The 63,266-nt window shown below is 38.3% G+C and overlaps 1 protein-coding gene across 1 annotated transcript; it reads left to right on the top strand.

The window, feature by feature from the left end:
- LOC109225645 (5'-nucleotidase SurE-like) lies at positions 24,868–32,328 on the top strand. Its single transcript, XM_019390391.1, has 11 exons — positions 24,868–24,936; positions 25,046–25,245; positions 27,547–27,641; positions 27,791–27,855; positions 28,646–28,689; positions 29,049–29,126; positions 29,218–29,371; positions 30,445–30,627; positions 31,383–31,442; positions 31,531–31,645; positions 32,078–32,328. Exons 2-10 carry the CDS (start codon positions 25,109–25,111, stop codon positions 31,636–31,638), a joined length of 924 nt encoding a protein of 307 aa, XP_019245936.1. The 5' UTR covers positions 24,868–24,936; positions 25,046–25,108; the 3' UTR covers positions 31,639–31,645; positions 32,078–32,328.

The raw sequence follows: 63,266 nt of genomic DNA, 5'->3' as shown, positions 1-63,266 counted from the left end.
TGATTTTAATTGCTCTAGCCCTAGAAATAGATTGCTTGGTTGTAGTTAATAGACTGGTTTAACTTGGTCAGTAATTTCATAGGATTCAAAGGGTAGTATAGGCATGGAAAAGGGTAGTTTCACTAAGATTGGTAATTGTTAAAGTAAAGTAAGGATAGAATAGGAATTGTAATGGGCATAGAACCTTTCTAGGAGGGACTATAGTGTAGGTTCTAATAAACTTAAGTTAGTTGCTTGTGTAACAAGTCAGAAATAATGGGGTAAACACTGAAATTAGAATAGGGACTAAGGGGGTAAAGGGAAAAATCTGAAGTTGGATTAAGTTCACCTATAAATAGGCATTCATTTGCCTTGAGGAGGGAGAGTTTTTCTGAATAGCCATCTCGACCCCCCCCCCCCCTCAAAACCCTCTGATCATCCTCAAGTTTCAGAAAACAACAGAAAAGTAAAAATTACTATTCCATTAATCTCTCCTAACCTCATTCTCAAATTTCAGTCATTAATCTCATTTCCTAGCTCGTTAAGGATAAGAAGTAACCTGAACTCATCTGTGTATGCTCACTTTGGATATTCACAAGCTGTTCGAATCATGTGTGCATGAGATTTACTTAGTCCAGGTTGATTTGTTGTTTGTTTACTGGGGATGTCAGTCCTGGGTTCATTTTTAGCTGTTTGGTGCTGTTTGGGTTAATCTGTGAACTCTATTGGCTCTCTAATTTATTCTGAGTTGTTGGGTCTGTGCTGGACTGTTGTTGAGATTTTAAACTGGTTTTCTGAGCTGCTGCTGAAGTTGTTACTGCTGCTAATCTCTCCCTTTTCTTATTTGCAATTACCAGGTACACATTCGAATCTGCCCTGCTGTAACATTAAGCTTGAAATGGAATACAAATGTTCATCTGTTTGGTTTTGAAGTGTGCTGTTTGGACTGTGATGTATTGATAGTTAAATAGGTGTTAGATTTAATCAGCATAGTGTCGAATCAATTTTGTAATATGTGTGTAAATGCTGGACTGTTAACTGGACTGTATAACTGGACTATTCATATGGACTGTGCAGTGAAATTTGATTCTGAGTATAGCAGTTCACATGTTAGAACCTAATGCCTACTTTCTGCAATGAGATTTATGATTGGACTGGTTCGATTTTTGTTTCATGTCAATAGGGTTGCCTATAGCAGTTATTTGTATGAACTTTTGGACTTGATCCTCTTAAGTTTGATATCTCCATATTATTAGTAATCACCTTAGTCTAGTTATCCCGTATACATTTCTGAAATTAGTTGCAGCCAGTAGTAGATACAATTGAACAACTTGAAAGAGGTTCGTTAGTATTTTTCCGTGTGAACTCGCTTAAGTTCCACTACTAATAGTTGCTAACAGACATTAGCTTAAATAGTCACCATAAAACATGCATGATATAAATAATGAGTTAATTGAAGCAAGTACAAAACCAGCAAAATAGTAGCCTGATTCACTGATGCATTTGCTCGATAAGCTGAACTGGACGGGCCATCTGGGTCTGTTTTCATTGGATAAAGCCTCTGTCCAGTCAGCCTTTCCCGTTATCACAAGTGGCATTAAATGGCATTGGGCCAAAACTAAAGCCCAATTTTACCCAAAATTTACTGACCAACATAGAAAGGTTATAGCCACTTTAGGATTCCCTTTAAAATAAATGATAGACGAGACGAGCCTCGCAGAATAAAACACACAAATTGCGGGGCCCTCATTAATTGCTTATATCAAAATATTTAGACTTCGGGATGTGCCATTTAGCGAATTTCATGGCTCCCCACACATTTAATAAACGCGTAGCTACTTTAGGCGCGCATTTTAAATAAAATCACCTTCCTAAACACGGGTGCACATTTATGTGACCCAAATCCAAATCTCAACGAAGTCGAAATGTGTTAACAATCACGGGTACACTGGTGCAACGTGGTTTAAGGCGCATTTCCACGACGTTGCAATTCGTTTAAAAATCGAATAAATAAAAATGAAAGCGGTTTATTAATAAAAGCACATAAGCTAGAACATATTTCGAAATCAGACAAAATCAAATACAATAGTTGAGCGTCCGTGCTAGAACCGCGGAACCCGGGAATGCCTAACACCTTCTCCCGGGTTAACAGAATTCCTTACTCGGATTTCTGGTTCGCTGACTGCTAACAGAGTCATACTTTCCTCGGATCGGGACTTAATCGGTGACTTGGGACACCATTAATTTCCCAAGTGGCGACTCTAAAATCTTAATAATAAATCCCGTTCCGATTGCCACTTCAAGTTGGAAATAACTCCCTTTATCATACCCTCTTTACGCGGGCGTAAGAAAAAAGGAGGTGTGACATTAACCACCCGGAATCATCCCGAGGCCCCCGGGACCTCAACCAAAAGCACCAATACCACCTAATACCTTATTCAAACTTGTACCAATCTTGAAAACACCTAAAACAACGCCGGAAACCCAAATTAATCAAAGATTCAAGCCTAAGAACTTCAAATTCCTTCCAAATACGATTTCGATCAAAAACCTAACCAAAACACGTCCAAATGACCTGAAATTTTGCACACACATCCCAAATGACATAACGGAGCTACTGCAACTTCCAGAATTCCAATCTGACCCTCGGATCAAAAACTCACTATCGGACCGGAAACTTCAAAAATTCAAACTTCGGCATTTCAAGTCTAAATGAGCTACGAACTTCCAAAATACATTCCGAACACGCTCCCAACCCCAAAATCACCTAACGGAGCTAACGGAACCATCGGATTTCTATTCCGAGGTCGTCATCACACTGTTCCGACTTCGGACCATTTTTCAACACTTAAGCTCTCATTTAGGGACTAAGTGTCCCAAAACACTCCGAATCCTAACACCGAACATCCCGGCAAACCAAAATAGCAGAAATGAACTTAGGGGAAGCGGTTAAGGGGGGATCGGGGCGTAAATTCCAAAAACGACAGGCCGGGTCGTTACATTAACATATAAATAAAGTAAGATATGGATAGTCAAGAATCGACGCAGAACTCTAGCAAACACGAAAGTTGAACAATACTGATTTAGTGAGAAAAGATGCAAGTCTTGATGTGAACAGTCAAGATGAACACAAGCACATAGGATCAGTGTAAGTTTAGGCTAAGAAACTCAGTAGAAGCATATCAAGGCAAGACAATCACGAGAAATAACAGAAACTCAAACGAGAACTGGTTAGTCACAAAAACCAAACGAAGTACCCTAAAAATAAAATTAGGGCTTTCAGCATAGGCGAGTTAAAGTTGTAGTAAACTCATAGAATCAGTCAAAATATGTGAGCAATAGAAGTTTAAACACAAAGAATCAGTTAAACAAGGGTTTAAAGGAAGTTCCGAAAACCCTAGTTTTAGAAGAAGATGAAAAACACTTGAAATCACATGATTCATGTAAAGAACCTCAAGGATAGTGTAAAATATTCAAGAAACAAACTCAAATCGTCCTAGATCTGTACAGATATAGGAGGTATAGAAAAGAAATTAGGGTTTTGAAAGAAACCCATACAGAGATGAAGAAACCTGTCCAGAAACCCAAAGATCGTAGCAAATACAGAATGATTTCGCTTGAAATCACACTGGAATAGCCAGGAACAGGAAGGAGATGAACCCTATATGCAAGTCGTCATGGCCCTGGTCCGTTGAGGACCTTAAAGAAGGCAAGAGTGACATGAGAGAAGCCATTGGAGGCTTAAGAAACGATGAGAGGTCACCGGAGATGGCCGGAGATGGGGAGGTCGGCGTTTGAAGATAAGGGTTAGGTTGAGAGTGTTTTGAGAGCAGAGAGGATTTAGGGCGGCGGGTGTATAGAAGTGATTAGGGTTAGTGGATCGTTTGGAATTAAAAATGAAAGAACAAATACGGGCCTTTGATTTCAGATCAACGGCCATGATCTGATGGGTTTTGGGTCGGGTAAGTGTATTTAGGGCCTGGGTCGGGTAATTTGATCAGAAATTGGGCTGGGGTATTGGGTTGAATTTAGGCTGAAATTGAAAATAAATTTGGCTAAGTTTTAAATAGCCAATTTAACCCTATATAATTTATAATAAATAATAAATGATTTCTAAAAAATAATTTCGTGTTCTAAAATGATTTAAAATAGCTATTTAACATTTTAAAAATATAGAAGATCATTTTATGCATTAATAACGTAATTATACATTAATAGGCTAATATTGCAATTATATGCAAATTGGCTTTAAAAATATAAATGCAATTATAAAAAATGCACAAAAATATTTAGGCAATATTTTGGCATAAATATAGGATTTTGATGGCTAAATTACCACAACAATAATTCGAAGGGTAATTATTGAAAATTTTATAAGTAAAAGGGGAAGAAATAAATCAATTTAAAGCCTTTAAAAATTACAGAAAAGTTATAAAAACCTTGTGCATGCTTATATATGCATATATATGCTATTTTGAAGGTATATATGTCTATAAAATATATAGGAAAAAATTTGGTATCAACACCAGTGCCCCCATTTATTTCCAACGCCCTTTCTCCTACCCCCCCCCCCCCCCCCCAACTTCATCTTCTTCTTCTAAACCAAAACCAGCGCCGTCCAGTTAACCTACAATTTCAAAGTAGGATCTGCTCTTTTCAATGCTACACAGCGGCTCTGTAGTGTATTTTTATTCGTCGGAGACGAGAAAGAAACAATATAAAAAAGGAAGTCGGCTAGAACTTCTCTGTTCCTCTCTCCATTTTGCTGTATTAAGGCATTAAAATCTTGAAGAGGGTATGTTTGTTCAATTGCTGGGATGATGGGGTTGGATTGGAACTGATTTGATTTTTTTGTGTTATTCTTGTATATGAGATTGTTTAATATGGTGAAGTAACAAGTATAATTCTTGATTTTTTTTCTTTTTTCTGCTTCAAAAAAAAAAATAGACCAGTGAAGGCTCCGGCCAAACTTCCGACCACTACTCTGGTGGTAGCTTAAGGTAGTGGAGCTACTTATGTTGAGGGTGAGGAAGGTTCACATGAAATTTTGGGTGAAAAAGGTCTAATATAATTGCTGACAGACTTTTAAGTGAGAAAAAAACTAATAATGTGGGACCCACTTTCAAAATTTAACTTAATATAATTCTAAAATAATAAAAGAAAAAGTCTGATAAAACCTCACGCGCCCAAACGCAATTAAAATACATGTAACTTTCCATGTCACTGTGAGGTATCTATTTGATTTACTTAACAGTCACATGAAGTGTCTAGCTGGAAATGGTCTCAGTTGAGGTGTTCAAATGATCGTTGAGGACAACTTGAAGGGGCCGTTTACGTAATTCGCCTTATGGAAATTGTGCATTTGCTCGTTTCGTTTGTGTCGTATAGATCATGCCAAAAGGAAAGAAGGGATAGACTTAACATACCTGAGTCGATTCTCTTGACAATCCCTCTAACACACATTGATTGCGACAACACGTAACGACAGATCGAAGTAGGAAAAAATCCGTATAATATTCTTGAGAAAGATTATACCGGGATCCCTTAGAATTGCAAATCCCGTTGCTATTACGTTATGTAATCTTGAGAAAGAGAATTCCACTCGTTATGTAAACTTGTTGTTACGTTATGTAATTAAGCATATTGAGAAAGAGAATTCCATCCATTAGCTATGTATTTCCTCTTAATGAATTAGGGGAGGTGATTTCTTTTATTAAAGAGAGTGGGCCCCAATTTTCAAGCTTGTTGTCACCTACCTTTTTCAAGCGTGCCACCTTTAATTCTCTTTCAAAAGTCATAACATGGCAAGGGGGGGGGGTGCTGCCACGTTAGGGAGGGGTTAGGTCTTATCCCAAGGTTATTAATTAATTACCCACTAATTTTAATTAGCTTGTTAATTCCGCAATTAACCAATAATCCACATAATTAAGAATTATCTCAAATTACTTAAAATACTACCCACTTTTAACACACTTTATACATCTTACTATTATGGTCATGTGGTACCTTGTATGATACTAGTCCATAAATACGGGGTATTATAGCTTGGACCATATTTTATCCTAAAACGTCAAACTTCGACGGAACTTATTTTCTTCGATTCGATTACCCTTTCACCTTCACAAATTTACTTACCACTTGTTCGAAATAGCATAATACTTATAACCTCAAAATAATCTCATTCCCGAGCTTTCATCAATTTACTTATGGCGTACTTTCACGTACGAAAATATGGGGTGTAACACCCACGTGCCCGGATTCCGAAATTTTTTGAAGAAGGTTGTTACCCATAACCCCAAGAACTCTAATTTATATATTTCACTAAATTCCATAACCATTTTCGTGGTTAAATCCATCAAAACCAAGGTTTTTCATCTAAACCCATGATTTTTACCATTTTACACGTTAAAATCTACCCAGAATCTATATTTTAAACTCATATTGTATAGGAATTACTTATCTCAAAGGTCTAGGTGAAAACCCCCTTCCAAGAGCTCCAAAATCGCCCAAGAGATTAATGAAAATGAGCCAAATAGCCTAAGTCCCGCATTAAATAAACTATTCCGCCTCCAGCGATTTTCGCTTCTGCGGTTCACTGGCCGCATCTGCGAAAATCTCATCACCGATGCGGTCCTCCCTTGGCTGGCTTAAATTCGCATTTGCGGAATAATGGATCGCTTCTGCGATGCCGCTCCTGCGGCAGACGAGCCACACCTGCGCAGTCTTCCACTTCTGCGGTCCCTTGACTGCTTCTGCGGTTGCGCATCTGCACCCACCGTATCCGCATCTGCGGTTTCTAGGCTGACTATGCTTGTCCGCTTCTGCGGTTACTATCTCGCTTCTGCGAGCTCGCACCTGCGGCCATAGCCCTGCAGGTGCAATTGCACCAGAAACCTGGTGCTTTAGTTGTTGCTTCTAAGTCCAAACTTGGTCCGTGCCTAGTTCGATTAACACCCGAGGCCCCGCCCAAATATACCAACAAGTTTGAAATCATAAAACGAACTCGCTCAAACCCTCGAAACCCGTAAACCAACATCAGAACTAGGAATCACACCTCAACCAAATTGAATCAACTTATGAACTTCAAGTTCATCCAACTTACTCTGAACGCGCCGAAACATACTTAAACTACTCGAAATGATGCCAAATTTTGTGCGCAAGTCTTAAATCACCATACGGAACTATTCCCAAGCTCGGAATCCCAAACGGGCCTCGATAACACTAAATCCTACTGTTGCTACCTTGTGTCATGCAGCCTATACGACTTTTTCCTTGTATGTGCGCCTATGCGACTCGTTTCCCCTTTTTCCTCCAGCTTTTATCCAATCTCTAGGCCTCACTTTGTAACATATACAGAGCTTGACAAGATGTCCCTCTAGGCATCTATAGGTATACTGAAGTTCTTCGCTCGGTATTTTGTGGAACTTACGAATATTGTTATACCTTATTTCATAGACTCGGTTATCTACCCGTATGACTTTCCTGCATCTGGATAGGTCATACTATACCATAACTCTTACTTTGTTCTATCGCTGCTGAGTCTATTAACAAGCTCCAGGTTACTCTTCCATTGCTTATCAAATATGTTTAAATCCAAGTCCTCCAATGCTTCCTTATTATTGTTTATCTAAAGGATGGAATCCTTATCTCCTCTCATACGTTGGAACTTTATCCATCTATTGTCGATTCACCTTAACGTTGATCCATAATTTACCACTGATAACTTGGAACCTCTTACGTAATGCATTGTCACTAGGGCTTACGTCTCATTGAGGATTATCTGAAGTGACTTTCCTGATCCTCCTGGGGGCGAAACTATACTTCCATAACCGTATTTTTTAGCATCCTAATGTGATTCATCTTACGTGGGTATCCTAATCCTGTACAGTTCATGAAATCCCTTTTTTTTCTTCAAATCATTACTCAATCGAAGACCCAAACATCATCCTTTATTTACCACAATTACACCCTCATTCTACTACCAGGGCAACATTCCATCTCTTCTAAATGCTACTAGTCTTAGACTCCTTTGAGTTCATTCAGGCTATACTGAGCTATCTATAACTTAGAGAAACCATCAACTCTCTTCTTTTTACGAGCTTAATCCTGAGAACTCGTCCATTTCGTCACTTTCTCACTTGACTTTTCTTATCCTTACTCATGTCTTCCTAAAATCTTGTCGCTTTACCATATTTTATCTTGCGACCTACACAAATCCATTTATACTACTCGCAACCTTCCTTCAACTTACTTGCACCATAGATTTCCTTGTGTTATTCTGTAACATCAAGCGGGACATCACATTGTCTCAAACTCTTCTTTACTCTCTTAACTAGACCTCTTGATTCCTAGAAACCATAGGCTGGAAGGTATGCGCATCTGCACCCACCGTATCCGTATCTGCGGTTTTTAGGCTGACTATGCTTGTCCGCTTCTACGGTTTCTAGCTCGCTTCTGCGAGCTCGCACCTGCGACCATAGCCCGCAGGTGCAATTTCACCAGAAACCTGGTACTTCAGTTGTTGCTCTTAAGCCCAAACTTGGTCCGTGCCTAGTTCGATTAACACCCGAGGCCCCGCCCAAACATACCAACAAGTTTGAAATAATCAAACGAACTCGCTCAAACCCTTAAAATGCGTAAAACAACATCAGAACTAAGAATCACACCTCAAACCAAATTGAATCAACTTATGAACTTCAAGTTCTTCCAACTTACTCTGAACGCGCCGAAACATACTTAAACTACTCGAAATGATGCCAAATTTTGTGTGCAAGTCTTAAATTACCATACAAAACTATTCCCAGGCTTGGAATCCTAAACGGACCTCGATAACACTAAATCCTACTTCAAACCAAATTTAAAGAACTCCAATACCTTTAATGTGCCAACTTTCACTATTACGCGCCGAAATACTCCCAGATTATCCAAAACTCGATCTGTACATACGCCCAAGTCCAAAATCATCATAGAACCTATTGGGACCTGCAAATCTTGATTTCGAGGTCGTTTCCTCAAAATATTGATCAAAGTCAAACTTAGCCTCTTAAAGCCAAACTAAGGAACCAAGTGTTCCGATTTCAAGCCGAACCCTTACAAATCCCGAACTAACCATCCTACAAGTCATAAAATAGTAAACAACTATATGGGGAGTCTTATTTAGGGGAACGGGATTCTATAAAGCAAAACGACAGATCGGGTCATTACACTTGACAACGCATGTTTCAATTCCGTCATTACCCTGTCCTGCCTTAAGAGGTGACTCATGATTGCTTTCAGCTATTCTCTTAAGATTTTCGTGGTTTCCACGACATGTTCCTCCTCCGCACCATTGAGAGTTGGTTCCCGCACATTCCGGGTACTGCCCATCACGGACCAGGTTGTTTGTCCCTTTTGTTATGGATGTCGTTGATTGAGTCATCACGTTGAGGCAAATCTTCGCTTCCCTCAACATTGTGTGTGATGTTGATATCATTAGCTGCCATATCTGATTTATTACTAAGGAAAATGTTACACCCCATGTTTTCGTACGTAAAGTACGTCGTAAGTCAATTGATGTAAGCTCGGAAATGAGATCCTTTTTGAAAGTACATAAAGTAAGTTAATAATGTTACCATAGAGGTTACAAATATTTAAGATCATGAATAACAAGTACCAAGATGGTTGGAAGGCTTATAAGCTAAACGAATTGAAGAAAATGAGTTTCGTGCGAAGTTGAGAAGTTGGGAATGTTATAACCCGTACTTTTGGAATAAGACTAGGGTGCTTAACATGATAAAGAGGTTATGTTATGAGTTATTTCAGTCGTATGATAGTCATGTGTTACGCTTTGAAGTCAAGCGAGTTGTGGAATAAAAGTTGGCAAAGGTTATCACAAGTCACACTCATAATGTGCTAAAAATTAGGTCAAATGTATCAGAGCTTTTCTCCCAATATACATAGAATTATGGGATGATCCACCTACCAAATTGATAATCTATGAGTCTATTTTCTAGTGCATTTAAATCATTTGTCAATACAATATCGGGGTAGAGAGATATTTGCATTTTTTCAAGACCGCATAGACTGGTAGGTGACACTTGTTTAAATGAAAGACCAAATAAATCCCCAAAAAGGGGCAGACAAGGGGCCTTTTAAGGGCTGAGTTAAACCATTTCTTTTGCTCATATTTCGTGTAAGAACTTCAGACAAAACCCCTACAATTCCTCCCCCAAAAATCCTAAACAAACCCTAGGTGATTTCGGGTGATACGAAGTGATTCTAGTGCCGAAACACCCGGACATCTTGCTAGTTTCCCTTTCTCCTTCTTGTCTCTGTGTTGGGGGACTGGTTATGGAAGAAGAGGCAGTAGGTTTTGTGGGTTCTACTCAGTCCAAGGTAAGTTTATGCTTCTCTTCTCTTATATAAACTTCTACGAGTTGTAGCTCAATCGTAAAGACCAGAACTTGCGAGTTTCGAAAGAGTAGTATGTTGTTTGTTGTTGCATCACTGTTTTCTGGTTGTGAACTTATTATTAAGTTGAATTCATGTCTTGTTTATATGAGAATAGTATTAGCTATGTACTGTTGGTTGTGTTGTTCAATTTGAAAGAAAAGACAAGTCGGAAACGTGTTTTAATAATTTGAAAAATAAGTTTTAAGTTGCTGAACTTGTGGGACTGTTATGGGGTCATTTTGAAGTTGTATTATCGCTAAAAATCAGTAGGGATATTTAATATGTGGCGGTTAATATTGTTGGTAAATTCTGGAAGAAAGAAGAGGTTTAAAACTATAGTTGTTTAGTCACAAACCGAGCTTGCCGCTCGTTGGGATTGTTAAACTGTTTTGAAAGGCTTATTATGAGTATTTCTTGATGTTGTTTGGGCTATTGTTGGCTGTTGTAACTAGTGGGAAGTTATATAAATAGGGGAGGTTCTGTCCGTTTTATCATAGAATAAACTGTGTTGTTCAAATGCGATAAGTTATGGCATTCGTATTGTGACGATAGTATTGTTCATTGCTTGTAGACAAAGGAGCTGCATGTTAAGTTAGCTTGGATTGGACTGGACATTATGAGGTATGTAAGATCTTCTTTTCTTTTATTTGGCATGATTCCGTAAGTTACATGGCCCTTATAAGGAATTCAAGGGGGCGAGTCTTTGTAAATGTACTATTCCGATGATTAAGATCCGTTCACGAGTATAGTCATATGAATGTTGGAATGGATTGTGTTGGTCATAGTTTCATGTATTCTTAATGAGTAAATAGATTTTTCTAAAATGTCCTTGTCTTCTATATGCAACAAGACGTCTAGATGTCAATTAAAGATTACACGCGCATGGTCTAATGAATTAGAAGCAATATAGTGTCCTTATAATGAGTGATAGTTATACACGAATAGTTCAACGAGGTAGCATAATGTATAGTTTGCAAAAAGATAAGAATGACTCGAGTAAACAATTCTATGACTTCCAATACTACACGTTTGTGTTCACAAAAACTGATAAAGACACACGAAGGTAGTTATGTTGCTCTCAAGTTAAGTAAGGTTGATTATATACGAATGTGATGTTAAGAGACGATGTACGTTACCTAAGGAATCGTATACTACAGAATATGATAAGCTTAGCAAAGAATATAAGTTGATAAAGTGTAATCCCGCAACTCTTGTTACGTATTGATGAGTGGATATATATATATATATATATATATATATATATATATATACATGTATGTATGTACAACGAGTAGCCTCACAAGCTAAAATATTACATAGGTATAAGTAGAAAGAATCATGTAATCCCCAGCAACGAGCTGTCATGTGAAATAAGGATAGAAGCGCGATTTCAAAATAGTTACAACATTCTTTTGGACTAAATAATATAAAATACGAAGGATGACGCAACAAACGGCTAAGGAATTAGGATTGGTTACTATAATGATGTCACTTATGAACTTAAATTTTATGAATACGAGTTTATCTATTGATGATTGAATGATGTCTGCATGAGTGATATTAAATGAATATGTATAAGACATTATCCCTACGGACGGTCTATGAACGCGTAAGTGTACAGTGAAGCCCTATGGACGATCTATGAACGCATAGGTGCATAGTGAAGGCTGGTTATGGACGGTCTCAGTTGCACTCATAGCCAGACCTCAGTATTATGAGCCGTACGGATGGTCTACTATGTTACGCGTACGAGCCACTGGTTATTCATGTTTATGAGTGAGCCTTACAGACAGTCCCTTATGAAACGCGTAAGTGCCACTTTTATGTTTCAATGTAGCCCTAGAGATGTTTGATCTGTCTTAGGTAAGTATTTCAGATATAAGGTGTGATGGCTAGAAGAATGTTATATATGAAGTTCCATAATATGATGGTTTCCAGTACAGTATAGCATATGGGAACAAGTTCAAGTATAACATGACACGAATTAGATGTATATACGACATTAGATGATCTCGGCCAACGTAGCCTTCCCATTTTCGGATACATCCTTTGTAACGTAAGTTGGATAGTTCAATACTTAGATATGTTACGAGTCAAAATAAGGTAAGTATGATTCCAGGATTTCATTGAGCCTCCAGATTACTTTCAGTATATCATATATACATGTCAGTTAAGTTTAATTTAGTTATTCATATGTTATCTGCCTTACATACTTAGTACATTTCTTTGTACTAATGTCCCATAGTCGGGGCACTGTATTCATGCCTGCAGGTTCAGGTATCCAGTTGGCAGGCTCTTGTCACAGACAGAGTTGATATCCAGTTGAGGATTGGCAAAGCTCCATTTCATCCGGAGTACAACCGAGTTAGGAGGTTATCAGATTGTCCTACATACATACATACATACATACATACACACACACACACACACACACACATATATATATATATGTATATATATACATATATATATATATATATATGTACACTTATGGGTAGGCCAGTGTCCTGTCCAGACTATATTTTGATGTCATATACTCTTAGAGGCTTTATAGACACAGGTTCATTATGTACAACATATCAGAGGCCTTGATGGCCCGTGTGTATTCATGTTTTGAGTATGATGGTTCGCTGCTATAGAGTTTTCCCACTTATATTTATACCTTATAAGTTGTGTCCATGTTGGCCCATGATAGTTACAAAAAGAATAAGTTCAGCCAAGTCAGACTACGTATTTTCTAGTTTGCATCGAACGATCATGAGTTACAGAGTGGTTCGCTCGGGCCAGTACGGCACCGGGTGCCAGCCACGCCTCCCCAGGTTGGGGCGTGACAAAGTGGTATCAGAGCAGTCGTGTCCTAGGGGGTCAACAAAGCCGTATCTAGTAGAGTCTCACTTATGGGTGTGTTGCGCGCCACACTTATAATTGAGAGGCTACAGGGAATTTAGGGTATGTTGCCCTTCTTTTGTTTCCAGATCCTGCCATAGAGCTGAGCCATAAGAAGTCAGTATGAAGCTCCCGCCAGATTGTGTATACAGTAGAGGTGCAAGTATTATAATAGAGCCTCAAGTTGTTGATATAAATTCCACCTATATGGAAGGGAGGTTAGGAAAGCGACTGAAGATGCAATGCGAGATTTAAAGGTATGTAAGGTAAAGGTGAAGAAGGTACGAGATACTCAAGTTCAGAAGGTTGTGAATAGTCCAGGCTTTAGTTAGAGGGGTGGAAGCGTCGTGGTTCAATGTCCAAAAATGATAGTTGTGTCATTAGTAGCATATCTTCCAACATATAGTTTCCAAGTGAGGTCTAGTTACAAGAGTACAGAAGAGGTATAAGTGGCGTGATGTCTCGCTTGATGTTCTAGAATAACATAAGTAAATCAATGGTGATAGCAAGTTAAAGTAAGGGTGCAAGTAGTATAAATAGATATGGGCACGTCGCAAGCTAAAGTATGGTAGAGCGACAAGGTTTGTAGGTAGATAGGTGTAAGGATAAGAAAAGGTGAGTGAGAAGGTGACAAAAATAGGTAAGACCTCGGGATTAAGCCCATCAAAATGAGAGAACTGATGGTTTTCGTAAGTTATAGAAAGCTCAGTATAGCTTGAATGAACTCGGAGGAATTTAAGACTAAGAGCATTTAGAAGAGATGGAATGCTGCCCTGGTAGTAGAATAAGAGTGTGAGTGTGATAATTGATAAGAGGATGATGTTTCGGAATATAGTTTTCGATTGAAGTAATGATTCAATGAGAAGGGATTTTATGAACTGCACGGGATTAGAACACCTCCCATAAGATGAATCACATTGAGATGCTATGAAATATGGTTATTGAAGTATAGTATCTTCCCTAAGGTGGAGCAAGTAAATAACCTAAGATGTTAGCCGACGAGACTTGAGCCCTAGTGAAAAAGTATTACATAAGAAGTTTCAAGTTATCACTAATCGATTATAGTCAACATTAAGGTGAATCAACAATAGATGGATAAAAGTTCCAAAGTATGAGATACGATTAGGCTGCCATTCTTAAGATGAAATGTAACGAGGAAGCATTAAAGGACTTAGATTTATACATATAGGATAAGCAGCGAGAGAGTAACTGGAGTTGGGTAGCAGACCTCAGTAATAATAAACCAGAATAAGTGTTATGGTATAATATGACCTACCTAGATGCACTAAAGCCATAATGATAGATAACCGAGGCTATGAAACAGAATATAGCAATAGTCGTAAGTTCGACAAAGTACCAAGAAAAGAACTTCAGTATACCTATAGATGGCCAGAGGAACAGCTTGTCATAGTTCTATATATGTTCACAAAGTGAGGCCTAGAGATTGGCTAGAAGCTGAGGAAAAAAGAAGAGAAGAGTCGCGTAGGCGCGCGTCCAAGGGCAAATTCGTACATGCTGCATGACAGAAGGTAGGGGCATTAAAGCTTGCCCAACTTAGTAAACGGGCTTAGGGATGTGTCAATAATGGAACGTCTGTCAATCTGGGAAGGTTTTTGGTAACAAGACCTTGAGATGCTAGAAGTGAGGGTGTTGACATGAGTAAAGAAAAATCTTGTGAAAAAAAACGATCGTCTTCCGGCAATGTCTATTCGGCTCTTTCCTTTAATAAGAATACCTTGAATGTTTTATACTAGAGCCCCCCAAGAAATTAAGACAATGATACAGTATATGTACATATTTTTTACAAGCATAAATATACATAGTCCAAATTAATAGCAATTAATTCTGTAAAAATTGCATTGGGCGCCCTATTTGGTCACCCCCATTTAACCTATACCCATATTTTTAAAATTATATAAACTATACCCTAATTTTAACCACTTCAGATCCTGTGACCTATGCGCTCCTTTCTTCCTCCTCCTCTTTTCCTAATTTTGAGAGCATCGCAAAACCGAAGATGAAACCAGCGCCGTCGACCATAACTCATTTTTGTGCGCTCCGCAGCCCTCTAAGTTCTGAGAATAGTGAGCTTGACTTATGCTGCCGCACTCAAAATTGTGCGGACCGCAATGCCCTGGTGCGGCCGCACTCATTTTTGTATGGTCCGCAATGATGGAACTTCAGAGACGCCAGTAGTCTGAACCTGGGGCTCTGCAGCCGTAATCATTTTTGTGCGGTCCGCACTGCCCTTCTGAGACACTTTTAACTGCAACTTTCCATCCTGCATTTTTGTGCCTGTGTATACATTATAACCTTCAATTGTCACTAATTCTTGTTCTTAGTGCTACAGACAATGGTTCGCTCATGTGGTAAAGGTGATCTATCACAAGGGAGGGCAGAACCCTCCCGAGGCCGGGGTCGAGTAAAAGCAGTTTGCCTCTTGCACTTCAAATGGTTATAAGCAAGAAAGCTACAGCAAATAGAGTCCCTGCCCCTGATACCTCGGAAACTAGTGAATATGTCCCATCCGGGGAAGCTTATGAGGGTAACTCCATGCATGCACAGCCGGAAGCCCAAGCACAACAAGAAGCACAATCACAACAATTCTCTTGGAAATTCCATTTGGTGGATGAGTCTTCATCAACTGCTAGTTTATCAGAAGGTTCGAACGAGGGCAGCCAAGACTTTGAGCCCTCTTCCTCACATGTTCCCCCTGCCCCAATAAACTAAGATGATGATGATGCTATTCCAGATGATGGAAGAGGGGGCGATACTGCAGTGCCAGGGTTAGAAAGATCACGAGGGCCGGAGATATGGGAGGACAGATTTGTTAGTGCCACTGCCTTGGCAAAGTTCCGGGAATGGTGGCCACAGAGGTCGCTCACTCTTGAGAGATAGTTTTTAATGGAAGACCTGAAAAAACACAACCCCAATGTCCTCAGGCAATTCCAAGAGCGAAAAGGTTGGAGCTGGTTCACCAACAAAGTTCTGGATGAAAATGAGTACCTGGTCAAGGAATTCTACGCGAATGTTGCTCACATCAAGGTGACCAAAGTGCGGAATCTGAAAATCCGCTTGGACCCTGTGGCACTGAACATATATGTGGGGTTCAAAGAAGTGGAGGCAGTGCAGTATTTGGAGAAGCTAGCCATGGGTGATGCAGCTCGTCCGTGGTTCTCTGAGATTCTGGCAATCCCAGGATCAACACCTCCGTGGCTCACAGCTGGAGTTCCAATTTTTCGGGCCACCCTCAACTTTGAAGCAAAAGGGTGGAAAACGTTCGTGTGTAGCCGCATTGACCGTGCCTCAACGAAAACATGCTTTCACTTCCCCGTCCAGTCTTGGTGGCTTCTATTATGGCAGGATATTCGATAAATATTGGTACTATCATGTCCACCAACATCACTTTAGCTGTCCAGAAGGGAGAGAGATCCTAATCGTACCCAAATTTCCTCACCGAATACTTCAAGGATCAAAGGGTAGAGTCCAAGCATTATGATACAGATGTGAAGGCTAAGAAGCTTTTATCTTGGTACCACCTTCAGGGAGCTGACAACCCGAAGTTCAAGGGTAAAGCTACTACCTCCACTGGCCAGTCTGAGGAGCCAGCGATAGTGGTTACTAATTCAGCTGCCAAGCCTTCCACTGCAGCCGGTACTTCCATCGAGACAGCAGCCATGCCACCATCTTCCATCTGTCAGCTTTGTAGTAGCTGCCTTCATCCAAAGACTACGGCAGCTGGGGTTGAGGACTGTGTTGTTGCAGCACAGTCCTCAACCCCAGCAGCCCTAGCACAGCCACAGGTACCTCCGTCAGTGGAGGAAGCATTGAAGAAGATTCTGGAAAACTAGAAGACTATTATTGATACTCTAGTGGCACATGGTAAGGTCATTGCAGACTTGACCAAGCAGGTCAGGAAGATGAAGAAGTCTCAAGCATCAAAGAGGTATGTGGAGAAGTTGACTAAGGAGGTCGAGAAGATTGCATCTGCAGGGGATTTGCCATTGGATCTGGTCATGGAGACAGCCCCACCAGCAGCATCCGGCCAGTCTGAGGAGCCGGTTGACACTTCCCACACAACTGAGGAGATGATCCGGATGCTCAGCAACCCAGTTGACCCTCAGCCTGGTGATGATGAGATACAGCTTGAGGCTGAGGTTGCTGAGGATCCCACGCAGACTGAGACTACATAGGGAGTTCTTTTAACTCTCTAAAGCCTTCATTACATCCTGCAAAAGCCTTACATGGTTTCAAGTTGAGTGAGCTTACATTAGTGGTGATTTATGTAAGGGGCAAGCTTACGATACTCAAAGCCGAACTTGTGACATTCTTTTGAGAAAGATGAGCGAACTTTTCACTATCCTTGTTTTGAGTGTTACATTTTGAAGTGAGATTTGCCAATGGAGAGTAGAGGAGGAGGAGTTTGGGATCCACAATGACCTATGTGAAAGAGCGAACTTCCTTGATGAATAGAGTCAACTCTTGATGCTTTAATGTCACACTAGAACTATTGTACTCAAAAAGTCAAATCATTGCGTTGTTGATAATTCATATGTTTTGTGGGTAATTGTTGGTCCCAATTGATGTGTGTCTGATTTACCTTAGGCCAGCTGAAATATCCTTTTTTTCTAGTGGAGGTGGGAATTGCCTTATTTGCTTGAGGACAAGCATTGCCTTATTTGCTTGAGGACAAGCAAAAGCTTAAGTTTGGGGAGTTGGTAAGTAGGGATTTTGACCACTTATTTGGTCTATTTTACTTGCATTTTAGCTCAAAAATGCTAAAGGTATTACCGGAAACTAACGAAATGTTCTTACTTACAGGAATATTGGGAAACGAGCCAAATAAGTCAAAAATTAACTCTTAAAGGAGTCAAAAGTGAACAAGAGCCAAAACTGAGAAAAGAGGCTAGAAGTGCGGACCGCACAATTCTAGTGCGGCCATAGAATGAGATTCAGAGAGGAGCTTTTACCCAGCTCAGACAGTGCGGACCGCACCAAAAATGTGCGGCCGTAGAAAGACAAGTGCGGCCGCAATCTTTATTATGCGGACCGCAAGATTGAAGAATCAGAGAGCTGATCAAAGTCCAAAAGCTGAAGAGTGCGGACCGCATCACTTTTGTGCGGCCGCAGAATCCCAAGTGCGGCCGCAACCATTTTTATGCGGACCGCAAGTTCCAGTCCCAAGTTCCCAAGTGTGCGGACCGCACTAGAATTGTGCAGCCGCAGTAGTCCATTTTGCGGTCCGCATCAGAATTATGTGGCCGCATAACCTCCTTAGGGGCATTTTTGTTAGATATTTTTAGCTTAGTATAAATACAACTTTTGTCATTTTTAGGTGAAGTTTAGTTTGCAGAGGTGCACCTGAACGTTTTTCTTTACTTCTTTGGGTAATTTTGTATTAGATTGACTTCTTACCACTAGATTTTCTTTGTTTAATCTATGATTATGCATTCTATCTTAATTTCTTCTTGTATTTCTTTATTTTTCATGAGTAGCTAAATCTTTAGCTAGGGTTGTGGCTCAACCCTAGTATGAGTACTTAATGGATATTTAATTTTAGGGCTTGTTTGTGATTAGGTTAGTGATATTTAGCCTTGTTTATGCTTAAATCCTAGAATTAATGGTTGCAAATATTGATTCATGCCTTTTTAACCTAGTCTTTGCTTGAGAAAGAGAGACTAGGTTTAGGAAAACTTGGCTAACAAGGAATTGGGGTGAACTCAAGAAATTGATAGCCCCAATTAAAGGGTCAAATCTAGAGATAGTGAGACCCGACTTGAGCATATATCACTTGATTTGTGCAATACCCATTTGGGCTTGAGAAAGCCAAACCGGGCAAAATCACTCAAACTACCGAGAGGTATAGAGTGAGATTGCGTGTGATTGCTATACCACGACTTCGATAAATCAAACTTGCCCTATAGTTTACAACCCGTTAGGTAGCCACCTAGGTGGAAGTCACGGCCCTAGATTCCTTTATCATTTGAAAAACACTCAAAACCAAAACACTTCCTTCTAGTTAATATTTGCAATCATTAGCTAAAAGTAGAAATAGAAAACAACCAATGAATATGTGGAATTACAATCTAAGGCACTTCATACATTTATTCTAGTTATATACCTAATCCAAATTCTAACTCCCTGTGGATTCTACCCCGACTCGTGTTGGGCTTATTATTGCTTCAACCGCCTCACTACCTAATTGTGGTGTGAGTTTGGGCGAGATCACCAACTGAAGACTAACAAGTTTGGAAAACTAAAGTTTATTGCACTACAAACTAAAGAACTTCAGACTAATTTGTCTGAAGTTTGCTCTACAAACTGAAGAACTTCAGACTAATTTGTCTAAAGTTTGCACTACGAACTAAAGAATTTCAGACTAATTTGTTGAAGTTTGCACTACAAACTGAAGAACTTTAGACTAATTTGTCTGAAGTTTGCACTACGAACTGAAGTTTTTTGATTGCATTTGCATGTAAGGCCAAACTTCAGACGAAAATATCTGAAGTTTTACTTTGATAAGGTCACACTTCAGGCAAAACATTTTGAAGTTCAAACTTCAGACATAAATTCTTGCTAATTCAGGTCCGTATGTCTGAAGTTACCCGAAAAGTGGGTACGCCTGTATTTTTTTTTTTTTTTGCAAAGCGGGTATAGGTTAAAAGGTTACCCAAAAACTGGGTATAGATACAAATACCCCATTAATTCTTGAATCCGTTGTGTATAGTCTAAATCAGCCGTATCTATTATACAAATGTGTCTTTGTTATACTCTTTGGCCGAATTTATTATTTATCCTTACCTTCCGGTAACGTTCTAAATTTGTCCATGTTTTAAACGGTTGAGCATGTGAAGGCTTCTAATCAACCAACCCATTGATTAAAAACACAACCTCATTAATTTTAGGGGGAAGTGCACGGTTAGCCACTAATAACACATGTATTTACATTTAAGCCACTGTTTAAAATGTCTTTAGTCTTTAGCCACTGCTTTAATAAACTTTAACTGCCCGGACGAAAATACCCTTCTGCTCATGTCCTTAACTTTTGAACTTAACTTCAGGACTTCAGGACTACATGTCCTTAACTTTTGAACTTGGAACTCTAAGTTCAGGACTTCAAGACTACATGTCCTTAACTTTTGAACTTAACTTCAGGACTTCAGGACTACATGTACTTAACTTTTGAACTTGTAACTGTAAGTTCAGGACCAAGTGTCCTTAACTTTTGAGCTTGTTAGTCTAAGTTCAGGACCTATTGTCCTTAACTTTTGGGCTTCTTAGCCTAAGTTCAGGACTTATTGTCCTTAACTTTTGAGCTTGTTAGTCTAAGTTCAGGACTTCAGGACCTATTGTCCTTAACTTTTGAACTTGTAACTTTAAGTTCAGGACCTATTGTCCTTAACTTTTGGGCTTCTTAGCCTAAGTTCAGGACCTATTGTCCTTGACTTTTGAGCTTGTTAGTCTAAGTTCAGGACTTCAGGACCTATTGTCCTTAACTTTTGACCTGTAATTGTAAGTTCAAGACCTATTGTCCTTAACTTTTGAGCTTGTTACTCTAAGTTCAGGACCAAGTGTCCTTAACTTTTGAACTTGTAATTCTAAGTTTAGGACCAAGTGTCCTTAACTTTTGAACTTGGAACTCGAAGTTCAGGACCAACTGTCCTTAACTTTTGAACTTGTAACTGTAAGTTCAGGATCCATAACGTAGCAGAAAACCAAACGTTGTTTGTTCCCTATCTTAAAGTCAATTACAATCACACCCTACTTAAGGCAGAATTTGTAAAAGGAAAATTGTTACAATTTGTAATAAAATACATTCAGATTGTACAACAATCACCTAATCACATTCTCAATTCACTGGACCTGAGCTGCTAGTGGAGCAAAACAAAGATCTTGAGTCCAAATATAGTGAGAAGACCTCATATCGTTGTTAAGTTATATTCCAAAATGCACACATTGTGATATATGTCGCGATACAGAGGAAGTGAGAGAGTCCAAATTAGCAAGCCATCCGCTATGTTTTCAACTGTGATCAAAGCCTTAATGTGAGATCTGGTGTCAACTCATCTTTTTCGATGGAGGGAGTCCAATCCAACAGATGAGAAAGAGTCTAGTTGCACAGTTCTTCTCCCGAAAGAGATAGAAGAAAGGGTAACATAGTCTTTTCATATTAATTTTAATAGACTAGTGGCTACTATTGCTAAGCATAATGCTGGATAAAAAGCACATACCACTTTAAAAAGTGGCTACCCCACACAATTTTTACTTAATTTTAACTCATAACCGGATCCGACCCGTTCCCACAAATTAATCCGACCCTCCCATGTATTACGCCCATTAGTTTAAAGAGGAATTTTCAGAAACCACTAATTTTTAATGGTTATTAACTTCCTATAGCTACCATATACATAAATTACTTCTTATAGCTACAATTCAGTTGTTACAGTAGTGTATGCGCTGTATTCGCGCTGCTATATCAGGGCAGTCCAGCTATATGCGCATGTATTCACATGTATTCACGCCATGTATTCATGAATACAACAGCAAAAAACGCCTAAAATCAGGACAGCCAACTGTACACGCATGTATTCACATGTATTCGCGTCATGTATTCATGAATACAGCAGCAAAAAGCGCCTAAAATCAGGGTAGTCAAGCTGTACGCACATGTATTCGCGCTGTTGTAATCATGAATACAGCAGTAAAAAGTGCCTAAAATCAGCGCAGTCCAGCTGTACACACATGTATTCACATGTATTCGTGTCATGTATTCATGAATACAGTAACGGCAATCACCTTAAAAATAGGTATGACAACTGTCTAAGAGAGAGGAAAAATATAAATAGCTTATTTCATGCCTCAATGGTAGTATATACCATAAATACTTATTTTGCTATAAAATATAAAAGGTATAGAAAATAATATTTTAAAATAATTTTGGTTTATAATAAATAGGATGTATACCTTTACTATAGGAGGTAAAATTTCCTAGTTTAAACCAGAAAGAGGAAAACACCTTAATCTTCAAGAATATAGTTGGGTCACATTGCCATTCTGCCAATATAGTCGCAATTTTTTTACTTAAAACCTCATAAGAGAGCCAATTTCACCATTACTGGAAGAAACATAAGCACATGGGAACACCTGTAATCATTCTTAGAGAAATTTTCTTTTGAGACCATTTTCACCATCGTGTATTATCAATTTTATCTTAAAAATATCCTTATGCAGGTGGAGTTGCCTGGGAGGACCAAGAACCTTGTTGTATACCCATAGGATTGAACTTGATAATTGCAGTAGTCTCCCAAATAGGGGTAAATTTTAAAAATAACCAATTTATAACTGGTCGTTCAAAAATAGCCCAATTTCAAAAGTAATCGAAATTTAGCCACTTTTTATATAAAGATAAATCTGAGCGAAAACACTGTTCAAAATCCGGAAAATACTCCAGTATATTATGCTGGAGTTCCAGCATAAGTATACTTGAACTCCAGCATATTATACTGGAGTTCCAGAATAAGTATGCTGGAACTCCAACATAATATGATGGAGTTCCAGCATAAGTACACTAGAACTCCAGCATAATATACAGGAGTTCCAGCAAGTATATTGGTCCAGTATAATATACTGGAGTTTGGAGCACCGGTGCTCCAGTCTCCAGTATATTATACTGGAGCAAGCAAAGTATACCGATCCAGCATAATATGCTGGAGTTCATACACAAGTGCACCGAACTCCAGTATATTATGCTGGACCGGTCTCTATTGCAGCAAAATAGTGACTATTTTTCATTGACTTGGTAAACGCTGGCTATTTTTTATTGACCAGTCCGAAAACTGGCTATACCGTGCTATTTTTACCCCAAATAGTTAGCGCGGCCCGATAACGATTCAAACTTGTCAATTTATTTATTAAGATATTCTTTACTAGTTGTAGTTATTTGAATTACTTAATATCTTTTTATGATTGTTGGAAAAATCAATTAAAATTGAGTAAGTCGACGTTGACGGTCCAAAAACATCACCAAAAAAAAGGTGCACTCTGCTGGAGTAATTCACGTAGTAGTGAGATCACTTTATAATCTACGGCAAAAGAAGCACAAGACCAGAAGTTGTTAATTCAAGATATATCAAATGAAAAGTTAGATTCACTTGTATTAAAATTGTACATGCCCAAAACGTAATTATTAAGGGCAAAGATCACTTTTAGTCCTCGATCAAAATTATTTATATTCGTTGGCTACAAATTATTAATATCCCGCGACTAAAATATACAGTTAAACCTCTTTATAACAGCTTCGTTTGTTCCGAATATTTTTGGATGTTATAGCGAAGTGCTGTTATAGAGAATATATATTATAACATAACATGAAAATTGGTTCCGGAAAAACTTGACATTTATAGTAAAGTGTTGTTATATGAGGATGCTGTTATAGAGATGTCTGACGGTATATTTTCTTTTTTTTTTTTGGTTTCTCATCCGGTGTCCGGTACCCACATTGGGGCCCGACTAAATCCGGATTCGCGCCGGGAAGTCCACATTTGGGGGTAAAGCGCTCCCTAACAAAGGCGACTCCATACCCGGGGGCTCGAACTCGAGACCTCTGGTTAAGGATGAAGGAGTACTTACCACTCCACCACAACCCTTGTTGGTGACGGTATATTTTTGTAAGACAACTAAAGTGTTATTTTCCCAATTATTAAAGCAAAAGTAAGAGGGCGTTTGGGTAAGCTTATAAGTTGGTCAAACTAGTTTATAAGCAGTTTTGGGCTTATCTACGCATTTGGTAAAGTTAAAAGTGCTTATAAGCCAAGTACTTATAAACCAAAAATAAGCTAAAAGCCATAAGCTGGTCACCACCCCCAGCTTATGAATTTTTAGCTTATAAGCACTTTAAGTTTGACCAAGATTTTTACTATTTTATCCTTAAAATACTCTTTTTTAGAATAAAACTCCTATATTGATACTCACTGCTTCAAGTATTTTTCAACCTAGACCCCCGCTTCTTCAAGTTTGCAATTCTCTCACTATTTAAGATAAGCAAATTCACTATTCCTTCGCATATTTGTATCTATGTGATTGTGTATTAATCTTTGAATTGCAAATTTTTGGACATATCAAGTGTTGTGGTGATGAACACATTGTTATTCTCTTCAATATTTTGTCTTATTTAGGTCTATTTTTTATTGAGAAACTTTTGCTAATTTATTAATTATTATAGCTTATGATTATATGTTTATCATAAAATAAATTTTGTTTATCATAAAATAAATTATATCTATCATAAAAATTATCTTATCTAAACATAATTGTATTTAAAATAAAATGACAAATATAATATTTAGTATTTGAATCAATCTGGAATCTAAAATTTTGAAGAAATTACGCCAAGTGTAAACAGTTCTAAAGTTATTTAAGTTATTTTAATAGAAAAAGAGTTTATCAGTACTTTTTTATAAAATACCGTAGCATCAATTTTAGCGCTTGTATTCAAACACTCCTTATTTATTAAATCTGTTTCAGCACTTAAAATCACTTTTGAGCACCACCTCAGCATTCAGCCATTTTTTTTGATGAATCCAGTAAAGCGCCCAGTGAAGCATATAACAAGATAAAAAGCGACAAGATTGGGAATAATACGTAGGATATCCACCAACCTGTGGAGATTACTTTTCCACCTTTATTACTTGTCTAGATTTGCTTCTGCCTTTATATATACATTGAATGTTTTGATGGTTAGTTTTTTCAGTTCAATCCCAACTCAAAGAACAAAGCAACACAATTCCAAATTTCATTTACAAATTTGGCCACAATGGAGAATGGGAGTGAGCATAAACCTACTGTGATGGTCACAAATGACGACGGAATTGACGCACCCGGTTTGAGATCTCTCGTTCACGTTCTTGTCTCCTCCAATCTCTTCAATGTCCTTGTTTGTGCTCCCGATTCGTACGCTCTCTCTCTCTCTCTCTCTCATATTCTTTAATTTACAGTATTTCTTCTTGAATTTTAGCGAATTTGTACGTAAGATCAGCCACCTGTTGATAGTTTATGGAATATATTAATTGAAATTGGTCCCACTTCTGGAAATTTTATATTCTGGTTCCCCCCCCCTTTTTTTTTCTTAAACTTAGTTGTTTTGTTCTTTTTCCGGTCTATTTTAAGTACCGGTGTCCAATGTCGATAGTCCCAAGTTTTGCTTTTCTTTTCTTCCTCCTGGCCTTGATAAGTTGAATCAATGGTTAAAACTTTTATTTATTACTCGGGAAATCGAGGACAGTAATAGCAGTTTTGGTTGTTTGTTTGGTAAACTCGTGGATATCACCTACTGCTCCAGTCTTGATGTGTAAAGTTATCCAGCGGTGGGAGTCAACAGGTAGCACACACCCATGATTTAGTCGAGGTGCTTGCAAGCAAAGCTGGATTTTGCAAATGATTCTTATATTTTGTATTCTATTTAAGGGAGAACTGCAAATAGCAAGTGTTTGCAGAACTAGTGTTATATCTCAAAGTATGTGGAGAAAATTGGACCTATGTTTTTTCAATGTTCTGGCATTAGGAGATACGGGATCCATATACAGTTTCTTGTGCCTTGCCCTTTCAGTGCAGCATGCGTGATATGTAGAGGCCTTATCTATATGACCAACATATCAAGCAGCTTTGATAGGTTACGTAGCAAGAAACGTTTTAGGTGTGTTGGTCACATGTAGCTTTATCTATGTTCTATATGAATTCGTAAGCCACTGACAGTGAGGTTGTTCCACGGGAAAGAGCACTCCATTAAAGTCACCAAGAATGTAGAGGGCCAATAGTGATACGCGGTGGGGATTTGGAGGATAGACTTTACCATATCAAGGACAAAAAAATAAATAACAAGCCACCTCGTTGTTGCCATTTTCTGAAAACAATCATTCAAACTTCTACAACTTGTTATAGTTTCTACTGAAAACATTCTGATCCCACCTAAGTTGCTCAGATTCGGGTGTGGGTACCCGATGTGGGCACGGATCCCAGTTTCCAATGTCGGATTTGGAAAAATCTAAATTTTAAGATTTCAGGGGTGCGGATCCAGGTTATGGATACAAGTGCGGGGATTCGGCTAAGAAAATTCAAAATTATAAAAAATAGAGCTATAAAGATATTATAAATTTTAAGAGATATTCTGTGAAAACACTCCATCTATATCGCTGCTACTATCTACCAGAAGTTTGAACTTAGAACACGACCTTTTGAATTTTTTGTTTTTCTGAAACACAAAGCAGCAAATATGAGACAAAAGTACTACAATATTGAAGGTATGCCATTTCGCATGTCTTAAATCTGTTTTGTTTTTAATTTTGAAAAATCAAAATCTCAATTTTCCCTCAAATTTGTCGATAGACTCGGGTCAAAGTATCCAAAGTTAGTTGACCGAATCTGGGACATATCCCGCACCCATCCCGTGTTGGGACGGGTGCGGCACCAAAAATGAAGAGTCCGCACGACTTAGGATCCCACCCTATGTATCTGATTTGACATTTAGGTTACTTTGGTCGGGAAGATCCTAACCAACCGTTTCATCTGAGGGGTCATCTGCTGGTAGTTTGCCTTGTTAGTTTTCTGTGTTTCTAGAGTAAAAGGCTTGTTATGTTATACTTAAAGAAGCCACTTCTGAACCTAATGTATCGTATCTGGACGTCTAAAACATGTCTGCCAAAATTCTGCCCATGTGCCTACATAAAGTCTTGTCGTCGGCCAGTATGATCATCAACTAGAACACTATGTGACTGTTAACTATTAGATATTCACTAGAATCACTACCACAACTCCTGATATGAAGTACTCCCTCCGTTTCAAATTAGATGAGGTACTTTCCTTTTTAGTTTGTTCCAAAATAAATGACACATTTCTAAATTTGGAAATAATATTAAACTCTTCATTTTACTCAATTTACCCTTAATGAGAAGTTTTTATAACCACACAAATGCATAGCCCCACAAAGCTTTTACCCCTTAAGCTTTAAGACCACAAGTTTCAAAAGTTTTTTTTTTTTTCGTAAACTCCGTGTCGAGTCAAACAACCTCATCTAAATTGAAACGGAGGGAGTAGTGATTATAGATTGAAACTAAAGATCTGATATACATCAAAGTTCCAGGGTAGCTCATTCTCTGTTAACGTACTGCTCTTTGCTCCTTTCTATTCTCTCTTAATTTGTTAACGTCCGAATGGGTCTGTATGATATTTATTGTATTCTTATTCCCATCTTTCCAGTGAAAAGTCAGCTGTCAGTCATAGTGTCTCATGGCAACGTGCACTTTCCGTCAAGAAGGTGGAGATCAGTGGAGCGACAGCCTTTGCAGTTTCTGGTTAGTCAGGGTCTTAAAATATCAAAATTTCATAATCTGCAGTGTACTTTATTTTTTTCTGGTTTCGTGGCCCATGTTTGTATAATTATCTTAACTAAAGCCCTCCTCTTTATCTTAACTCTGTCTCTTTCTTGTTTTTCTTTCGGCAGGAACTCCAGCAGACTCCACTTCCATAGGGCTCTCCAAAACGCTCTTCCCCTCAGTACCTGATCTGGTAGCACTTAGCTTCAGTCATCACATATTATTGTTTAGAGGAAGTTTATATTTTAACGGAGGAAACTCATACATTTAACTGAAAATTTACTTTTTACACTCTATAAACAAATGTTAAAAGTTAATTTTGGCTCTCTTGTTTTCTCTTCCTTGTAATGGCAGCTGAAATCTTGCAAAGTCCATTATATCTGTTTTTGTTGGGATCTTTAGATTGAAGGATTTAACTTTTAATGCTAAAAAACTGGCTACTCGGGCTTTCTTTTCCTCATTTACTGTCCTAATTTCTCAAAATGATGAAACTTGATAAGTTGTGCTGCTTTCTAGCTAAAATCTTTAATTTTCCAGTTTATTATGGTTTAACTAGTGAGTTCTCCTTAGAGATTCAAGTACAATAAAGAAACAGAATTAAAAGTACAATAAAGGTTCAGCTTGAAAAGATCAAAGAAAACTACAAATTAAACACTGATGGATATGATATGTGTGAACTAGGTCCCTAGTGGGACGAGACTCCTTCAATCAATCAGGAGGAAGGGTCTAGTGGAAACATCAGTGGAAGATCAGAAGTTGTTTATGAGATTTTGTGCTCTTTTACTAAATGGACCTCTTTCTGGTACTTCTCAAGTTCTCATAGTTTTTTCCCCCATCATACTTCTCACTTCTCCTAGCTAACTAACTATTCATTTGCTGTTATGGTTTTCTGTCGGACCCCTTTTTTTTACTTAGTTGTGATAATAGCCTAATCTACCACATCAAATCACACCATGTGTACTCATGCCAATTTATGCTTGCAGGTTGTCAGCGGTATTAATATGGGTAGCAATTGCGGGTATCACATGTTAGTATATCTCTGCATTGAGCCTTTAGATTCTTCTGCATGAAGTGCTAAATAATTACCTCTTGGCCGGATATATTTTGATTCGGCTATTACTACTTTTCTAATACCATCTTGCTTTGAACCAAGTTTCATGTTTTTAATCGTGCACCACCCATGGATCCATGAAACCATATAATGATGTGGTGATGTGGGTTGAAAATGTTACACAAGACCTTCATTTGCCAATTCTTGGTTTCTAGCGGTCCAAATCCTAATTAAGTTTTCCTGGTGCTGCTACTGAAAAGTCAGCGGACTTGCCATTTTCTTATAGTAAAATGAGTAGATGCTAAACGTTAATGAATCTATTATTGGTAGAGCAGTGTTTACTCAGGGACAGTGGCTGGTGCACGAGAGGCTTTCTTCAATGGTGTTCCTTCTGTCTCACTGTCATATGAATGGTATAGTACATAACACTATCCTGTCCTCAGTTTAACTTGAAGGCAAGTTACTTTTCAGTTCTTACTCATCAATGTGATTTGAAAAATTCAGGGTTCGTGGAAAAAGCGAAGTTGATAATTTCATATTGGCTGCTGAAGCTTGCATGCCCATCATTACAGCTATATTGGCTGAGATCAAGAATAAGACTTACCGTCAGAATTGCTTTCTTAACATAGATGTCCCCGCAGATGTTACGAATCACAAGGTAAAACGAACAATAGCTTCTGTAACATTGCCATTAACAAAGAGTTTGAAAAGAAGAAATGGGAGATTATTTCAAAATATTGAAAAAGGTACAATGAGTATAAAAAAGATTTTTGTTTCATCTATTTTTTTGGTTAGCGAGAATATCCGTGTATATAGATGACTGGGATAGCTTGATAGATTTTAGATGTGTGCTGTGAAGCCATTTAAGTACTTTGTAAATATTTTTGAGACGGCCCTAGTGTGATATGAATGAATGAAAATTGATCTGAAAAAGGTCTGTAAATTGAAAATATTCAGAATGGCATTGCGCCTACCCAAAAGATTTTTGGAAGGTAGCATCTTATATTTCTTTCTTTTACTTCAATAAACATTTAATAAGCTTCAAACTTGGTTTGGTTTTGCATAAGCTTTTATAAAGCCACCTATAAGCTTAACCTAATCACCATCGTCTTTTTTATTTCTTGCATACATTTTCTTACCCTAGTTGATTTCGGAATACCCGAAATTGCTAACAAATGCAAATTTTTTCAAGGATTCTGTGTTACTGATTTGAAAATCTATCCTGTCTATCAAGTTTTTAATTGATTACCTTTAGAAAATGAAACAAAAAGAGAACTATAAATCTTGGTGGCTTGATTATTTTGAAACTGTTTACTATGTTCCTGATACTTGGTAAGTTGAATTCAAGTAGCTAATGATGCGAAAAATGTGTTCAAGGATGATGTTGTAATTGATTCAAACAAGTCCCTTGAAAACATAACAAGTTTACCTTTTCAAAAAAAAAAAAAAAAAAAAAAAAGAACCATATCAAGTATAAAAATGAGTACCTTTTAGAAAAATGAAAGAGAATATAAATTTTACCATGTTGGTTCTTTAGTAACTTTCTGCCTTGCTCCTGAAATTTGGTGAGGTTGAGGTTATTCTTATGGTTGATAGTGAAGGTTCTGTGAGGGAAATGTGCCACTCTGCCTGATATAGAAATTCTAAGATGATTGGAATTCATTTTGGCATTACTGTTACCAAAGTAGACATGCTATTGACTAGAAAAAGATACTGATTGGTTATTGATAGGGTTATCGCCTGACTAAGCAAGGCAAGAGTGTTTACAAAATGGGATGGAAGCAAGTTACTTCTGAAGCACAAGGAGGAAGAATGTTATCCACAATGACGATGGACTCATCAACAAGTACAGAAGTATGTGTGCAAGAGTGCGCTTCAAGCACGCAAGAAGAACACCTATTGTTTAAGAGAGAAGTATTATCCCTTTCTCTATCTAGCACTCATTTGCTAAAGTGTCTTTTACTCTAATCACAGAAATGTATTTCTTCCTCTGCTCCAATGTGTTACCTTTTCATAGCATTTTCCCGCCTGTGCAACGTGATACCCTTTTCTTGTCTCATTCACAATGTTGAATATCTTACCCTCATGTTATTTTTCAGCATGTTCTCATGCATTATCCTTTTTGAACTCCCCTTTTTTCTTTGGGAGGGGGGAGGGGGTTGAAAAAGTTTTCTTGGAGGTTTTCTTACCTGAATCATTGTAGATTATGACATGTGTCTTTTATCTCTCTTTCTGACAAGAGGTCAAGAATGAACAATCTTCCTGATGAACAAAAGGGGTTGCTAATATACCTAAAATATTTGTACAAGGAAAAGTTTTGATTTGAGAATAGTCATAGATTCCCATATATTCCTATAATTTCTGTTTCAGCTTTCCTTCCCATTCCACAGAGATAGCTGTCTCGAGGAGTTCGCTACTGTTGATTCTTCTTGTGGATTAACTATTGTAATGGTGCCTATTGTACAAGTGACAGGATGATTACATTATAGACCCTAAGATTGCAATTATCTACCCAAGTTCTTAAAATTTGTTTCTAACGGGTTCTTATTTTACTCAAGGACATAGCATTTGAGATGTTCTGGTTTCCTTCATCTAGCTTTATACAGGTTTTTTCCGGTAAAATGTCTTTCTACAGTTATTAAACGAATTGTACGTCTATCCTTTACCAGGTCAGGGGAGCACAAGTGGATGATGAGGCTGGTGATTACTCTTTTCTTCAACAAGGCTATGTATGTAGAACTCATTTATTTGATGGAACCTATTTGACGGCTCTTGCCAATGGCTCATCATTAACATGTTACTTACCCTTAACTACAGATTACTGTTACGCCCCTTGGTGCCTTATCTCCTGCTGCGATAGATGATGTAGAGTTCTTCAAAGGATGGCTGCCTGGTGTTTGTGATCATGTCTCTTCCTCTTCTTAATAGTGCTGTAAGTTCCTCATTTGCTAACTTCAATATATGTACCAACGTTCGGGTTCCAAATACTCCTGTTTGGATCATAAGTCCTACTTATATCAATCGTATCTTTTTCTCTGGTGACTTAAAAAATTCCACATTTGAGTATGATATGCGTGGAGCCTAAATGACTGAAATGTTTCCTGTTTGTTTCTGGAACCCTTTTTTTTAATCTCATTAGTAAATCCAGATTTACGCGTTCTGTCTGAAGCATTGATTAAAATGTCCAACTATAAGAAATTTCCTTGCTTCAGCTTCATTCCATATCAACTTCTTTTTTCCTTTGCATGACCTTTTGTGTTGCTGGTAGTCTAATTGAGAGCAGTTCTACTGGACACCTAGTAGAGATAACTGAGATATCTTGCATCATACTTCGATTCCTGATAATTTTGTTGTGTTCTTTCAGCAATAAGATGCTCTGCAATTCGATATCAAGGCAGTAGCAGTTAATCAATCCATACATCACAGAGGTTTTGCAAATGAATTTCATTCTTATCTCTATCATCCTCCCCCCTTCAAAGTTGATTCTTGATTTCTAGATGTCATATGTAAGATCAGGCATCTAAAAGTTACAAGTACTGCTAATTTAACACGACTATGTTTGTTTTTGCTTTATTTTTTCTTTTAAATATAATTAATGGTATCTTTTCCCTTGAAGGCTTATTTAGGCCATCTGACGATATGGCAGACTGAACTAACATACTTGCCTTCCCTCTCCACCCAGACCATGAAACCAACCAACCCAAAAAAGAAAAGAAAATCTTTTAGATAGTATATCAGCTATAGTTTGCTTGCCAACAATGGATGGCATTAATCTCTTAGTTCTATACTGTAATTTCATATAAAAGATGGATGAATCTTAAGGGGCCTTTCCAACGAAATGTTTAAGATTTCTATAACGTATCTTCGAGCCATGGACATATCATAATCGTGGGGTGCATTATACTTACCTAGGTCCCTTTAAAATACTGACACAAGGGTATTTTTGATATCTGATAAAAAGAATTTTTTATCTTTAATATTCTGTGTTTAATTAAGAAAGAATTACACAATAAATCACTCCATAAGCCGACGTTGCAATAATTTAGCCCAGTTACAAGTTTGCAAATGAGTAGCCAAATATAAATAAGCTCACAAGTGATTTTTTTTCATTTTTTTTTATTCTCCTGATATTCAGGGGTTAAATATTCGTGAGTTCTTATTCTTCTTTTTTCTCAAGTTATACATACCTATCCCAGCTACAAAGACGCAGAAACAAACGCGAGAAATCTAAAATCTCATAATGCTAATCTTATTAAATTTCAAATATGTTTTTGTGAGAAACTTGGAGTGGGTATTGTTTGAACTTATTAGAAATAGTCTAAATAGGTTATATACAAAGTTTGAAATCGTACAAGAATTACAAGTGAAAATCGTACAAGAAGTTCATCGGAGATGCTTACACTTTTATACAAAGAGACACATTATGATATAGTTGTATAAAAGTGTATAAAGATGTGAAAATGTTCGTGATACACTATGTATATAGGTGTATAAGAAGATGAAGTGGTGTTTATACACAATTGTACACTATTTATACAATATTATGCAAATGAATCCTAGCAATGATGCTTCACGGGTTCTTCTTCTTCCTTGGGCATCTTCTGAAATTTAATTCAAGTGTAGCCTAAATCTTCTACAAATCACTTCAAATTTAACTTTTGAACTTCTCTTGATGATTCCAATTAATTGGGACAACACGAATCCAAACAACTAACAAGTTAGAAAACCCAATTTTTGAAATCGAAGCTCCGAACAACCTTTAATGGTGACTTCTTTTTTACAAGTTTTTAATCAGCCACTAGGATTAAAATTAAATGTGGAATGAGGATAAGACTGAGGCCATCGCAACACCTTTTTTCTAAGTGTACCTCTTTAATCATGACAATAAACACAGTTCTCTCCATTCCAATGGAGGAAGTGATCTTCATATGGCTCCAAAAACAATAATTCTTTTACGTATTATTCTTCATCCAAATAGTGGTTATCCTCTGAAAGAAGAGTTGTGGGAGAATAATAATGGTAAAGAAATTTTGGGGTGCAAAGTCGGAACACGGAAGAAGAAGAATGAAGAAAAGAAAAAAATAATTAAAAGGATGGGCTAATGAACCAAGGTAATGTTAAGGTTATGTACAACCTGGGCGATACCGGGTTAGGACTTCAAACATAGGCCATTTTCTGATATGATGTTGGCACAAGTGATAAGACGTGTAATTCTCCTTTTAATCAATGAGATTTTTACTTATTTATACTAATTTAGAAACGTATTTACCCTCACTATTGAGATTTTAACTTAATTACAAGTCCATATACAAATTACCAATTTTATACAAAATAATATATTTGACTCTAATCTTCCATACTTTCTCTCCCTCTTCCACCCCAAAACTAAATATAAAAAATTAACAGAAGAATGTTTGGCCTCTTTCTCCTCCCACTTCAGGCATACCACTACGAGAAGAAAGATATTTGGCATCAAGCAATTCTATTATGTTTTCTCCTTCTTTATATTTTCTATTCTTTTTTCATATGTTAAACAATGAACAAATTATCACTTTTGAACGAGGGAAGATTGTTAATTTCTTTTAGCCTTTTGGAATCAATAAACAAAATAGTATTAATCAGAAGCGAGTAGATTGAATTGGAAACTATGTTAATCCATTAGAAAGCTTAGAAGCTTTGAATTCGAAAATCGAAATTTGTAAAATTATTTTATGTTTGGCTTGGGTGTTGTTGCAAATTATTAGGAATATCCTTTGGAGTTTATATCTCAATTTTGAAATAATTTGGTGAAGATTCAAGGTGTTTTTGGTTGAAATTTCAGATTGAAACTCGAAAAAGAAGAGATAATATAAATTTTGTATGTCGAGTGTAGAAACGGTATACAAAATATCTACAACTTGCATAATTGTATTTAAGTTGTATATAAATTATATGTAAATTGTAATTTTTGACCGGATTCTGTACAAAAAATGTATATTTAAGTTGATATATTGTAGATTTTGACCAAATTTATACATATTTTATAAAAAAACTTTAGTTACTTTCTTAAATATGAAAACTTAAACAAAACCATATAAATAAATTTAAAATCCCGTATATATATACACGAAAAAGTCCCTTAATCAATTAATGCAATATAAAATGAAACGGCGGAAGTAGTTACTATTCTTAAACATGCGGCATGCTTTCGTTTAATCCTTTTTCAAGTACGGTTGCCTTGATCTTCAAATTTTTACACCAATTGGTGAATTGTCTCACCAAAAGTCTAATCCAACATTATTGAATTTTGCTCCTTTGAATATTTCGACTTTGCTTTTACAACGTTAACAGACCATATCAATTTCACCTTTCTTTTTTATTTTCCCTTTTTTGGAAGTTTCCTTCTTTAGTAATGCACGACAGTCGGATCAACGAAGTAATTATAGGAGTATTAAACCAAAGATTTCAAGAAACTGTGGAAGATTGGAGAGTGGTATTTTAATTGACCATAGATGTAATCATGTAACTTTAAGGATGTAATAATTAGATCTTACTTCTTTTTTCTTTCCTTGCAAAAGCAGAGGAGCAAATTCTACCCAAGTATTGAACTTCGATTATTTCGATTTTCTCTAATTAGCAGTTGCCAATTCCTACCACTACCAAAATTATTGAGTGAATTGGAGTTTTCGAACTGCCAACTTAAAGGGTTAGGGAGTTTCACTTTTCTCTTTTACTTTTGAATATTCTATGCTATTGGACTTATCTATTACCCACGAGTACCTTGCGATACTTAGGCCCCGTTTGGCCATGAGTTTTGCCAAAATAAATTTGAAATTTATTTTCAAAACTCATGTTTGGCCATAAATTTTGCCCATATTTTGGCCAAATCCCAAATCTCAAATCTGAGCTGATTTTGGGTCAAAATCCCAAAACTTGGGAATTATATACATGTTTTTCCAAAATAAAGTTGGAAAATATGTTTTGAAAACGTATGTCCAAACAAATTTTCATCTTCAAACCAAACTTCACCCAAAGCAGATTTTTTAAAATAAATTTGGGATCTATGGCCAAACGCTAGCTTAATTTAAGCAAGAAGTTAGTTTCAGATTCTCTTTAGCCAAGGGTCTTGCGGAAATAGTCTTTCTGTTTTTCCAAGGTAGGGGGATAAGGCTGCATACATCCTACCCTCCCCAAACCCCACTTGTGAAAATATATTGGATATTATTGTTGTTGTTGACATTGTTGTCGAAGTTTGTCTCAGACAATCATGATTAAACTATGAGAATGCAGGGGTAATTATTAAGGAGCAACTATGAAGATTGACGTACGGAAAGGAGGGAGAGTGATATTCAAAATTTGAAAAATTATTTGTTGTGTTTATCGATCTTAGGGTAGGTGGAAAATAAGGATAAATCCATCTATGGTACACTTGGTCCCGTGAAAATAAGACTTTCAGATGTGAACAAGAATGAATCAAGAACTATATATAAATCATAAAAACTCATGGAGTACTTCTATTACCTTGCATTTTGATAAATTGGTTTTGTCAGATTAAATTGACTTTGTCATTTCGAAATCGGGCAAGTTGGCTGCTCTCGCCGTCTTTATGCCGTCATCTTTTTGGAGATTGAAAAATGCAAAATAAAAATAAACTAAATAAATAAATATAAAAGGGGTACAGTACTTATAAAGGTACACGTGGAGAATGTTGGAGGCTTTTGTTGGGTTTTGGATGTATTTAATTAATATATATTAAATACTTAAAAGAAGGTGAATGGCAAATGGAGGGAAATGAAATTTTTGAGTGAAATTTTAAATTCCCCCCTTGGCAAATGGGCATTGTCCCATATTGGAAGAGGAAGAGTATTTTTATGGGTATATAAGCAATTGCTCTTCTTCTAGCTCTTAAAGAGTTGAGAAGAAGGTAAGCCTCGCACCGCGTCGTCGTCGCTCGCTCGGCTCGGCTTCGGCTTCGGTTTCGGTTGATTGATTAACTTTTTGGACCAAATTTATTTGTTAATAGTAAAATATTAACAAAAATGTTATTAAATATTTGTTTTAATAACAAAATATTAATATTAAATATTAATATTAAATCCAATCCGTTTTTCTGTTTTGTTAACAGAAAAGTAACTACCCTCTTCAATTTTCCCTCTTTATTTTTCCTCTTTATTGTTGAGTAAATGGCCATTTATGTAATGACATTTATGATGTGGGCGTTTTGCATAAGCAGCCATTCTGAAGAGTTGCACCTCTTCAGATTTCAGCCCAATTTTGGCTATAAATACAACACTATTCTGCTTAGAATTTCACTACGATTTTCTGAGTTTCTTCTCCTTCTTCTGCATACTTTTAGCATCAAACAAAGTAAAAAGTAAGTGTGATTTGCTACCGAACTTTGTGTTCGCTGAAACACTGGGGTTTGAAGTACCACTACACCAATGTGTAGTTCGTTCTATCCTGGGAGGAAATAATCCATAACCTTGGGTACTAGGAGGGGATTAAATTCCTTAAGGAAACACTGTGAATTCAATGGGCTCGAATTGGTTTTATGTCATTTCTATTTATGTTCATTTCTGTTTATATTAATTTATATTTCTAGAATTATTTTACAAATACAGTCTACTAACAAGCTTAAGGAATTTAATATATTTTCTGTATTTGTACTTACTGTTTCTGGAAGAGTAAAACCTTTGTGGTTTTGTACTCTATTAAAATCTACGTGATTTTAACGTTTGTGTCATTCTTTTACACAAATGACTAATGAGAATGAGAACCAAGCTGTTCCAATGGTGACTGCCAATGCCTCAACAAGTCGAACGACACCGGCAACATTGGCACCGACGGAGAAACCCGGAAAATTTTTCGGGATTGATTTCAAGCGCTGGAAGCAAAAGATGTTCTTCTATTTGACTACTCTAAGTCTCCAGAAGTTCATCAAGGAAGATGTTCCTGTGCTGTCCGATGAAACTCCAGAAACTGAACGCTTTCTCGTGATTGAGGCGTGGAAGCATTCAGACTTTTTGTGCAAGAATTATATTCTAAGCGGGCTGGAGGATGCTTTGTATAACGTCTACAGTGGCGTGGAAACGTCAAAGGAACTGTGGACTGCGCTTGAAAAGAAATACAAAACCGAAGATGCCGGGTTGAAAAAGTTTGTTGCTACAAAGTTTTTGGACTACAAAATGGTAGATAGCAAGTCTGTTATTACCCAAGTCCAAGAATTGCAAGTGATAATTCACGATCTCCTTGCTGAAGGTATAAATCAAATTAATATTGATATTGAAAGTAATAATCTTAGTATTTTTACTAATAGAAATTTCATTGAAGGTCTTGTCATTAATGAAGCATTTCAAGTAGCAGCAATGATTGAGAAGTTGCCTCCTTTGTGGAAGGACTTCAAAAACTACTTGAAATACAAACGTAAGGAGATGTCCCTTGAAGATCTCATTGTTCGGTTGAGAATCGAAGAGGACAACAAAGCTGTTGAAAAGAGAGGCCGTGGAAACTCAACAATAATGGGAGCAAATATTGTTGAAGAGAACAAAAAGAGGAAGAAGGCTTCTGGACCAAAATACAACCCAAGCAAGAAGCGGTTCAGTGGAAACTGCAACAACTGTGGAAAAACCGGACATAAATCTACGGAGTGTCGTGCTCCGAAGAAAGACAAGAAGAAGGGTCAAGCAAACATGGTTGAAAAGCATGATGATGTTGATGATTTATGTGCCATGCTTTCCGAATGCAACTTGGTGGGCAATCTTAAAGAGTGGTGGATTGATTCTGGAGTCACTCGCCATGTTTGTGCTGTTAGAGAAGCTTTTGCTTCTTATGCTCCTGTTGGACCCGATGAGACGATTTCTATGAGAAATGCTTCAAAGGCGAAGATTGAAGGATGTGGGAAAATATTTCTCAAAATGACTTCCGGCAAAGTGGTGACTTTGAACAACGTCCTTCATGTTCCCGAGATTAGGAAGAATTTAGTCTCTACTGGACTTCTTGTTAAAAATGGTTTTAAATGTGTTTTTGTTTCCGATAAGGTTGTAATAAGTAAGAATGAAATGTTTGTAGGAAAAGGTTACCTCACTGAGGGCCTTTTCAAGCTGAATGTAATGGTTGTTGAAAATAATAATAAAATTTCAGCTTCGTCTTACTTACTTGAGTCAAATGAATTATGGCATATACGTTTGGGTCATGTCAATTAAAAAACCTATCGGAAAATGATTAATTTGGAAGTATTGCCCAAGTTTGAATGTGACAAATCAAAATGTCAAGTATGTGTGGAATCTAAGTATGTTAAACATCCTTATAAGTCGGTTGAAAGGAATTCAAATCCTTTAGACTTAATTCACACAGATATTTGTGACATGAAGTCAATACCATCTCGCGGTGGAAAAAAGTATTTCATAACTTTTATTGACGATAGTACTCGATATTGCTATGTTTACTTACTTAATAGTAAAGATGAAGCAATAGACGCATTCAAGCAATACAAAAATGAAGTTGAAACGCAACTTAATAAGAAAATCAAAATGATAAGAAGTGATAGGGGTGGTGAATATGAATCTCCTTTTGAACAAATATGTTTAGAATATGGAATTATTCATCAAACAACGGCCCCTTACACGCCCCAATCCAATAGGATTGCAGAAAGAAAGAATCATTCATTAAAGGAGATGATGAACGCATTATTGATAAGTTCTGGTTTGCCACAGAACTTGTGGGGGGAAGCCGTTCTTACGGCTAGCCGAATACTAAATCGAGTACCCCATAGAAAAACAGAATCCATTCCATATGAAAAATGGAAAGGAAGGAAGCCCAACTTGAATTATTTTAAGGTGTGGGGGTGTTTGGCAAAAATGCAAGTTCCTAAACCCAAAAGGGTAAAAATAGGATGGAAAACCATTGATTGTGTTTTCATAGGATATGCGAATAATAGTAAAGCATATCGATTTCTGGTTCATAAATAAAAAAATCCCGACATTCATAATAATGCGGTTATAGAATCAGATAATGCTGAGTTCTTTGAAAATATATATATCCGTATAAAAAGGAATATGAGTCGATTGGTGAAGGATCTAAACGACCTCGGGAAGAAACAAAAGAAAGTACACTTAACCAGGAGGATCCAAGACGTAGTAAACGTCAAAGAACGTCTACTTCATTTGGACCAGATTTTGTGACTTTCTAATTGGAAAATGAGCCTCAAACATTTAAAGAAGCTATGTCTTCTTCGGAATCATTGTTTTGGAAAGAGGCAGTCAATAGTGAAATAGAATCCATACTGAACAACCATACATGGGAATTGGTTGATCTTCCTCTTAGAAATAAACCGTTGGGTTTTAAATGGATCTTTAAGAGGAAAATGAAAGATGATGGCACTATTGACAAATTTAAGGCAAGACTTGTGGTCAAAGGGTATAGACAACGAGAAGGTCTTGACTATTTCGATACATACTCTCCAGTTACAAGAACTACGTCCATACGAACGTTAGTAGCGTTAGCTGCAGTTTATGTTCTTGAAATTCATCAAATGGATGTTAAGACAACCTTCTTAAATGGAGAGTTGGATGAAGAAATTTTCATGGAACAACCTGAAGGGTTTGTGGTTCCAGGTAAAGAAAAGAAGGTATGTAGACTTGTTAAGTCCCTTTACGGACTAAAACAAGCACCCAAACAATGGCATGCGAAATTTGACCAAACAATGTTGTCAAATGGTTTTACAATAAATGAATGTGATAAATGTGTGTACATTAAAAATGTTCCAAATCACATAGTCATTGTTGCTTACATGTGGATGATATGCTGATAATGAGTAATGACATTGCCAACATAAATGCGACTAAGCGCATGCTAACTGGCAAGTTTGATATGAAAGACTTGGAGTTGCTGATTTAATTCTGGGAATCAAGATCCATAAGACTTCTTAGGGTCTGGCATTGTCACAATCTCATTATATTAAGACAGTACTTGAAAAATTCAAGCACTTGGGTTTTAAAGTTGCAAAGACTCCAATTGATGTGAATCTTGCATTAGCAAAGAACAAAGGCCAGAGCATATCACAATTGGATTATTCTCGTGTGTTGGGTTGCTTAATGTACATCATGAATTGTACACGACCAGATATAGCTTGTGCTATAAGTAAATTGAGTCGATGTACGAGCAATCCAGGTCAATCTCATTGGATGGCCATGAAACGAGTTTTGGGGTATTTAGTACATACCCAGGACTTTGCTTTGCACTACAGTAAATATCCTGCGGTCATTGAGGGATACTGTGATGCAAATTGGATCACCGGATCAACTGATTCCAAGTCCACAAGTGGATATGTATTCACTATTGGTGGAGGAGCGGTATCTTGGAAGTCGTCCAAACAAACTTGTATTGCCCGCTCTACAATGGAGGCTGAGTTCATAGCTTTAGATAAAGCCGGTGAAGAAGCTGAATGGCTCCGGAATTTCTTGGAAGATATTCCATTTTGGCCAAAACCGTTGGCACCAATATGCCTACATTGCGATAGTCAAGCGGTAATTGGAAGGCTGGCAGCGTTATGTATAACGGTAAATCTCGTCATATACGACGAAGACATAAAACTGTTAGGCAATTACTCTCTAGAGGAATTATCACGATTGATTATGTAAAGTCAAGTGATAATGTGTTAGATCCACTTACAAAAGGCCTAACTAGAGAGGTAGTTGAGAAATCATCAAGGGGAATGTGACTATGGCCGAGAACAAGTCATAGTGGCGGTAACTCTACCTAGAAGACTGGAGATCCCAAGATCTAGGTTCAAGGAGATCAAACAAAGTCATTAATGACGGTTCAACATTGTCAACTAAACTTTTGGTCCATTCTCGTGATGAGACAATGTTCAGTACCAAGGATAAATCATTAAGGCTTTTTAATGATTTTTAAATTTGATACGGGGGTATATCAAATAGTGTATCTATGGGATGACACGTTTAGGAATCACCTATGTAAGTGTGAAGTGTTAGCCACTTCAAGGAGAACTTTGGAAGGCCAGTTCTCTACGCACTTATGAAACCAGGCGGTGTTCATGGCTTAAACGAACACAACAATGAGAACCAAAGACGGTTAAGGGTTGGTTGTGTGACTTATGGTTGTCTAGGTATACACTAAAGTTCGACGGTTCAAAGATATCAAATCTACCGATTGATCGAGTATATCCGACATAAGTTCACTACGGAAAGTTCAAAGGGAAACCTACTTATCCAGATGCAATTAATCCTTACTTGCGAATCACACAGTTTTTCATGCATACTTCCGTGATATAGCCATTCCCCATTCATGTGGGGGATTGTTGGGTTTTGGATGTATTTAATTAATATATATTAAATAATTAAAAGAGGCTGAATGGTAAATGGAGGGAAATAAAATTTTTGAGTGAAATTTTAAGCCCCCCCGGCAAATGGGCATTGTCCCATATTGGAAGAGGAAGAGGTTTTTTATCGGTATATAAGCAATTGCTCTTCTTCTAGCTCTTAAAGAGTTGAGAAGAAGGCAAGCCTCGCGCCGTCGTCGCTCGCTCGACTCGGCTTCGGCTTCGGCTTCGGCTACGGCTACGGCTACGGCTACTGCTACGGCTTCGGCTTCGGCTTCGGATTCGGATTCGGATTTGGATTTGGTCAAATGATCGATTGATTGATTAACTTTTTGGACCAAATTTATTTGTTAATAGTAAAATATTAACAGAAATGTTATTAAATATTTGTTTTAATAATAGAATATTAATATTAAATTCAATCCGTTTTTCTGTTTTGGTAACAGAAAAGTAACTACCCTCTTCAATTTTCCCTCTTTATTGTTAATTAAATGGCCATTTATGTAATGACATTTATGCTGTGGGCGTTTTGCATAAACAGCCATTCTGAAGAGTTGCATCTCTTCATATTTCAGCCCAACTTTGGCTATAAATACAACACTATTCTGCTCAATTTCACTACGATTTTCTGAGTTTCTTCTCCTTCTTCTGCATACTTTTAGCATCAAACAAAGTAAAAAGTAAGTGTGATTTGCTACGGAACTTTGTGTTCGCTGAAACACTGGGGTTTGAAATACCACTACACCAGTGTGTAGTTCGTTCTATCCTGGGAGGAAATAATCCATAACCTTGGGTACTAGGAGGGGATTAAATTCCTTAAGGAAATACTGTGAATTCAGTGGGCTCGAATTGGTTTTATGTCATTTCTGTTTATGTTCATTTCTGTTTATATTAATTTATATTTCCAAAATTATTTTACAATAACAGTCTACTAACAGCTTTTACAAGGACGAAGTTGGAACATTGTTCAGAAAGGATTTACTAACCATTATTAGGACTAGTTTTGAGTTTTGACTTATATATGTGTTTACGTGATTATTTTAATTCTCTTTGGTTTATATGACATTTCTTTAGTATTTTTAAGGGTTTAATTGAATTTCCTTCGCGTTAAAAAATTATACTGCACAAATAGGATTAAAAAACTAATTTTTTTTGTTTATGTTTAAGCTATTGAATTTCTTGACATGAAAAAACATTCAAGTAAAATGGCAAAGGAAGTTTAAAAAATCTCAAATGTTTACATTTTTAAATCCCCTAGTATAAAAACTCGGCCTATTGCTATTTCTAAAAAAGGTAGTGATGCAGATCTAGCATCTCATGGAGATATGAATTTTTATTTGAAAAATCGAAGTGTGAGGAAAGCTGCTAATTAGGGAGACGTCCTCACCAACTTGACTGCACTTACTATAATTTATTAGTTATTCTCATTGAAGCCTGAGGGACTGTTATGTGTCCACATTGAAAGTCTCTGCTGCTACACAATGAGTTAATGTTGAACTTCCTTAAATGAACTACTCCGTAATTAAATCTCAGTTGCCAAAATTGATAATACAGAACTTCCTTAAATGAACCACACACTTAAAGAAAATGAAATAAAAAGCATATTGATGTAACATAAATTTCGATAGAATTGCAATTACAGGAATTGAATGCATGCTCAAGAAGAATAAAGGATCAGAATGAGTAACATTAAACGAATTTCACGTAAAATAAATAAATAAAAACTGTTACGAAACTTAGCTCAAAGTAATAATATAAAACAAGAAGATAGACAACAATGTAGAGAGAAAGAGAGGAGAGAATCTATTTCTTCCATGTATTCAAGTGTGTACAATGTGATGCCCAAACCCTCTATTTATAGGATGATATAGGTAATATAAAGGGACTCCATAAACATGGTATTAACTATTGAGAACATGGGGGAAGATCATGGAGGTGTGAGAGTTACATCCATAATGGTAAGAAGTAGTGGGGGTTATCTACATAATGGAGAAGAGTAGTGGGAGTTATATTTGATTAGTGGACATCCATATAAATATGTATTTCATAACACTCCCCCTTGGATGTCCATAGATAATGTGCCTCGTTAAAACCTTACTAAGAAAAAACCATGGAGGAAAAAATCTTAGTGAAGGAAAAAGAGTGCACATATCTTATAATACGCATTACTTGCTGCCTCATTAAAAACCTTGCCAGGAAAACCCAGTGGGATAAAACCTTAGCTAAAGGAAAAAGAGTACAGCGCGTATTTGCCTCCCCCTGATGAAAATATCACTTTATTTCTCGGAGACGCCGAATTCCAAGCTTGTATAACAACTTCTCTAATATTGAGATCGGCAATGCCTTCGTGAATTATTCCGCCAAATTATCACTTGAAGGAATTTCTTGAACATCTATTTCATCATTCTGTTGAAGATCGTATCTGATAAAGAACTTTGATGAAATATATGATTTATTCAGCCTCCTTCAATATTCTTCTTTCAATTGAGATAAGCAAACATCAGCTTCTTCATTATTATTGGAATCTTCTCTTCAAAGAAAAGTCACACATCTTGTGAAATGATAATATGACAATTCCTCACATACAAATAGATTGTTTGAAGAACGGACTTCAATAAATGCCTGCATTTGCATAAACAACAAAACCTTGACAATATTTGTTAGAATAAATAAATCTATATCAAGGATTCTTTTTGCAATATAATACTAATCATATTTCATTATCTCCATATAGCCTTTATACTCTCAGCCGTTGGGACTATTCGTCCAAACTTCATATTTTTCAGATGAAGTCAATTTTCATTGCATATTTTTCATTTGGCCAATCATTTACCTGTCCAAATTCCATGACAGATTTGAGCTCAAGATCCTTGTCAATATTAATAATATTGAGCGCTACATTATATTAACAACATCGTCGACGATCATTTTACATCGGTTCCATCATCACACAATAAAGACATAACTTATCGAGATCTCATTATTTTCAGGTACCTGAGCCTCTCCCATGAGGTCTTAGAAAGTGTTATGTCATGGTGCTCTTATAAAGCACTTGCCTCCTTATTGTGACCATCTTGAACATTTGCTCCTCTCCTTCTTCAAGGAGTTTTATCTTTGGAACCGATTAGTCTATTATGCTTCATGCGTGTCATAAACTCTGTCCATCATGGACTTTATTCTATTTTGGTGCATTAACAGCTGAAATATGACATTTAGCCTTGGGTCAGCAAATGCTCCTGACAATATTTTAGAAATGAATTATCACTTGAACTTCAAGTTCACATAAGTTCACATTTTCTTGTACGAGGATCTAGATGTATTCATAATAATTCATTCCACGTATCACTGTTTCAGCTGCCCATTTTCTTCACCTAATGTTAGGATCACCAACACATTTCTCAACCTTATTTGGGAACCCATCTTTGTGCATTGTGGTGTCACAATTAAATCATATAGCACATCTATATTTCAAGATGGAAATTATTTGGTTCCTGACCCTGAACCAATTGTGACGGGGAGAATTTATCATAACTTGGCTAGATGCGTACAAGTGCTGCTCTATATTAAATAATACATCTCATACCAAATTTTCTTTTGGTAATTTTGTCCCCATAACCAATGGTTTAGCTATAATTGGAGGCATACAATCTCTGCTAAACCAACTTGGATTTAAACCAGCATTATCAAGATAAATTTATATTCTGGACTCTGCTCTAATAATTTGAGCGATCAATCTTGCAAAATTCAAAAGTGCAAGTTGACAACAAACGCACATATGACCATACAATAGATGCATCTATTAAAATCATATAATAGTAAACGATCCACATGGCAGGTGATTGGGCCCATACATATATATCACCTTTTATTCGTTCCAGATATCAAGGGATTCAGTCCCAACCTTAACTGGTATATCATGAGAATAAGCAGCACAAGAGAATTCTTGAAGAATCTTCTATTTCTTCAATATATGCCAATGTGAATTCTCAATTAATTTTCGCATCAATAAATCGGGATGGCCAACCGGTCATGCCAGCTGATATTTATTTCAGTAAACATTAAATTTATTATGGCATGTGATTTCATATCATGCTTATACATATGTAATACAAATAGAAAAAAAATCGGGTAACCTTTCATATTTACCCGGTATGAATATAGTAATATCAAGATAATCGATCTTCCTTTCATTTATAGTCTCAATATGCCAACCACTTTGGCTAATACATTTGAAACTCAAAAAGTTTCTTTTGAGACTTACTACCACCAATGCCATGAATAATTTTATTTATTCGGGTAGTAACAAATTCGCTCTTCTGGAGCTCTCAATAATATTACACTACAAGATCTTTTATAACACCATCCAAGTGGTAAATTTTTCCTCCACAGAAAAAATTATCTTATCATAATAATTGTCATGGTCAAAATCATCATAAGCAAAATCTTTTCTTGCTTTAATTTTGCCTTTAATAACTTTTTATAAGGCATGGCAAAATATTTTCGGCTTACCACATGTACACGACCAATGACATATTCGTGTAACCACATAGTAATGTTCATGTTCTTTCTTTCTCTCAAACCTCCCGTAGAGGTGAATTGTAGTATTTATTCAACCATGCATAAATACATTCTTATGCATAATTTGTATCACATATATATTTTCACACTCACTTTAGGAATGAGTCTGCATTTACAATGCTTATCACAAGTCGCATTCTTTCAAAAAATGGACTATAATCGTCTGAACGTGCCTTATATTTACACACCAAATTGATACATATTTCCTTCACCTTTGAAGGATTATTTTGAGAACCCTTATTGTTCTCCTTTTTATAATTATCATAATGATGACTATTATTATTTTGGTCTTTGGCACGCCCACGTTCATTAGTCAACCACTTATCTTCATTTAGATTTATTATGCATCGCTATCACATTCACTTCAAGAATGGAGCAAATCAAGTAGGACAAGCTTCATGCATTTTCATGAAAAATACATTATTTTTCATTAGTCATCATTATATCATCAATATGGTGCATTGGGACTCAAACCCACTGCCTTACCTGTGTAAAGGTATGATATGCCATAATGCGTTGGGACTCAAACCCAATTCTTATTATCATGTTGCATCAGGACTCAAACCCGATGTCTTACTTTCGTGGTGCGTTGGGACTTGAACCCACCGTCTTATCCTTATATAATGTTTATCACAAATGGTCTGATTCACATCAGGGAATGGAATATAATTTTATGTAGCCACGTAGTAAAATCTATCATAAAAATAAGCAAAATAGAAATGATAAGAACTATTATCAATAAAAATATGATAAAGTACAAACTCGTGTGCTAGTATCCTACATATAAATATGTCAATAAGAGAATCACCATGTAGCATTATTACTATGTGATGTATTACTGCATACTAATGCATGATTAAATAAACTGCACACAAGAATTGGAACACATAACTAAATATACTTAACTTAAAAAAACAAATAATCTTAAGTAATAACTATTGCTAGCATATTCTATTTTAATACAGATGATGTCAAAATAGGCTAGTAAAATATAATGATATCACTTTGTCAATTATCAGCATAAAAATGTTGCACCTAATTAGATTAGGCCATCGATCTTAAAAGTCCTCGTTAATACACAACATGACTAGAATGCTTTTTAATGTTTCACAAAGATCTTTTAATATCATGGAAAATCAATGATAGCATGATGTTATAATTGTATAAGATCAATTTTAGAACTAGGAACAAAGTTAGTGGACATATACAGCCATACGAGCATGAAAACTTAAAATCAAAGCTTAGTTTTTTCTAAACAAAGCAACTACAAATCTTAAATTTTAACATAAGCTAAATACACAATTTATGGTATAATTTGAAAAATAATACTCCCTGGATAATACAGGCAAACTAAACATTATATGGCATTCGTAATAATGCCCATATTTCCATTGGTTCAACCAAATTGGTTCAAGGTTGTCAACCATTCATATCTTCTAGGTTGATTAAAGCTTCGTGCTGATAACGTGTTACGAAACTTAGCTCAAAGTAATAATATAAAACAAGAAGATAGACAACAATGTAGAGAGAAAGAGAGGAGAGAATCTATTTCTTCCATGTATTCAAGTGTGTACAATGTGATGCCCAAACCCTCTATTTATAGGATGATATAGGTAATACAAAGGGACTCCATAAACATGGTATTAACTATTGAGAACATGGGGGAAGATCATGGAGGTGTGGGAGTTACATCCATAATGGTAAGAAGTAGTGGGGGTTATCTACATAATGGAGAAGAGTAGTGAGAGTTATATTTGATTAGTGGACATCCATATAAATATGTATTTCATAACACATCATTTCTCTAAGATTAAATTTTTAGACGAGCCTGTTTATATAATTTAAAATGGTAACGAAGCTATACGTCGAGGGTTAATTTCGACATATATAATCCATCAAACAAAACATTGTCATGTGTTTTACCACGAATAGAAGTTATTAAGTTCACATGGTGTGAGGGAGCATGCCGCACACGACCTACTAATTACACCAAAACACACAATAAGCGTAGATGACAAAAAATTTACTAATAAAATTAAAGTAAGTAATATATTTTTCATTTACCATCTTCGTTGCCACATATTTGTCTTTCTTAGTTTATTTGAAAGACAAGTAAATTATCTAATAAACTAGGACTACATATAAGACATGTAATTAGTTGTTCATACTGTTTACTCTAAAATTCGAGTAACAATTAAACTTACATTGTGGTTTTAAGGATATGTGACTTATCCAATACCAGTCGATAAACAAGAAATTAAATATATAAATTAAAGAACAAAGTATATCAAACCAGTGTGTAAACTGAATCTCGACCTCGACCTGTGATAATCTCGAGGTATGATGATGACGATAAATGACAAACAACTCTGAAGAACAGTAAATGAAATAGCAAGAGAGTAATGCGCGTCTATTTTCTTATCAGTGAACAGTGTGTTACAAATGAATGGGATCCTATCACGACCCGGATTTCCACCCTCGGGAGCCGTGATGGTGTCTACTAATATGAGCTAGGCAAGCCAATTATTTGCACAATTTACCTTTTTACCCATTTTATAATCATTAACAATTGCGAAGTAATAACATTTAACCAGCGGAATTTAACATAAGCGGAAGAAAAAGCAATAAGCTATCAGAACATGAATCCAATACAACAGTTTGAATCTCGACTACCCAGAACTGGTGTCACAGTTTTACAGACGGCCTAAGACACTACAAATAAAGGTCTGAAAGAAATAAATACATCACTGTCTCTGGAAATGCATGAAAGAAACAGGAATAGTAGATGGAAGGAGACGCCAAGGCCTACGGACGCCTGCAGGACTACCTCGGGTCGCCTAATAAACAAGAATCAGCAATCTCACTGCGGTCCGAAGTCTACAACACTGGGTCTGCACAAAAGAGTGCAGAGTGTAGTATCAGCACAACCGACCCCATGTGCTGGTAAGTGCCTAGCCTAACCTCGGCGAAGTAGTGACGAGGCTAGGACCAGACTACCAAATAAACCTGTGCAGTTATATAATATACAGCGGAAAGTAAAGCAGGATAAGCAAGTAAAGGTTGGGGGGGGGGGGGAAGAAACATGCTGCGGGGGTATACCAGTATTAACAGTAAATCCAGAGTAACAGTCTAAGGGCAGCTTAGAATTCACAGCAAAACAAAAGAATCTAATATCCAAACTAAACACGCTTGTATCAATAATTGTCGTGGCGTGCAACCCGATCCCAATATATATAACAACACTGTTGCGGCGTGCAACCCGATCCATATCATTTATCATTGTTGCGGCGTGACACCCGATCCACATATAATATTGTTGCGGCGTGCAACCCGATCCACATATAATATTGTTGCGGCGTGCAACCCGATCCATGTCATTTATCATTGTTGCGGCGTGCAACCCGATCCACATATAATATTATTACGGCATGCAACCTGATCCACATATAATATTATTGCGGCGTGCAACCCGCTCGACATATAATATTATTGCGGCGTGCAACCCGATCCACATATAATATTCTTGCGGCGTGCAACCCGATCCACATATAATATTCACAATCATAACGAGAGTCCTGATAACTAGGGATTTTGACGCATTTTATACCCCTTTGTGCTTATGCTTTGATTATAAATTCATACAAAATAGTCCCAAAAGGCTCATCAGTTGTGCTTGATTGCAGGTTTGATCAACAAAGTGACAAGATGTCAAAGATCGGCTCAAAAGGAGTGAAACCTGCACAAGTACCAAAGACAAGACAAAACTCAGGAGAACACTTTGTGCGGTCCGCACTAGGGAGATTCAGAGAGCTAGACTTTCAGGCATCAAGGCAGTGCGATCGCAGAAGGTTTTGTGCGATCCGCACTGAGGCACCGCGGCCGCACTACCATTCTGTGGGGTCCGCTGAATCAAAGTTCAGAGAGATGCCAAATTCAGAAGATGAAGCCTGTGTGGTCCACAGTCCATTCTGTGCGGACCGCATTGTAAGCCACCGCGGCCGCAGTCCATTCTGTGCGGTCCGCGGAACCTGGGTTCAGAGAGTCAAAATTTCAACTTCAAGAACCTAGTGCGGCCGCACACCATTTTGTGCGGTCCGCACTGACACCGCAGGGGCAATTTTGTCCAATTTTTCCAGCTTAGTATAAATAGATTCTTTTTCCATTTTTAGGGCATCGGACGTTGTAATACAGTAACTGCGCTCGTGAGAATACTTTTCTTAGCCATTTTGGGCACTCTTACTTAGTTTTTATCATTGAATCTTTGTATCTATTTTAGTAATTAATTAATATGTCTTTTTCTTCATCTGTTTCTCTGATTTTCTCTTCAAGCATGAGTAGCTAGACCCATTAGCTAGGGTTGTGGCTCATTCCTAGTGTGGGTAATTGATGGGTGTTGTGATTTAAGGTTAGATTGACTATGGGTGTTTGTTATTTGGGTCAATTTTATGGTTTAATTTATGAATTAGTGGTTGCAAACACTAGTTTATGCTAAGTTGACTTGGGCTCTTCTTGAGAAAGAGAGCCTAAGTCTCCAAAATTGACTCAACAAGGAACTGGGATGGACTCAAGAGATTTGATAGTTCCAATTAAAGGGTTAAACCTTGAGAGAGTAATACCCGACTTGAACCCTAGTTGCTTGGACAAATATGCATACCCAATTGGTCTTGAAAAAGTCAATTGGGCAAAGTCACTCTTTCTACAGAGAGGTGTAGAGTGGGTAGTATCGAGCAACGGTTATCACATATTCCCCAATCATGTCAATCGTGCCTTGGATGCAAGTACCCGTCAATTGGCAACCTAGGTGAAAGTCACTACCCTAGTGCCCTTTTAAACTCATTAGATACAATTTGTCGCAATTTACTCTTAGTTTAATTTAGTTGCAATTATAATTTGTAGTTTGATCATAGTAGAATATAAAGAAAACCAAAAATGAATAGAAGACCAATTAAGAGCACATACGCAATCCTAAACTAGATAGATACTCGATTCCAATCTTAGCTCTCTGTGGATTCGATCCCGACCCAAAATCGGGTAAAAGCTATTGCGACCCTCTCTTGCTACTTATTAGTAGTGCGGAGTTGGCTGCGATCAACTTTTTGGCGCCGTTGTCAGGGAGCTAACGGTTTTGGCTATCTATTTAGTTAGTTTTTGTGTGTTGTTATTCTTTCCTTCTTTGTTACTAATTTGTGTGTGTGATTACTACAGGTACCAAATGGCTTTAAATGCTAATGACCCTCTTGGAAATGTGCTTGCAGGGGAGGAGGTTGATGAAATTGGAGAAGATGAGGTGCCTCTTGTACCTCCCGGACCACGATGAGGCCGCCAGGCCAATGCTAATGAAAACGTTCCAGACCCTCCTCCGCCACCTCCAAGAGCGGTTCCTCAGGTGCTACCGAACCAAGGCTATGCAAGCGCTATTGTCCCTCCCAGAATCCGGGCGGGCAATTTTCAGATAACCAATGTGATGTTGACTTTACTTGACAGCGTGGGTATTTCACGGGCGCTGCAGATCAAAATGCCTACAAACATCTCAAGGGGTTCGTGGATACATGTTGGGGGAGCAAGCAGACGAATGTGTCCGAGGATGCTCTTAGGTTGAGTCTTTTCCCATTCTCACTTCGGGGGAAAGCATTGGATTGGCTCGAGAGACTCCCCAACCATTCCATCACTACTTGGGATGAGTTGGCAGATAAGTTTATTGCTAAATTTTTCTCACCTGGGCACATGGCGGCACTTCGAGATGAGATATTGGCCTTCAAGCAAGAGCCCACGGAACCTTTGCATGAGATTTGGGAGCGGTATAGAACGATGGTGAAGGAATGCCCCAATAATGACATGACAGAGAATATGTTGCAACAAACTTTCTACCGGGGCATCAATACTACAAATCAATGCATAGTCAATCAACTCGCTGGGGGTAATTTTATGAAATTGACGTATGATGAAGCTTGTGCCCTTCTTAATAGATGGCGGATACATCCTCCGCATGGCAAAGTAGAGCCAATGTTCCTCAAGGTGAACCTACGGTTATTCATTTGCATAAGGAATTACATGACCATTGGCAAGCTATAGCGGAGCTGACAACTACTATGAACCAATTGGCTAAGGCACAGTTGCAACAAGTCCAAAATCCTCGCCAAGTGAATGCCAGGNTTCATCTTGGTCTGTAATAAAACTTTGTAATAACCTCTGGGGTGATTAGTGAAAAGGGAAGGGTAACCATGCATGCAAAGGGGTAGATATCATGCTCATAGGGAATTACCACACTTCTGTACTCATGTATCTTGCCTACAGCTTTGCACATTTGCATATCACATGTAGATATCATGTCTATAAGGTTTTTGCACTTCTCCACATAGATATCATGTCTATAAGGTTTCTGCACTTCTCCACATAGATATCACGTCCATAGGGTTTCTGCACTTCTGCACATATAGATACCATGTCTACAGGTTTATGCATCCATATAGATACCATGTCTATAGGAATTTTGCATCTCCATATGGATACCACGCCTATAAGTAACCGAAAATCCAGACTCTAAGCATGCATTGGTCACTAGGCAAACCTATTTATAGGATTAAAAAACTAACAGTATTCAGATACCATGCCTATAGGATTTCTGCGCTCTTGCTACGCCTGTAAAAAGTGTTTAAATTAACGACGCTAGAAAGCATGCCTATAGGAACTATCAATCAAATCTGAATCACTCGTTTTATGATTAGCACTAATTACAGAACTCGCACCATTCTGTTAAAACTGGCAACTTTCTTAATCAGTTTGTTATTCCTGAAACCAGTAGATGCCATGCCTATAGGTCATCACGTAGGCAAACAAGTATGTAGTTAATTAATTGCACTGGTCTTCGATAAGTTGCAGCCAGGCGAGCCTAATGCGAACTTCTTGCCTGAAAATATGTAATGAACCAGCCTGCCTAACGTTACGCATAATTTTGACCTAATCAGTACATGTAAGACATGCTAAACTACATGATTTTCTGTGATTAAAGGAGGTTTATCTGAGCCTTAATTGTTTTGTGCTCCCATAACTGCTTTCATGTGTTTTGCTTGACGCCTTAGTATTTTAACCTTTTTAAACCTTTGAACAGCCAAGCTTCCTCCCTTTAGGATTAGTAGTCCTAAAAACCTCTAGGACTGATAGGTGGGACGGGTAATAGCATGCAAAAAGTAAACGAGACTATTTCGCGCTTAATACCTTAACGGGGTGGGAAGGGTAGACATAGAGATGATGATCACACGATAACACTACGCGTACGATTGATTACCGGTGTTGTGTGGATGATGCATGTGATTTATAAACCTAGGACCCCTTTCCTTATACAACTTTGTTTAATATCAATAAAATCCTGTCTTTTTAACTACTCAAAACTCCTCCTTAATTTTATTGCATTATTCCTTTTCTTCCAAATTTTTCTTCTTTGTTTATTCAATGTATTAATCAATTTTCTGCGTTTAGTCCCGCCTTTAAACAAAATTGTAGATCATCTAGACCTTGATCCCACATACTTGGCATGTATCTATTTGCAACCCTTATGTGTAAAATCATTTGTGTATCTATTTGCATTAAAGTCACAACATAGCATGGCCTGGAACCACACTAGTGGATCTTGAGGGGTGCCTAATACCTTCCCCTCGAGATAATTTCTAGCCCTTACCCGAACTCTGGCTTTCCAACTCAAAAACCCCTAGTGTCCCAATGCACTTAATCATTAGGCGGCGACTCTTCAAATCCAAAAATCCAATTCCCAAACGGGAATAGAGTTGTCTTCCCGAATGTCGTAAACCCGATTTCGCGAGAAAAAGGGGGCGTCGACAGTGCGGACCGCACTAGAAGCCTCCGCGGCCGCGGTCCATTCTGTGCGGTCTGCGGAGCCCAAGTTCAAAGAGATTAATTTTGAAGACAAAAGCTTAGTGCGGACCGCGGTCCATTTTATGCGGTCCGCACTAACCCTGCAGGGGCATTTTTGTCCAGATTTTTCAGCTTAATATAAATAAATTCTTTTTCTATTTTTAGGGTATCAGATATTGTAATACGTAAGCTGCGCTCGTGAGACGACTTTTCTTAGCCATTTTGGGCATTTTTACTTACTTTCCATCATTGAATCTTTGTATTTAGCTTATCAATTAATTAATATGTGTTTATCTTCATCTATTTCTTGTTTTTCTTCTTTGAATATGAGTAGCTAGATCCCATAGCTAGAGTTGTGGCTCAACCCTAGTGTGGGTAATTGATGGGTCTTGTATTTTAGGGCTAATTTGACTTTGGGTGTTTGTTATTTGGGCCAATTTCATGGTTAATTTCTGAATTAGTGGTTGCAAACACTAGTTTGTGTTGAGTTGACTTGAGCTCTTCGTGAGAAAGTCTGAAATTGGTCCAACAATGAATTGGGGCGTACTCAAGAGATTGATAGCCCCAGTTAAAGGGTTAAACCTCGAGAGAGTAATACCCAAATTGAACCCTAGTTGCTTGTGCAAATTTGCATACCCAATTGGTGTTGAGAAAGCCAATTCGGGCAAAATCACTCGAACCACCGAGAGCTGTAGAGTGGGTAAAGTCGTGCAACGGTTATAACATACTCCCCAAACGTGTCAAGCATGCCTTAAATTCAAGTACCCGTCAATTGACCACCTAGGCGGTAGTCACTACCCTAGTGACTTTTAAACCATTAGATACAACTTGCAATATTTCACTCTTAGCTTAATTTACAATTTGTAGTTTGTTAAAAGTAGAATTATAAAGAAAACCCCAAAAATGTTGAGAAGTGCAATTAAGAACACATACGCATTCCTAATCTAGATAGATACCCGACTCCAATTCTAGCTCTATGTGGATATCGATCCCGACCCAAAAAATCGGGTAAAAGCTATTGCGACCCTCTCTTGCTACTTTTTTAGTAGTGCAGAGTTGGCAGCGATCACTTTTTGGCGCCGTTGCCGGGGAGCTAACGGTTTTTGGCTATCTATTTAGTTAGTTTTGTGTATTGTTCTTCTTTCCTTCTTTGTTACTAATTTGAGTGTGTAAATACTTCAGGTACCAAATGGCTTTAAATGCTAATGACCCTCTTGGAAACGTGCTTGCGGGGAGGAGGTAGATGACATTGGAGAAGACGAGGTGCCTCTTGTACCTCCCGGACCACGACGAGGCCGCCAGGCCAATGCTAATGAAAACGTTCCAGACCCTCCCCCGCCACCTCCAAGAGCGGTTCCTCGGGTGCTACCGAACCAAGGCTATGCAAGTGCTGTTGTCCCACCTAGAATCCAGGCGGGCAATTTTCAGATAACCAATGTGATGTTGACCTTACTTGAGCAGCGTGGGTATTTCACGGGCGCTGCGGATCAAAATGCCTACAAACATCTCAAAGGGTTCGTGGATACATGTTGGGGGAGCAAGCAGATGAATGTGTCCGAGGATGCTATTAGGTTGAGGCATTTCCCATTCTCACTTCGGGGGAAAGCATTGGATTGGCTCGAGAGACTCCCAACCATTCCATCACTACTTGGGATGAGTTGGCGGATAAGTTTATTGCTAAATTTTTCTCACCCGGGCACATGGCGGCACTTCGAGATGAGATATTGGCCTTCAAGCAAGAGCCCACGGAACCCTTGCATGAGATTTGGGAGCGGTATAGAACGATGGTGAAGGAATGCCCCAATAATGACATGACGGAGAATATGTTGCAACAAACTTTCTAACGGGGCATCAATGCTACAAATCAATGCATAGTCAATCAACTCGCTGGGGGTAATTTTATGAAATTAACGTATGATGAAGCTTGTGCCGTTCTCGATGAGATGGCGGATACATCCTCCGCATGGCAAAGTAGAGCCAATGTTCCTCAAGGTGACCCTACGGTTATTCATTTGCATAAGGAATTACATGACCATGCGCAAGCTATAGCGGACTTGACAACTACTATGAACCAATTGGCTAAGGCACAGTTGCAACAAGTCCAAAATCCTCGCCAAGTGAATGCCATGGAAGGTGTTAATATGCTTGTCAACAAGAGAAGGCAAAGAAGACAACAAAACCAAGGGAATTCTGAGCAATTTGATGATGATTGTGATGGGTTTCAAAATGATGGCTATGATGAGCAAAATGAAGAGGTACAATATGTGAACAATTTTCAAGGCCAACGGGGCAACTCTTCCAACCAACAACAGTGGCGACCCCAGGGCAATTGGGGCAATCAACAACAAAACAGTGGTAATTGGGGGAACAACAATCAAAAAAATAACTGGGGCAATCAGAACAACCATCAAGGCAACCAAGGGAATTGGAATGGTAATAACAACAATTGGGGCAACAATAACAATCAAGGTGTATGGAACAATGGGAACCAAGGAAACCGGGGGCAAGGCTTTCAAAGGCCCCCAATGTACCAACAACCGAACAATCCACCCCCTTTCCCTTCTCAAGGTGCTAGTTCTTCCAACAATGATATGGGTAGAATTGAAATGATGTTAGAACAAATGATGAAGAAGAATGCGGATTCGGATGCACAATTGGCTTCCCACAATACTTCAATTAGGAATTTGGAGGTGCAAATAGGCCAAATCTCTCAATCATTGAATACTCGCCCGAAGGGTGCTCTACCAAGTGATACGGTAGTGAACCCAAAGGGTGGGAATAATCATGTTATGGCGGTTACAACACGAAGTGGGAGAGGCGGTGATGTGAATGCCTCGAAACAAAAACAAGTTGTTGATGATGATGTTGAGTTGCAAGAAGATGTGGTTCCTTTGGTAGTTAAAGATGTGGTTGATGACAATGTGAACAATGAAGTGAGGATTGAAATTAATGAAAATGAGGTGGGAACTCAAGCGACCGTGAACCCGTCTAGGGAGCACGTAATTGACATGCCGGAGCCGGTTGTGCCAAAAGCCAAGGCACCTTTGCCTAGGCCACCTCCCCCTATCCTCAGAGGCTAGCCAAGCAGAAAAGTGAGAATCAATTCAAAAAGTTCATCGACATGATGAAGAGCTTATCCATCAACGTGCCTCTGGTGGAGGCTTTGGAGCAAATGCCTGGTTATGCTAAATTCATGAAGGATTTGGTTACAAAGAAAAGATCAATGGACTATGAAACTATCAAGATGACCCACCAAGTTAGTGCCATAGTACATTCAATGGCCCCGAAATTAGAGGATCCTGGTGCTTTCACTATCCCCTGCACTATTGGTAGTGCAGACTTTGACAAAGCTTTACGTGATCTTGGGGCGAGCATCAATTTAATGCCCTTCTCAGTTTTCAAGACTTTGGGTATTGGGCCTCCGAGGCCAACTTCCATGCAGACCGATCTATGAAGCGACCATTGGGTATTGTTGATGATGTGCTCGTCCGGGTGGACAAATTCATCTTGCCAGCTGATTTTGTGATATTGGATTGTGAGGTAGATTATGAGGTCCCGATCATATTAGGGAGACCTTTCCTTGCTATGGGGAAGGCTCTAGTGGATGTGGAAGCAGGGGAACTCACTTTCAGGGTAGGTGATGAAAAGGTAGTGTTTCATGTGTGCAAGTCAATAAAGTAGCCAAATTGTACCGAAGTGTGCTCATTTGTGGATTTAGTCACGGCTGTGATAATTGATGATACCAGTGCAATGATCAATGTTGAAGACCCTTTGGAGGCCGTATTGTTGAATTTGGATGTCAATGATGATGCGGGCCGAGTGGAGTGCGTAAATGCTTTACATGGGATGGGCTCTTATTCTTATGAGCCTAGGAAACTTTATTTGGATCTTGAAAATCGGAAGACGCCTCCAACAAAGCCTTCAATCGAGGAACCCCCGGTGTTGGAGTTGAAGCCATTACCTCCACACCTCAAGTATGAATTCTTGGGCTCTAATTCAACTTTACCAGTTATTCTTTCCTCTTGTCTTACTAACATGCAGGTAGATGCCATGTTGGCGGTGCTCAAAAAGCGGAAAAAGGGAATTGGATGGACTTTGGCCGATATTCGGGGAATAAGCCCCGCATTTTGCATGCACAAGATTATTTTGGATGATGATGCAAGGCCCTTCTTGGAACATCAAAGGAGGCTCAATGAGGCAATGCAAGAAGTGTTAAAGAAAGAAGTGATCAAGTGGCTAGATGCAGGCGTGGTGTATCCAATGTCCGATAGCTCATGGACTTCTCTGGTGCAATGTGTGCCGAAGAAAGGTGGGATGACTGTGGTGACAAATGACAACAATGAACTTATTCCCACTCGGACGGTTACCGGATGGCGGGTATGCATGGACTACCGGAAGCTAAACAAGACCACATTCACCTGCCCATATGGTACATTTGCTTTTTCTCGGATGTCGTTCGGGTTGTTCAATGCTCCGGCGACCTTCCAACGATGCATGATGGCTATTTTTACCGACATGGTGGAAGATATTTTGGAGGTCTTTATGGATGATTTTAGTGTGGTTGGTGATTCATTTGAAGAGTGTTTGAGAAATTTGGATAGAGTCTTGGCCCGATGTGAAGACACAAATCTCGTTCTTAATTGGGAAAAATGCCACTTCATGGTTGAAGAGGGCATAGTGTTGGGCCACAAAATTTCTAACTAGGGGATTGAAGTAAACAAAGCCAAGATTGAGGTGATTTCAAAGCTCCCTCCCCCCACTTCTGTCAAAGGGGTGAGGAGTTTTCTTAGGCATGCAGGGTTCTACCGGTGATCTATCAAGGATTTTTCGAAGATAGTGAATCCTCTTTGCAAGTTGCTAGAGAAAGATGCTAAGTTTGTGTTTGATGAAAAATGCATGGAGGCCTTTGAACTTCTTAAGCATAAGTTGACCACCACCCCGATCATTACCGCACCCAATTGGAGTTTGCCTTTCGAGCTCATGTGCGATGCAAGTGATGTTGCGGTTGGGGCTGTGTTGGGTCAAAGAGTGAACAAAATGTTTCATCCTGTGTACTATGCAAGCAAGACTATGAATGAAGCTCAAAGGAACTACACGGTGACAGAGAAGGAATTGTTGGCTATTGTGTTCGCCATGGAAAAATTTCGGTCATATCTTATGGGAGCCAAAGTCATAGTGCACACTGATCATGCCGCCCTTAGGTATTTGATGACAAAGAAAGACTCCAAGGCAAGGTTGATGCGATGGGTGTTACTTCTTCAAGAGTTTGATTTGGAGATAGTGGACCGGAAAGGTAGTGAAAACCAAGTGGCGGATTATTTGTCCCGCTTGGAGGAGGAAGGTAGGCCATGTGATGGCCTAGAGATCAATGATACATTCCCCGATGAGCAACTACTTTCTGTGTCGATGTGTGATATGCCATGGTTTGCGGACATTGCTAATTTCTTTGTGACTGGCACCATCCCGTGTGAGCTCTCTTCTAACCAAATGAAGAAGCTCAAACGGGATAGTTTGGACTTCTATTGGGANCCGAAATTAGAGGATCCTGGTGCTTTCACTATCCCCTGCACGTATTGGTAGTAGCAGACGTTTGACAAAGCGTTTATGTGATCTTGGGGCGAGCATCAATTTAATGCCCTTCTCAGTTTTCAAGACTTTGGGTATTGGGCCTCCGAGGCCAACTTCCATGCGATTGCAAATGGCAGACCGATCTATGAAGCGACCATTGGGTATTGTTGATGATGTGCTCGTCCGGGTGGACAAATTCATCTTGCCAGTTGATTTTGTGATATTGGATTTTGAGGTAGATTATGAGGTCCCGATCATATTAGGGAGACCTTTCCTTGCTACGGGGAAGGCTCTAGTTGATGTGGAAGCAAGGGAACTCACTTTCAAGGTAGGTGATGAAAAGGTAGTATTTCATGTGTGCAAGTCAATAAAGCAGCCCAATTGTACCGAAGTGTGTTCATTTGTGGATTTAGTCACGGCTGTGATAATTGATGATACCAGTGCAATGATCAATGTTGAAGACCCTTTGGAGGCCGTATTGTTGAATTTGGATGTCAATGATGATGCGGGCCGAGTGGAGTGCGTGAATGCTTTACATGGGATGGGCTCTTATTCTTATGAGCCTAGGAAACTTTCTTTGGATCTTGAAAATCGGAAGACGCCTCCAACAAAGCCTTCAATCGAGGAACCCCCGGTGTTGGAGTTGAAGCCATTACCTCCACACCTCAGGTATGAATTCTTGGGCTCTAATTCAACTTTACCAGTTATTCTTTCCTCTTGTCTTACTAACATGCAGGTAGATGCCACGTTGGCGGTGCTCAAAAAGCGGAAAAAGGCAATTGGATGGACTCTAGCTGACATTCGGGGAATAAGCCCCGCATTCTGCATGCACAAAATCATTTTAGAGGATGATGCAAAACCCTCCTTGGAGCATCAAAGACAATTGAACGAGGCAATGCAAGAGGTGGTGAAGAAAGAAGTGATAAAATAGTTGGATGCCGGGGTTGTGTACTCTATTTCCGATAGCTCGTGGACTTCTCCGGTGCAATGTGTACCGAAGAAGGGTGGGATGACGGTGGTGACAAATGACAACAATGAACTTATTCCTACTCGGACCGTTACCGGATGGAGGGTATGCATGGACTACCGGAAGCTAAACAAGGTGATCCGCAAGGATCATTTCCCTTTGCCATTCCTTGACCAAATGCTTGATCGCCTTGCGGGGCGTGCCTTTTATTGCTTTTTGGATGGATATTCGGGGTATAATCAAATCTTAATCGCTCTGGAGGACCAAGAGAAGACCACCTTTACTTGTCCATATGGCACCTTTGCTTTCTCTCGGATGTCGTTCGGGTTGTGCAATGCTCCGGCGACATTCCAACGATGCATGATGGCTATTCACCGATATGGTGGAAGATATTTAGGAGGTCTTTATGGATGATTTTAGTGTGGTTGGTGATTCCTTTGAAGAGTGTTTGGAAAATTTGGATAGAGTTTTGGCCCGGTGTGAAGACACCAACCTTGTGCTAAATTGGGAAAAATGCCACTTTGGTTGAAGAGGGTATAGTGTTGGGCCATAAAATTTCAAAGCATGGGATTTAAGTCGACAAAGCCAAGATAGAGGTGATTTCAAGGCTTCCTCCCCCCACTTCTGTCAAGGGGGTGAGGAGTTTTCTTGGGCATGGGGGGTTCTACCGGCGATTTATCAAGGACTTTTCGAAGGTAGTGAATCCTCTTTGCAAGTTGCTAGAAAAGGATACCAAGTTTGTGTTCGATGAGAGATGTATGGAAGCATTTGAGCTTCTCAAGCTTAAGTTAACCACTACCCCGATCATTACCACACCCAATTGGAGTTTGCCTTTCGAGCTCATGTGCGATGCAAGTGATGTTGCGGTTGGGGCAGTTTTGGGTCAAAGGGTGAACAAAATGTTTCATCCAGTGTACTACATGGTGACTGGGAAGTAATTATTGGCTATTGTGTTCGCCATGGAAAAATTTCAGCCATATCTTATGGGAGCCAAAGTCATAGTGCACACTGATCATGCCGCCCTTAGGTATTTGATGACAAAGAAAGACTCCAAGGCAAGGTTGATGCGATGGGTGTTACTTCTTCAAGAGTTTGATTTGGAGATAGTGGACCGGAAAGGTAATGAGAACCAAGTGGCGGATCATTTGTCCCGCTTGGAGTAGGAAGGAAGGCCGTGTGATGGCCTAGAGATCAATGATACATTCCCCGATGAGCAACTACTTTCTGTGTCGATGTGTGATATGCCATGGTTTGCGAACATTGCTAATTTCCTTGTGACTGGCATCATCCCGTTGAGCTCTCTTCTAACCAAAGGAAGAAGCTCAAACGGGATAGTTTGGACTTCTATTGGGACGAGCCATACTTGTTCAAGATTTGCACCGACGGAGTCATCCGGGGGTGTGTACCTGAGGAGGAGCAATTTAGCATTCTAGAGGCTTGTCATTCCTCCCCCTATGGTGGCCATCATGGAGGGGCGAGGACGGCTTCGAAAGTTCTGAGTTGTGGTTTTTATTGGCCAACCTTGTTCAAAGATGCAAGTGATCTAGTAAAAAGATGTGATCAATGTCCACGAGCGGGTGGGATTTCCAAGAAAGATGAGATGCCTCTAAACACCATTCTTGAAGTTGATATCTTTGATCTATGGTGTATCGATGTTATGGGCCCTTTTGTAAGCTCGTGTGGAAACACCTACATTCTTGTTGCGGTTGATTATGTCTCAAAATGGGTCGAGGCTGTGGCCTTGCCCAACAATGAAGCTAGGAGTGTGGTGGCATTTCTAAAGAAGAGCATTTTCACAAGGTTTGGTACACCTCGGGCAATTATTAGTGATGGAGGATCGCATTTTTTTAATAGAGCTTTTGATGCCTTACTTTCCAAGTATGGTGTCAACCACAAAGTGTCTACGCCTTATCATCCTTAAGCAAGTGGCCAGGTTGAAGTGTCTAACAGGGAGATCAAGAGTATTTTGTCCAAAACCGTCAATGCCAATAGGACCGATTGGTCTAAAAAGTTAGATGATGCTCTATGGGCTTACCAGACCGCTTACAAGACCCCAATTGGTATGTCGCCGTACCGGTTTGTGTTTGGGAAATCATGTCATTTACCAGTGGAGTTGGAGCATAAGGCCATGTGGGCTTTGAGGAAGCTTAATCTTGAGTGGGATGTTGCGGCCAATCTTCGTGTTGAACAACTCAATGAATTTGATGAATTCCGGTTCCATGCCTACTCTAGTTCGTCCTTGTATAAGGACAA

Source organism: Nicotiana attenuata, chromosome 5 (assembly GCF_001879085.1).
Source record: "Nicotiana attenuata strain UT chromosome 5, NIATTr2, whole genome shotgun sequence".
Classification (NCBI taxonomy): Eukaryota; Viridiplantae; Streptophyta; class Magnoliopsida; order Solanales; family Solanaceae; genus Nicotiana; species Nicotiana attenuata.
Note: the sequence above shows the minus strand (reverse complement) of the source record. Positions and strands in the feature narration are given on the sequence as shown.

Excerpts from the sequence above, each read along its gene's own strand:
- LOC109225645 (XM_019390391.1), top strand. The coding sequence starts at position 25,109 with ATGGAGAATGGGAGTGAGCATAAACCTACTGTGATGGTCACAAATGAC. Across the intron at positions 27,642-27,790 it reads GACAGCCTTTGCAGTTTCTG|GAACTCCAGCAGACTCCACT; the intron begins GTTAGTCAGGGT and ends TTCTTTCGGCAG. Across the intron at positions 30,628-31,382 it reads ACCTATTGTTTAAGAGAGAA|GTCAGGGGAGCACAAGTGGA; the intron begins GTATTATCCCTT and ends ATCCTTTACCAG.